Consider the following 70,600-nt stretch of genomic DNA (forward strand, 5'->3'; position numbering starts at 1 on the left):
ACAATGGTGGTTATACTTTATGATTGACTAAGACTTGCAGTGCTCGAGGTTCATGCACCTACTCTTAAAGATCATACCTCTTAAAGATTGAATAAAGTTCTTACTCAAGGTTAGGTTGTTGGAGTACGCAACTAATGAGATGCAAGCTGGCCAGTCTCATGTGGTCGGATTTCTTTTTCGTATGACATTGTAATTAACATGCAGTGTGTACCATGTGAAGCTGTCGGAGCAGGATGTTAGCGCGTCCGCTCCATGTTTTGCATGGGAGTCCTGTTTCCCAAGAAACCTTTACAAGGAGTCACTAAGATTGTTACTAATAGAATAGACAGTGGAAAATCTCATGCAAAGTAATGGCCCCTCCAGCATGCTTGCGTTCTTTTTCTCAATCAAATGGAAGAGACCCAGTTCAATTCCAAGAATGAAACTGACAATAAAGATAGGATCTCACACCCTTCTTCCCGGGCACATGCACAATTGCCACGCCATACGACAAACTGAACTTGGAAAATCTAAACAAGAACACCTGGAGACAGATGTAGTTGTACTGTAGTAGGCAATCACAAGCGACATGTACGACTACTCAAAGTTTAGGCGTGTTGTTTAAAGAGATACGAGCAGTGATGCAATCGGCATTCCAATCTTGCAAAACTTGCCCATGGATCTGCAATATTTTTGCACGTTGTTTAGATGCTCATGGACGGTGTATGTATGGGGTAGAGAAGCTATCAGATTTGGCCTGACCAGTTTCCAAACGATGTGAAAAAAAACTTGTAGCTGGCAAAGTCCAGCTCGCCTTGTTATTGGAATGCTCTATGTTTGTTTACGAAAAAAAACACCACAAACTCCAAGCCTTCAAAACGAAATAAAGCAACGACAAGTACAAATTTTTGGGCACCGTTGTCTTCTCTCCGCTATCTCTTTCATAATGGTGGCATATATGGGCAAAAGTCGTGTTCTGTTCGCAAGCTTATTTGAGCTCATGATGAATAGTAAAATCCGAAACAAATGAAATACCATTCAAAAAATTCTGAATCTTTTTTGTGGCAAGCTTTGACAAATGATTCAGTTCTTGCAAGTTTTCGTGATGAAATAACATTCGTGGAAGTCGTGGCAAAAAAGAAAAATCAGCACTCCAAAATGCTTTTAAAAATAACATTTTTGGAGCACCGGTTTTGTCTTTTCTGCCAAGACTTCCACGAATGTCATTTCAAGATGAAATGTTGTCAGAACTCAAAAAATTTGTCAATATTTGCACCAATATTTTTTTAGAATTTCACGAATTATATTCAATTCTTTTTCAATTTTACTATTCACCCGGGCTCACTTGAGCTCGAGCTTAGGAACACTACGTCCGCATATGGGCCGCCGCGGTCATACCAGATAGCTTGAACAACGCTGAGGCAATTTCTAGCCCACACCGTTGATCCTCGTGAGTGCCTAGTCGCTGAATAGGTGAACAAACTCCCATGCATGAGCTTTTCATCAGAATTGTGAAAAAAACAAAATCTAAAACCATTTTAAAATGATTTATAGAAAAAACTAAAAAATGTTCACCACCGTGAAATAATGCTTGTCCTGTATTCAAAAATGTTCGCCATGTATTTGAAAAATGATCATCATGTACTGAAAATTGTCCACTGTGAAAAACAAAAGTTCATTGTGTTGTCAAAACAAAACATGTCAAGTATTTGAATATGATCACTATTTATTTTAAAAGAGGTTTTTGTAGAAAAATATGTTCGTACATGAAAAGGCATAGAAAAAAGCAAATGAAGAAAAATATGTACGCTATCTTATCCGCATGAGATCACGAGCGAGAGATATGCTAAAGCGATTTATAAATAAAACATATAACTATCGTTTTTTCAGTAACTTAATTTTTCAGTAATACGAAAGTGATATTTACTACCTCTAAAGTTACGATAACCAAAAAAAGTTGTAGTTAGTTAATTACAACCATGACACTATGACAGTGTTTAGACAAAACTGATTTAGTACATGCTCTGTATCCAAACAACTCCTAAGGTTCGTTGCCAACGCTATAGTTTTTATTAAGTAACATGTAAAAAAAAAATCAATGAACTAGCCCATCTTGTATAATTTGTAGTAAATAGCACGGTGGTCCATTATCCTTAGTCGGTTGGACGTATTGAGTATTAATTTATGTTTATCTCATGTATGATATATGTTCTAGAAGTTTCGTGCTCGATTTTATCTTTTTTTGTTTTTGGGTTGTTTTCTCTGCTGGTTTTCTTTTTGGTCTGTATTTGTTGTTTTTTATTTTTTTCCCGGTTTCTACGTTATTTTTCTTATGATCTCATTTTCATATTTAGTTTTAAAAATGTTCACTGCTATTAAACACATGTTCGCATAATTTTAAAATGGTCACAAAAATTTCCGAACCTACACTTTTTTATAATTATAAATTTCATAATTTTCAAAAATTATAGACACTTTTTAAAAATTATTCAAAATTATATGAATATTCTAAATTGAAAAAAATGTTCACACAAGTTTTACAAAATGTTCGCGTCTTAAAACTTGTTCTCTATTTTAGAACAATGTTCACCTTGAAAAAATGGTTTAGTTTTAAACTTATATAAAAGTTTCAGGTATTTTAAAAAATTGAATGAAAACCAAAGAAAGTTAGAAACTAAAATAGGAAAAAATGGCTAGCTGTAGTAGTTTTTTAGGATGACCTGTACCTTTATTCAAACTGACAAACATTACATGTACTATGCTTCGGATTATTGATTCAATAAATCATAAAGTACTCCCTCCATTCCATAATTATTGTCGTGCTTTTAATTCAAACAGAGGGAGTAACTGTTATCACTAAGAACTACAAAGAGATTTCTTGGACACATCTTCCCATGGTATTATTCTTTGCAACAAAAAATATTGGCAAGACTTTAGTGAAGAGAGCGCAATTAGATCGGAGCAGCAATATCGCCGCTCATAAACCTGCGCAAACTTGATTAGCTTCATAGGTTTCAAGAACCCTCTTGAGTCGCCCATTTAAAAGGATGGGAAGCCATGAACGTTGAACGCACTTGTGTAAGCTATGATACCCTAGAGGTACAGGTTTTCGAACCATAAGATCTTCACCGGAAGGCCAAAGAAGGACTCAAAAGTCACAACGAATTACACCAACAAAAGCAACAAGAAACCCTAACACAGACTCATCAGATCTGCAGGAACAAATCTTCGTAGACATAAATCTAAAATCTGTTAGGCTGGACACACAAAACCTGCAGGACACACAAACTCTTTGGCATCATGGTCCCCACTTTTCCATAGACAAAGTGTATCTCTTTTCTCCTCCACAAGAAAAACCACTGCTCCTCCCGTCGGCGTCGTTGCCGGTCCGCCCCATCTCCGATGGCCCGGAGGATCTCGGTCCCCCACCGGTGGGAGTGACCCCGTTCTCGTTCTTGTTAGATTCAGCGTCTTGATTGGAGCTTTGTGGCGGCGGTGGTGTCTCTTTAGTAGGAATAATGTCTCCTACATTCTATCTCCGTCTCGATGGTGCGTGTAGCATTGGCGGAGGGCATGTGGAGGTGTGTCTCCATCGGATCTCGCGGGATTTGGTCGGTGCTGGTCAAATTGACTCAAAGTGCGTCAAATATGGCCCCACATTCCACCCTACGAGTATAGAATAGGGAACGAATTTCATTTTTTTTTTGCTGAAAAAATAGGGAATGAATTTCGTATTCTTTTTTGCTGAAAAAAATAGGGAATTCATTTCTCGCATTTTTTAGGGAAATAGCTTTTCTTAAGCTAAGGGAATTAGCTCTCATGGTCCTGGATATCGTGAACAAGGCTGACGCAATTCTAGCCCACACCTTTGATCCTCGCGAGTGCCTAGTCGCTGAAGAGGTGGACAAACTCCCACGCATGAGCTTTTTTTTCAAAAATTTGTTAACAAAACAAAATCAAAAACCATTTTAAAACACTGTTTTAAAATGATTAAGAATTAAAAAATGATTTATAGAAAAAATATTTTCAAAAATCTTCACCCTCGTGAAATAATGCTCGGCATGTATTTAAAAAATTTCACCGTGTATTTAAAAATTGATCATGGTGTATTGAAAATTGTCCACTGTGAAAAACAAAAGTTCATTGTGTTGTCAAAACAAAACATGTCAAGTATTGGAACATGATCACTGTTTATTTTAAAAGAGGTTTTTGTAGAAGAATATGTTTATAGATGAAAAAGCAAAGAAAAAAGCGAATGAAGAAAAATATGCACGCAATCTTGTCTGGATGAGAACACGAGTGAGAGATATGCTAAAGCGATTTCTAAAGAAAGCATCTAATTGCCGTTCTTCCAGTAACTTCATTTCATTACGAAAGTGATATTTACTATCTCTAAAGTTACGCTAACCGAACAAAGTTGTAGTTAGTTAATTACAACCATGACAGTGTTTAGACAACACTGATTTAGTAAATACTCTGTATCCTAACAACTCCTAAGGCTCCTTGCCAGTGCTAAGATTTTTATTAAGTAACATGTAAAAATAAATCAATGAACTAGCCCATCTTGTACAATTTGTAGTAAATAGCACGGTGGTCCATTATCCTTAGTGGCTTGGACGTATTGAGTATTAATTTATATTTATCTCATGTATGATATATGTTCTAGAAGGTTCGTGCTCAATTGTGTCTTTTTTATTTTTTGGTTCTTTTCTCTGCTGGTTTTCTTTTTGGTCTTTATTCCTGTTTTGTAATCCCTCCCTGCTTCTATGTTATTTTTCTTATAATCTCATTTTCATATTTAGTTTTAAAATTGTTCGCTGCTTCTAAAATATGGTCACATAAATTTAAAAATGTTCACAAATATTTCTGGTCCTACACTCTTTTTATAACTATAAATTTCATAATTTTCAAAAATTATTCACAATTTCTTAAAAATATTCACAATTATATACATATTCTAAATTTTAAAAAATGTTGACAAAAATTTTAAAAAATGTCCGCATCTTAAAACATGTTCCCTATTTTAGAAAATGTTCACATTGAAAAAATGGTTTAGTTTTAAACTTGAATAAATGTTTCAGGTATTTTAAAAAATGGAATGAAAACCAAAAAAATGTTAGAAACTAAAATAGGAAAAAAGTCTACCTGCAGTAGTTTTTTTTAGAATGCCCTGTACCTTTGTTCAAACTGACAAACATTGCGTGTACTATGCTTTGGATTATTGATTCAAGAAATTATAAAGTACTTCCTCCGTTCCATAATTATTGTCGTGCTTTTAGTTCAAACTAAAAGCATGACAATAATTATGGAACAGAGGGAGCAACTCTTATCACTAAGAACTATAAAGAAATTTCTTGGACACATCTTCCCATGGCATTACTCTTTGCAACAAAAAATATTGCCAAGACTTTAGTGAAGAGAGCGCGATTAGATCGGAGCAGCAATATCGCCGATCATAAACCTTCACAAACTTGATTAGCTTCATAGGTTTTCAAAAACCCTCTTGAGTCTCCCATCTAAAAGGATGGGAAGCCCTGAACGTTGAACGTACTTGTGTAAGCGATGATCCCCTAGAGGTACAAGTTTTCGAACCATAAGATCTTCACCAGAAGGCCAGAGAGGGACTCAAAAGTCACAATGCATTACACCAGCAAAAGCAACAAAAAACACTAATAGACTCATCAGATCTGTAGGAACAAATCTTCGAAGAGATGAATCTAAAATCTGTTAGGTTGGACACACAAAACCTGCAGGACACGCAAACTCTTTGGCATCATGATCCCCACTTTTCCATAGCCAAAGCGTATCTCTTTTCTCCTCCACAAGAAAAACCCCTTCTTCTCTTGTCGGCGCTGCCGCCAGTTCGCCCCATCTCCAATGGCCTATGGACCATGGAGGTGCGGAGGGATCTCGGTCCCCCGCCGGCGGGAGGGACCCCGTTCTCGTTCTTGTCAGATTCAACGTCTTGGTTGGGGCTTTGTGGCGGCGGCGGTGTCTGTTAGTAGGAATAATGTCTCCCACATTCTATCTCCGGCTCGATGGTGCGTCTAGCATTGCCGAAGGGCATGCGGAGGTGTGTCTCCGTCGGATCTCGCGGGATTTGATCGGCGCTGGTCAAATTGACTCAAAGTTCGTCAAATATGGCTCCACATTCCACCCTACGAGTATAGAAGGGAATGAATGTCGTATTCTCTTTTTTTTTTGCTAAAAAAAAGGGAATTCATTCCTCGCATTTTTAAGGGAATTGCTTTTGTTAAGCTATTTCAAGGGAATTAGCTCTCATGTTACCGGTGATCTTATATATCTAGCTCGCCTCCACTAAAATATTTCTCTCAACATACAAGCATGTCACCTCAACAGACCAGCATGCATGCGAAAAGACCCCCCAAAACATGCAACCATGCATTTTCATTATATTATGCTATTTGTATTTGATAAACATTTTCCAACTATAATAATACACAATGAACCATATGTATTTTTAGTTCTAGTTATCATATATTACTCCAAATATTCATGCTTCATACAATCAAATCTCATTAAAAATAACTGCAAAACATTCCTGCAACAACGTGCGGGCTATAATCTAGGTATTGGAAAACAGAACCCTGCAAAAAAAAAGTTCAACACGAACCAATCCAGCCCAAGAGAATGGAACATGAACGAGCCCAGCCCAATAGGAATGTGAATCAGGCCCACCCCGCAACCAGATGACAGTCATCGTCGAGTCCAAATCAGGAGGAGGAAGAACCCTAGCTACCCCGCCCCCACCTCGTCGCGTCCCCTCTCCCACTCTCGCCGTCGCCGCCTCCTCCCCCTCCGGTCTCCGCCCGCGAGGCAGCCCCCCTCCCCCCCTCCGCCTTGCCGGGAGCAGCGACGGTAGCCGCCGTCCCAATCGAGCGGGAGAGAGGGGATCAGGACAGCAGGAGGAGGAAGAGCGAGGTCCTCGAGCGAGGCACTGCGGAGGGAGAGGGGAAGAAGATGGTTTCGCTGTCGACGTGGTTCCGCTACGCCGCCCACAAGTTTGAGTACTCCATCTCCCTCTCCTGGAAGGTACCCCCTTTCCCACCTACCTCCCCCCTCCCGATCCGCGCATGCCATACAATCCCTCGAGTTCAGAGCCAATTCATCCAATCCAAGAACCAAATCCTGTGCAATAAGGACCCCACTCAAAATCAGTGCATCCTATGTATCTCGTCTTACTCACTGTGACTGAATCATTTAGTAGTAGATGTAGATCAGTTGTTTAGCCGCTTGGTATACATTTTGATTTCTGTTCATTCCAATGCAGAAGTACACCGTCGGGCAGATCAACAGCACTGAGATGACTGACGCTATATGGAAGAGCTTCTTCCAGGGCAAGCTCACCTTCCCGCAGTGGATCAAAGGGGGCGAAGCCATGGCACCCGTCGTGGCTCCGACCGGAGGAACCGTCCTCGTCAGAAAGCTCGCCACTTTGTCCCCAAAGTAATCTCCTTTTTGCCAATCTATAACATGCTATTGTGTAGAAGCAGCACTCTCTGTTTTGCTTTGAGATTTATATTTCTGCTCAATGCACTTCTGCATGCTAGTTCTATGTAAATGGTTCAAACGAACATAGATCAAAATCTCTATGTTTAAAAAAGCAGAAAGCGGAAGGCCTGCGCTTAAGCATTTTTTTAAATTGGCTAGAATTCTACTGTGTTTGAATGATATGCACAGGAAAATAGGAGATATAGCACATAGGTAAGTGAAATACTCCCTCCGTCCCATAATATAGGAGCATTTTTGGCACTAGTGTAGTGTCAAAAACGCTCTTATATTATGGGACGGAGGGAGTAGCATCTAAAATGCAGTTCACACCATGGCAAATACACATCAGGTTCACACATCAAGCAAAATAACATCGAAAATGCAGTTCAGTTCAAATAGAGATCATGTAGCCAGAATTTGGCCAGAATCTTAAGGAAATGGTTGCTGAACAGACCCTAATAACAAGATAAATGGCATATTGCCATTATTGCGCAAGCAGCCAAGCTGAAGTAGTTCAAAAACAGCCAATTTTTTTAAAGCTTAATCTACTGTTTAGGGCCAAAGCGAAGTGTTTTACCGTCGCTCAGCGCTTAAGCATCGCTTAAAAACGCTTTCTTGAACACTGCAAAATCTACGTATTATCAGTGTTTGGAAGGTCAATCTTTTCTTTTTTACCTTTTAGCCTTGTCAAATCCTCTATTCTGCACTGTATGTTAACAAGTGGATGCTGCTCGGAATCAAAATTAAGACTTTCCTGGTAATGGCGTTCAACCTCTATCTAAAGAGTTAACTAACATTACTACATATAATTTGCTACTCCCTCCGGTCCTTTTTACTCTGCATATTAGGTTTGTCTGTAGTCAATCTCATCCAACTTTGACCAAGTTTATATAAAAAATTATTGACATTTACATAACAACACCAACATCATTAGATTCATCTCGGAATATATTTTCATATTATATTTATTAGATATTATAGATACTAATAATTTCTAATATAAATTTGGTCAAACTTAGCTAAGTTTGACTTTCGGCAAATCCAATGTGCAGAGTAAAAAGGACCGGAGGGAGTACTGGATGTTCCTCAAACAAATCAAGAACTATCCAGAGCAATAACTTTAGCTTGCTGCTGGTTGACACGTTAACATCTTTTTAAGAACCAAAAGCAGAAATAATTTACTAGATTTAGTGAAGATACTTACTCCCTCTGTTCCACAATACATGTCTTCCTTTTGTCAAAATATAGATGTATCTAGACATGTTTTAGTATATAGGTACATTCATTTTTGGACAAATGGAAGTCAAGTATTTTGGAACGGAAGGAGTATATCTTAACACACTACTAGCAAAAATACAAGCATGTGCAGACAACATTTTGCCGATATATAAACCACGCTTTCAATAATAAAATGCCACCAGGTGTAGAACTCCCCTCTGAATTTTGTTTTTGCAGCTGCATGACTATACTGATAGTAAAAGAATAACATGGCAACATTGGCATTTCACGACAATGCATCATATGGGGAGGAAAATCAGCAATCATGACGTCATGAGTATTTGCCGTTTCTCATATAATGAAAAAGGGATTGTTAATGGTACTTGATATGTTGTTATTACGAGATTAAATGTGCAGTTGAGATATATTTTTAGCTATTCAACTTAATTTTTCAGCTGTTAGATTAGATTGGATGGCTGAGATGATGTGCATGAATCCCTAACTTGTACTCCCTCCGTCCCGTAATATAAGAGCGTTTTTTACACTAGTGCAGTGTCAAAAACGCTCTTATATTATGGGATGGAGGGAGTACTTTTTATGTTGGTACAGATATTGCAGATTTACAAAATAACAAAGTGGTCCGTACTGTGGTACTAATTGTTTTTTCTACATAGAACTCTTAAAAGGAAGGTCCAGGCAAGATAAAAAAATAATCATGTGAATTAACATTTCTGAGCATAACTCTAACATAGGCTGAAAATTATCTGTGGAAATCACTTTTTTCTTACATATTACCTCCGTCCCAAATTAGTTGTCTTAGATTTGTTAGATACGGATCTACCTATAACACTACAATGTGTCTAGATATCTGTATCTAGAAAAATTCTAAGACAACTAACTTGGGACGGAGGGAGTATTTATAGAGGTGGCTGCCTGTGGTAAATTTTCCATAAATGAACCAGTGTTCACAAATACTCCCTCCGTCCCAAAATATAAGAACGCTTTTTATACTAGCATAGTGTCAAAAACGTTCTTATATTTTGGGACAGAGGGAGTAGTTAATAGTAGTGTATTTTCTTGTTTGCCTTGCTGTTGGCTGCAGCAATACATGTGGTGAATTTATTCAGTACGTGAAGTTTGAATCAGGCTGATGTTGTACACAGCTCGTTCATTGGCGACAAAAAGGACTTGAATCAGGAATGGATATGATATAGGCTTAGCCTTGGACCATATATATACAGCATTTGGCTCCATTTCTGTACGGTCCTAAAATTTTTAACCTGTAAAATATCTGAATGACCGATAGAATAGTTTAACTGCAATATATACTGGGATCTTGTACAGAACTGATAACTGGTTTGCCTACTTATCTGATCTCATAAAAAAGTTCCATGCTAGTAATAGTAACAACAATTCTTATCAATCTTGTAACTCTGGTGTTTTAAAGGGATACCACATCAACTTTGTGGGAATTGTCACTTCAAAGGTTTTTACCGGCAATATTCATCAGCTGTTTTTTCTAATGTGATACCTTCACTTTCCTTGTTATTCAGATGTATCATAATTCTCTGATTTTCCATTTTTAATATTATTGCGTTTAGATTCAGTATGAGCAGATAATTTCTGATACTATCTTTTGTTATTGATCTTGTCTTCTGTTCGGTTAGAAAATGTAATAGTTTTCTGATTGTATTAAGCTAATTACCATGCAAATTTGTGTCATGATGTGACATGTGTTGAGCTGACTGAAACCTGATCTTTCCTTTTAAATCAACCAATGGGTCTCAAGAGTAGCACTATCATGTGTTTGTCAAGTTTGGCATCTTCTATTGCTTAAACCCTTGCGTTAATAGAAGGAATGAAAGAGAATATATATTGGGTCTGTACTAAACCTTTAATAATATCTCCATATGGTGTTGTTTATGCATTAAATTGTGTCAACAGAGAACTCTTTGTTGGGGACATCGTCTTGTTGAAGGACCCAGAGAAATCCGATGATTTAATTGTCCGACGACTGGCTGCAGTGCAAGGCTATGAGATGGTCTCTACTGATGAGAAGGATGAGCCCTTTGTACTTGACAAGGACGAATGCTGGGTCATGGCGGATAACCAAGAACTAAAGGCAAAGGTACGGTACATCAATAATACTCCCTCCGTTCCGAATTATAAGATGTTTAACATTTTTTCTGAATCAGATGTATAGAGACGCGTTTTAGTGTGTTTGTTTACTCATTTCAATCCGTATGTAGTACATATTTATCCAAAACATCGTATAATTTGGAATGGAGGTAGTAGTAAATAATTATATAGGATTGTTTCAACCAGAATATATTTATATTTTTGTTACGTAAGCATGAGATAAGTGGACATCCTCATTGTAGATACATAAAGCATAAAGCATAGAGCGTACCCAATTGCTAAAGGAAACGGTGTGGTACATCAATCAGTAATACTCCCTCCGTTCCTAAGTATTTGTCTTTCTAGAGATTTCAACAAATGACTACATACGGAGCAAAATGAGTGAATCTATACTCTAAAATATGTCTATATACATCCGTATGTGGTAACCATTTGGAATCTCTAGAAAGACAAATATTTAAGAACGGAGGGAGTAGTAAATAATTATGTTGGCTTGCTTCGACAAGGTTGTATTTATATTTTAGTTATGGAACAGTGTGATAGGGAGACATCCTCATCGTAGATACATAGTGTGTTCATAATGACTGAGTGAATGAGTAATATTGGATTTCAGCAGAGGTCTTTTCATAATTGTTTGTGATCTGTTTTGGTGGCAGGAAGCTAGGGACAGCCGCCTATTTGGGCCGGTCCCTATGACTGATATTGTTGGCAGAGTTATATACTCTTTAAGAACTGCTGTTGATCATGGCCCAGTGGACAACAGGTAGGAGGACCCCTACTCCCTTTTCTAAATTTAGCGCCGAATCAAGTCATATACCTCTACTTTAGACATGAGCTGAAATGTTTGTTCCTACTTTGTTTGCCACAGCCGTGTAGCCATGTTCCAGGATTCGCCGGTTTTGGCGGTAGAGCTCGACGTGGAAGAGATGGTGAAGAACAATAAAATGTAGATAATGACATCCTGTGGTGTGGTGTATCATTTCCTTTGTGCGGATTTTTCAAATTTGTCGCTTCAAGTAGAAACTGCACGTGGATGATTGTTATTCGATGTCTGCTTGTGATGGTGAAGTCAATAATATCTCATCATAAGAAATAAGCACACATGTTTGCTGAATTCTGATCATCCCTGGGTCTGGGTTATTATTGCTCCATCTTTGTTTGCACTATTTGATGTGTGTGTGTGCTTATGTTGCTATTGCTGTTTATCACAGTTTAATCTGACATCTTATGATTAAGTTAGATATGTTGTACAAATCGTACCAGTCTCATCACAGGCCTGATGTCACTTTTTAAAAGAAAACAACAGCTATAAACCTGGGGATCCAGATCTTGATAACTACTCCGCGTCATCATCACACTCCAAACACGTAAGATGATCGAAGTTCTTCTATACCTATAATGATAAAGGGATATTACTTCGTACGTTGGAAAATTGCATCCAAAGTTGCAAAATATTACCCACAAATGGCACATATAAGTGATAAAAAAATGTTACTAGACACTGAGGGAAAACGCGGCGCGCCCGTTTGAGCTGGCCCATGTCTGGGGGGCCTTTTTTAAATTACTTTTTTTTCGTTTTTTCCTTTTTTTAGAAATTAATAATTCATAAAATATTTCTGGATTCAAAATATGTTTGTGATTGTGTACAAAAAATCTTATCTTATTCAAAAAAATATTTGATATTTTGAAAACAAATGTTTGCGAAATCAAAAAATGTTCATGATTTAAAAAAAATGTGTAATAAAAATATTAATTAAACTGAACAATTTTCTTTCAATTCAAAAAAGTTTATGATGGAAAAATATCCAAAAATATCCAGAAACTGTTCGTGACTTACAACATAGTTTATTCATTCATAAAATGTCCGCCGATTCAAAAAATGATCATGCATTTCAAAAAAGTACGTTAAATCAGAGAACTGTGCGTGAATTTGAAAAATTATTCCACTAATTTCCAAAAAATGTTCGTCAATTCTAGAAATGTGCACGGATTCAAGAAAATTGTTTCAAAAAATGTTCAAATTTTATAAAAATGTTTGAAAATAGTATAAATTTTTCATGAATTCAAAAAATGTTCTTGATTTTATAAAATGTTTGAAAATTTTAAACGTGTTAACGAATTTGAAACATGTTCACAATTTCAAATATGTGCACAAGTTTAAAAAAATGTTCATGAAATTTGAAAAATTGCTCATGATTTCACGGAATTGAGAGTGATAGTATATTTTGGTGATGCAGCAATATATGGCCATGACTATTGGAGATTATGAAATATAATTCTTCCGTTGCAACGCATGTGTCCTTTGGCTAGTAACTACAAAAAGATAAAGCTGTAGAGAAAACTACCAGATCGGACAAGGAATCTCGGAAGTGCATCAAGTTTTCAAGGGGTCAAACCGTGTCTCGCACACACATCCTGTGTACTAGCCGGAATAAACAATTGGCCCCGTTTGAACATGTACGAAGACTAAACCGACCATCTTCAGCCAAACGAGGGATGAGTCCTATGATCTTATCTTCCTTGGCTATGCTAATGAATACTTCCTCCATCCCACAATATAAGATGCTTTTGGAAGTTAACATAGCTTGCGAAAACATCTTATATGATGGGACGGATGGATTATAATGTTTGAGAACTGATTACAAATGAATAGTTGTAGGGAAAGTAGTGGCTGTAGAAGAGCTGATTGCAAACTGATTGCAAACATCGTACATTTTGACTAATTTTCAGTGATTTTGTCTTTTTTGTAAAGAGCTCCTCGAATGTTATTTGACCACCAAATTTTGCAAGCCCCCATAACATTTGTTGATGATCATTTCCATGAAGTTTCAGATTTTTCCGAAATGTTTTGATATATTTTCTTGCGTGGGTGCACCGAGAGTGGGTGTAGAAGAACCACTCTCATAGTTGTATTCTTCCTCTGATGATGTTTACAATATATATCTCTTAAGAGACGAATCAACTGGCACATTATTTCTGAGGGTCAGGAGTGGAAGGATGCGACGGTTGGCAGAACCGCATGTACATTATAACGTCGAGGAATTACACTCCTTCGTCTCAAAATGTAAGAAGTTTTTATAGGCTACTTTTTTGTGAAGAATTAATAAAGATACTTTACTTATCCAACCATTGTATTAAACATAATAGGTGATAAAGGATCCCCTTGACGTAGCCCTTCCCTAGATTGAACAATTGTTCAACATCATTGTTTACTTCAATGGAAACACTACCTTTATAAACAATGCTATCAATCCAAGCTCTCCAAATCGAAGAGAAACTCTTAACCTGCCGTGGGCTTTCTCAAAATTGATCTTTGAAGCCTCCATATCAAAATTGAAGAGAATCATTGTTTACTCCATCCAACTTATTATTATATAGTTCGTGGGTGGTTTCATGCAAAATAACAAAGCCTCCATAATATATTGGCTTGGCAAAAAAAGCCGTTTGTATTGGCTATATGATATTTAAGAGCCACATTGATAACCCGGTTACAACTCCATATAGAGTACATACAAAGCAGAAGTTCATAATATTCTTGAATCAGTTGTTCGTGCCATAGAATCATCTAGATGCATCGCATTCCACTAAAAGAATAAAATGATTACCATACAGCCAATGATGAAGCGGGTCAATAAATAGGACATAAGGTTTATATATCAATCACCAATATTGATATTTGATTTCTGGGTGAAGATCCTTCAAATAAAAGAGAAATATACGACGTGTTCCTTCTTTGATGTCTAACTACCCACGATGAATTGTAGAAGCAAGCCATGGTTAGAGGAAAATGAGCCGAGTAAATGCAAAAAACAAAATGATTGGTAGATTAATTTCTAAATGATGCTAACTCATGGTGTAACTAAGTTTTTTTTTTAATTTTACAGAAATACTATGCTGATTGATTAACGCATTATATTGTATGGTTTGATATGGGGGCTGGCAGATAAAGAGGCGGCACAATATATGTACAAGCAAAGTATATTCATGTTTATAATTAAATTAGTCAACTAAAGTATTGCTATTATACCTGTGCATATTTTCTTGTAATATTATTATTTATAGTTTCATACAAACATATCAATATAAAAAAAGGATAAAATATGTATTGAAACTAAAAACTAAAAAACAACACTTGTACCGAATATTGTCTTTGGAGGCCGATCTCCATGGAGCTCGGTTTTGAAAAATTCGAATTTCGTCAAATTTCTTATTTTCCGCGTTTCAAAAAATTCTGAAAAAAAACACAGATATACATGAAGGCATAACACAGATGTGTGTAAATTTTCAGAGCAAAATACATAGAAATGATGGCTGTGTAAAAAAGAAAAATTTGAGGCTTTTTAACACATGATACTATTCATCTTCCCAGACCATGAATTTGTCTTTTTTGTACAGGTTGCATTTCAACATTTTTCATCCTGAAATTCATATTTTTTTAACCAAAAGGTTTGAATTTTAATTTGTTTTTTAAAAAAGGCCTCCATGGAGGCCGAGAGCCAAACGTCCGTTCTCCACTTGTACTAGCATCGAGCCACTTCTCAGGTTGCATTTCAACATTTTTCATCCTGAAATTCATATTTTTTTAATCAAAAGGTTTGAATTTTAATTTGTTTTTTAAAAAAGGCCTCCATGGAGGCCGAGAGCCAAACGTCCGTTCTCCACTTGTACTAGCATCGAGCCACTTCTCAAATGTGCGGGGTCATCAGTTGACGCACACATCCAGCTTTCTAGTACATGATTCCTATTCCCGATACATCCCGGCTCAAGCATGTCATATAAAAAATGTACTGAAAATCATATAAAAAATAAAAAAAACACTTGTACTATCATCGAAGAAATCTAGCCACTTCTCAAGTGTGTGGGGTCATCAATTTTTTTTGAAACGAAGCCGGGGGGGAGGGGGGGGGGTCATCATTTCACGTACAAATCCACCTCAATTTGTATCCCTTGAATACATGTATGGTACTCCCTCCGTTCCTAAATATTTGTCATTTTAGAGATTTTAAATGGACTACCACATACGGATGTATATAGACATATTTTAGAATATAGATTCACTCATTTTGTTCCGTATATAGTCACTTGTTGAAATCTCTAGAAAGACAAATATTTAGGCACGGAGGGAGTATTTCATTGTGGTTTTTGGACTACAAAGGCTTATGGTGGGGGGAGTGTCACCGGTGCCAGGGGAGTGATGTCCAGTTTTAGCTCCTCTGGTCGCAGGGAATCCATGGCCTGCGTGATGGACGGCCGGCTCATCGGGTCCTGATGCACACACAAGAGCCCGACAAGTAGCACACGCTCCATTTGTTGTTGTCCAGTACTGGACTCGCCGCCTATCAACCTGTCATTTGCAGCCTCGAGGATTGCATCGTCTTGGTACAAACTCCTTACCCATGACGATAACGGAGGCATACCATCGAGACTCGCCGTTGGGTCCCTTCCAGAGACCATCTCTAGTAGGACAATGCCAAAACTGTAGATGTCTGACTGCCTGTTCCGCTGGCTCGTGTTGAGGAACACAGGGTCTATATATCCCCAAGTGCCCTGCAAAAGGTCTGTGGTCTTTGACCCAGTTTCTTGGTGAACAAATCTTGTCAATCCAAAGTCACCTAACTTGGCACCATTTGAAGACCCAAGCAACACGTTGCTGGACTTGATATCACCGTGTACAATACACTGTTGGTGTTGCTCGCAATCTACATGGAGGTATTGCAGTGCAGAGCCTAGGTCGAGGATGATCTCGTACCTGTTTGTCAAAGCATGTAACCATGCTTTATGTTATATATGTAAGAGAAAAAACTGAGTTGAATGAAGCGATGTAAATGCCGTCGAACTAGAATTACAATGCATACCTCTTGGGCCATGGTAACCAACTCTTGCCCTCGTGTAGGTGTTGATCGAGGCTACCTTGTGGCACAAGCTCATACACAAGGAAGAGACGTGTGTACCTGTCATCCCGCCACCAACATATAAACTCAACCAGGCTCCTCTGGCCATCGCAGCACCAGCCTATCAATTCGACAAGGTTCCGGTGCCTGAGCCGACTCGCAATCTTGAGCTCGTCCTCGAACGCCTTCCTCCCCTCGCGTGATGATGTTTGCTTGAATATCTTTATCGCCACCGGTCTACTTGGACTTGCCAGTTGGCCCTCGTAAACAGAGGCAGAATCTCCTTGCCCAAGCTTGTTTTCCTCTGCGAATTCGTTGGTTGCACGTGCCAACCTACGATAACCAATAGGCCCAAGGCCCCTGGCAAGAGCTCTGTAACGCCTCTTTCTCGTGAATAGCTGCCATCGACGGATGCCAACAAAGATGCACACAATTGCAATGACTCCAATAACTGGTCCAGTTATTATCTCTACTAGCAACAGGGTCTTCGGTGCAGGAGGGCGACTCCCGGGGCTCTCCCGTGGCGGGTCCAAGGTGGAGTCAAATGACCAGGAAACTATTTGGTGTTGTTCGAGCGCCACGCCAGTGGCACCGGAGAAGCCGATGGCCACTAGATTAGGCAAGAACTGCCTGAAGTCAACAGTCGTGTCGACGCGGTACGTCGTGTCGCCGATCTGAAGAAGAGCTGTCAAGATTTTTGTGTCGTTACCGTAGGTGATGTTGCAAGTCATTGTGAGGCCGGACGTTAGGTTCCTGCCAGGCACGGTGGCGTTGGTGTAGGCCCGTGAGACGATGGAGTTGACATCAATGCCCATGTGGCTGCCGCTGGGGTCGAAGCCATCATTCAAGTGTGTGTCAAACTCAACGGCCACTGCTCGTTCGTCGCCGGTCGCGACCGTGCCGACGCTCTTGCTGAAGAGGCCGAGGTTCCCGCCGCCCATCTCACGCTCGAACTTGGGAATGTCGGCCGGAGGGTAATGCCCGAGGAAAAATGCCAAGCCGTCGCCGGCATTTGCATTGTTCACCTTGATTTGGAAGGTGAAGGAGGTGGTGAAGTGGGCGAGCTCGCCGGTGACGGCATCCCACAGCGGCACGGGCGCCATGAGGAACGCCCGGCCTACGCTGTTCCCGATGCTCGGGGTCAGCTGGATAGTCCGAGACCGGGAGTCGTAGTAGGCGTCGCCCTGGAAGATGAGGTCCCGGCCGTCGTAGTCGGGATGGGAGAAGTTGGAGGTGAAAGAAATGGAGGTAGCACGAGGCAGGTGCGGAGACCATATGGAGGAGTAGCAAAGGAGCATGAAGAAGTGTGCTCTTGTTTGGCAGGAAAAGCTCACGGCAGCGGCCATTTGCTGCAGCGTCTTGTTTGGAATTGGAAGCTCGTCAACAAGCTCATCCTATATACTCTAGCTTGTGATCTCGACGACGAAATGGCCCCTAGCAATGTCCGTCAAACAGAGAGGGTTAATAAGCAAAATGACAACACTATTATAGGTGAGGAAAACTATGTGCCATCTATCTGTGTAGTTTCCATCAGACCAAGTCTCCGAAGCATATAGGACAAGTACATACTGCCCTCCTCAAAAGATGGGTACATGTATAAATCATCCTTATTCCCATGAATATTTTGGGGACGTGTTCAGACAACGAATCAGATCAGATAACAAACATAACGGATCATGTCGAACACACACTCCGGAGACAGATGGCGAGTCCTATCCGATCGTCTATTCTTCGGTTTCAGGCATGCAATCCAAATTTGACCATTGTCAGCCAGAAGCCCAGAACCAGGGTTTGATACAGGAATCAAAGACATCCATGTGCTCAGACTCAGTTCTTGCTAGCTTCTTCAGCCTGCTTCTTGTCTGCGACATCGCTGGGCAAATCAAGCCCGGCCGGTATCTTCCCAGCGAAGTTGTATGTAGAGGTATCAGATCCAAGTTTACTGCAGCGTTGCAAAGCAAATCCACATTAGAAAAGAGGAAGCAAAGCGTCAATTGCAACGTAATCGTTGAGGCAAAACAAGAACTGACCTTCTATTGACCAACACCATCGCCCGGAGCTCACAGTTGGCGAAGCTGCATATAACCAAGTACTAGTTAGATCACTGAGATTGCAAGACAAAAGAAGTTCTCTGAACAAGTAACTCTATCAGGTCATGTTATCCCAAGACAAATAATACAAAAGAAATTCTTTTCCTTTTTCCGGAAAGAAAAACTAGTCCATTTTGCTTATACTTTCTATGGTTTCAAGTTCCAACGGTTACATCTGGCAAAAACTGTGCTCTCTTGAGTTGATTGCTCAGTCACAAGGGGAATGAATGCATTACTTACACCTTGCCCAGTTCCTCTGCTACGGTTGGATGACACTCTTTACCATACGTGTTCAGGGTGTGATACAAGAAACCGCAATGGGTGACAATAGCTATCTCTTTCTCCTCCATTGTCCATAACCTGCAAGCACATCCGACGAATAGTTTAATTTAATCTAGCTACCAAAAAAAAAGTTACTGGTCAACCCAACGGGTCACCTAATCTGAGGTTTGTCTTTCTCGATACATGTTACACATAAATCTTCAGCATCTAGAACTTCCTAACGTCAAATGAAATGCACTTCACAATCCTTCACCACCAGTTTGACGGATTTGTTGATGTTGTTGCAGGATTTTAGATTCTCCAATGACCAAGACCAAAGGGCGCTCATACATGGCAAAAAATTCCTCAAAAGCTCCAAGGGTATTATTATGCATGAGGAAGATGAGTGTGACCATGCGGATCTTATTTGGCGCAGCCGCTGTCCAAACAAGCTGAAGATCTTTGCTTGGCTCTTGTTTAGAGGTCGGCTAAACACCAGGGACAACCTCTTTGATAAGCACATTGCAGCCGCCACAGCTTGCCCACGATGTAATGCCACTTCAGAGGGCACACAGCATTTGTTCATTGCTTGCCCAAGGGCTGCATCCATATGGCTGCGCCTAGGCACTGTCCTCCCTGCTCGGTTCCAAGATCTTTGGGCTACCTCGACGCCGGCTGACCTTTGAAACTTGCATTTGGCCAGAGATTCTTCTACCGATTCAATGGAAGATATGGGACTCTTGACCGTCTTCAGGAATAAAAATCATAGCAAGTCGACCGCTGTTCGAAGTATCTGTAGTGACTTTGAACTTTGGACTCATCGGTTTAAAGAACCGAGTGATAAGATGGCTGCCCAGTCGCAACTATCCCACCTCACAGATATACGTGGCCTTGTAACTTCTCTCTAACACCAAGCCCCTTGGGTCACTTTGAGTAATATGTATATACACAGGTGGGGACCCTCCCACCGGCGGTGATTCCTCAAAAAAAAGTGATGCAAATAACATGATTCTTTAGGAACATGGGAATCCTGTAAAAGTAATATAGGGCGTGCAGATGAATATTATCAAGGTACTTGTGTTTCATGTTCATAAAAGCAGAGCATCAGGCTTATATTTTCAAGACATTAATGAAAAGAAACTAATCAATCTTATAAAGGAAAATTACCAGTCAAAGAAATTCATGCCCCTGGCAACAACAGACTCATCTGTTTCTATGACATCGGGTCCCCAAAGAACATCTTCATCATTCTTTATCTGTAAAGAGTGTGAGCACACGTATATTAAAAACACCATCAAGCACTGTGTCATGAACTGTTCTTGTGAATTAGCAACAGTAGGTACTTGCCAAGGAAAAATCAATGGCAGGAAAGAGAGTACGGTATCTTGTTATGCTGCTCCTTTTGTCGGAGGTAAGAACACTCTGCATTTTATAATCAAATATTGAGAATATTTGTCAACAGAGCATTGCTGATACGGGAGAAGCAGACACAAACAGGGGCTTCTGTTCCATTATGCATATAATGGAACCCGGCTCCCAGTTTGGGACGCATATGGAAAATAAAGAGACATAAAGAGGCACACAAAATTCTCAACTGAGAGTATTCGACTTAGAGGTTAAAATAAAGGTGAACAAGATATTCTAGCAACTGCGAAAATAGCCTATTCTAGTTAATATTTAACACAAACCAACATAAATGAGGAGACATTTTTATTTATTTTGTAACAAATAATAGGGAAATACCAACTTCTCCCTGCAGGCCTCAACTGCAAGAAACGGTGGGCAGTTCAAACTTGAAATCGCCTGACGTCCACTGTTTTCTGCACCTTCTACCATTAATGGGGGTGCAGTTACTCCATCAGTATAGTTCCCACCACCAAAGACCCCCACTGCAGTTTGCATAGTCCTGTGAGATTGGTTCAAGTGAACATAAAAAGCTTAGAAGAAGATCCAGAACACTGAAAATGTACAAGACGGCCAGAAGGTCAAGGAAAACTATACCTCATTAGAGGGGAAACAATAACCAACTCAATCTTTTTTGCTAGTCCAGATTTCGTCACATGCTCTCGCAGGCAATCAACCTACAAATGCATTTTAATCAACATCCATGGAACTTGAAAATCCCACATAAAAAAAGTCGAGTGGTATTTCGATCAACATTATACGTCAGGGCCAGAAAAGAACTCAACTAATTACCCAACTGCAGACAAAAGACTTTGAGATGAACATGCCCAAAAAATTGGCTCGCAGCCTTACCGGAATCAACTAAAGGCATTGCAATGTCATCCAAAACAAGGTGGTGTCATTGTGTTCTGATACAACTGGGTTAGGGTTGATATCTCTAGTCAGAGGTTGATGCTAACACAGGGGACTTAATTTTTTTAAGGCGGCAATAAGAACCATGTGAACTACTAACAACCTAAGGTTTTGCATATAAAATGGCTGCTACACTGTGAGGATTTCATTAGTAAGGAAAAAATATTCTCTAGGATTTCAGCCATGAAAGCTTGACAGAATAACCATAGACAAAAGTATTGGACATTGCCATAATACTGCTAACTGCCACAAATGCATTTGACAGAAGATGCCATCATCCAAATAAAGGTTGAACATCATCAATGAGGGTCTGTTATTATGTGAGGTGAATGAATTGAGTATCCAACACTTGAATTACACAAATAAACTTCTATCACTAAAGCATCATGACATGATGCCACATTTACACATTTCGATATAAACAATCTTAATGTTTGATAATATTGTACGATGGATGGCCTGATATCATGAGCACAACACATGATAGTGAACTGATAATGTAAAGAGCAGTGGTTGAAATGCATGGGGATAATGTAAGGAAAACAAGAAACCTTACTTGGCTCCAGCCCAAAGGGGTAAGTTGGGCATCAAGCAGCTCAGGTAAAGTGAAGTCTACAATATCCTTCTCTTCTTCCGCGTTGTGAACACCCTGGGCATGCCTCACCTGCGCACATTGGTTACACACACGGAAACAGACTGTTCACACTTCTCTTGCAGGTTTGTCACCGATAATTGATGCCACATCCTCGGGTAAAAGGTGGACCCAAAGAGCAGCTCAAAGTGTAGTACCAGGTATATGGTTTTGCATCGGTGCGCGGGATACAGAGCTGCGACTGCGCTGGCCTCCATTTCTGCCCAACATAAACAGATAATCATATTATCATCCATCGACGAACTAGACGGGTAAAGACAATGTAATCAGACCATGGTTACATTCTTGATATATGCGACAAAGGAAAATCATTTCGGCTGCGATGCGGCAGATGTCTGATCCTCCGGCTTTATGTATAAGCGTGTTTGGTTGGGGTGAATTGGTAGCTGGGAATGGGAGTTTTAGAGGTATGATGAGACATACAGTATAAACCATTGTTTTGTTGCTGGGCAAGGGAGTTAAGGAGGTAAGGGGATGAAAAACCAGCTCTCAAATTCCCACTAGTAACTCTCACCGCACACCAAAGCATGGGTTTAGGACTGAAAATCAACCACCTCCCATGCCTAATCCCCTAGCAAACTCCCATGCCAAATACGCGGTCGAGATCTGGCGCTGCGGTCGAGGAGAAGGTCAAGTGCTGGGAAGAATTTGACCTCTGCGAGAAACAGGACAGGGGGTCGATCTTTCCATGGAGGGAGGGGTGCGGCCGTACCTGAGGAGGAGGAGGAGCTAAACCAAGTGCGGCGGCGGCGGCGGCGGTGGTGGTGGAGGAAGCCGTCAGCGGTGTCCTCTTCGGCTGCTTGATTTTTCCTTGGCAAAGCCGGAGGCCGAGCACCACCACGCGCGCGTCCCCATCGCCATCGTCTCTCCTCGGCTTGGATATTTTAGGCTTAAAAAGAGGCATCTGATTGGGTTTCGCTTTCTCCTATCCAGATGCCAATTGTCTTTGTGTTTGTCTTACTTGGAGCGACCATGTGTGTACGCCCTGTAAGTTATTTGTTAAATGAACATGTGGTAATTCCTCTTAAAAAAACCTAAAAGAAAATGCCTTTTAACCCTAAAAAAACATGTGTTATTTCTCATGCTCATCTCATATAGGAGGGCATGTTGTGTCCTCGTCCCTCTCCGACCACTGCCCGCTTCTGCTTGCTGAAGATAAGGGGCCAAGGAGGCCTAGGACTTTCAAATTTGAGAACTTTTGGGCTTCTATGCCAGGCTTCTATGACGTGGTCCACAAGGCCTGGGTCGAGCCAGTTGAGCATACTGACCCATACATGATCCTTTTCCACAAGCTCAAGAAAACGGCGACGCGTCTCACGGAATGGAGTAGAGGCCTCTTCTCTAAAGCCAAGATCCACCTCCATGCCGCCCTCTTGGTGATCCTCCGCCTCGACATTGCTCAGGAGGGAAGGTTGCTCTCCCCCGGGGAGCGCGACCTTCGAGCTCGGCTTAAGAGAAGGGTCATAAGCTTGGCCGCGCTGGAGAAAGCACGTAAAAAGCAGTGTGCTAGAATCGCAAACATTAAGGAAGGGGATGCCAACACCAAATTCTTTCACCGTCGCGTTAACGCAAGAAGGAGGAAAAACTATATTCACCGGATTATGAAGGATCAAGGGTGGGTGACCGAACACAATGCCAAGGAGAAGATAATCCATGACCACTTTTCGCAAGTAATGAAAAGAGGAAGTGGAAGCATGAAGGACTTCAATTGGGAGGAGCTCAATCTGGAGTCGCATGACCTGCGTGAGCTTGATGCTCCCCTCTCTGAGGCGGAGGTCATCAAGGCGATTAATAGCATGCCTAGCGACAAGGCGCCTGGGCCAGATGGCTTCACCGGCCTCTTCTTCAAAAAGTGTTGGGACATCATCAAGCACGACCTCATGAGGGTGATTCAACGCTTTGACTCCCTCCACACAACAAACCTACACTGGCTCAACTCTGCAAATATTGTGTTGCTTCCCAAGAAGGATGGGGCGGAGAGCATCGTCGACTTTCGGCCCATTAGCCTCATCCATGCAATCGCCAAGATCATCGCGAAGGTGCTCGCTATCCGGCTTGGCCCGCACATGTCCGCCCTCGTCTCCAACGCTCAAAGTGCGTTCATCAAAACGCGGAGCATCCACGACAACTTCATGTATGTTAGAAACCTTGCGCGACGCTTGCACAAGAGCAAGACTCCATCTCTCCTTTTCAAGCTGGACATCCGCAAGGCATTTGACTCTGTCAAATGGGAGTACTTGCTTGACCTCCTACGGAGGCGAGGTTTCCCAAGCAAATTTCGAGAGTGGATTGCGGCTCTGCTATGCTCCTCATCTTCGAGGATCCTCTTGAATGGGGTAGCTGGTACCCCCATCAAGCATGGCCAGGGACTACGGCAAGGGGACCCAGTCTCTCCCCTCCTTTTTGTGATAGCTATTGACCCATTGAAGCAAATCCTTGATGTGGCGACAAGGAAGGGCCTTCTTCACAAGGTCCGAGGGAGAGGGGTCATGGTGCGAACCTCTCTCTATGCGGATGATGCGGCTGTGTTTGTGGCGCCGATCAAAAGAGATGTGGACAACCTCGCGGCCATTTTGCGAGGTTTTGGCGAAGTCACCGGCCTTTGCACCAACTTCCATAAGAGCTCAATGGTCCCCATTCGGTGCGGCAACCTTGACTTGGGCCACATCACGCAAGGGCTACCTGCTGTCAGGGCTTCCTTTCCGCTCCGCTACCTGGGACTCCCGCTATCTGTGTGGAAGCTGAAGCTCGCCGACCTACAATTTCTTGTCGATAAAGTGGCAAGTAGACTGACTACATATGACGGCCAAAACATCACCACCATTGGTCGCACGGCCCTTGTTAAGTCGGTCCTCACTTCCCAAGTGATCTACTTCATCACGCCACTTGTCATACAACCCACCATTCTGCAAAACATCGACAAGCTTGAGCGGGCCTTCCTATGGTCGGGATCGGATACGACATCCGGGGCAAAGTGCAAGGTCAATTGGGATGTTGTCAGCCGGCCGCTCGCCTATGGTGGACTCGGGGTCCTCAACACCAACAAGTTCGCTCGGGCTTTGCGTTTGCGGTGGCCTTGGTACGAGTGGAAGGAGCCCACAAAGTTGTGGGTCGGGAGTGGGAACCCGTGCGATGAGGAGGACCTCAACTTTTTCTACGCCTGTACCACCATCACGGTTGGGAACGGTGCGAAGACTCCTTTTTGGGACTCCCCTTGGCTCCTTGGTCGCAAGCCCAAAGACATTGCTCCGCTAATTTACGGGACTTTCTCTCGGAAGCACTGGAAGGTACGGGAGGCCCTCAAGGACAATGCGTGGATCCTCAAAATCAGACCGCCCGCATCGGTCTCCATCGAGCATGTTGCCCAATTCTTCACCCTTTGGATGCTACTGCACGAGGTGCACCTGGATGAGCTGACCGAGGATGACATCCTATGGAAGCACACGGAATCTGGGCACTACTCCGCAGCCTCCGCTTACAGGGCACAATTTTTGGGCTTGGTCCTCTCCCCCATGGACCAAATGGTCTGGAAGGCTTGGGCCCCACCAAAAGTCAAGTTCTTTGCTTGGCTCGCGCTTCAGGATAGGATCTGGACTGCTGACAGATTGGAGAAGCGAGGATGGCCTAACTGTGGCCCATGCCCCTTGTGCCAACGGGTGCAGGAATGTGGCCCTCATCTTTTTTTCAGATGCCGCTTCACTCTCAGGCTTTGGAACATGGCTATTCAGAAATTTCACATCCATGACATGGACACGTCCACATGGCACCTGTTTGACTCCGTTCATGCCTGGTGGGCGAGCACATGCACCACGGGCACCATCGATAGAAAAGCAAAGGCATCGATTACCATGCTAGTGTCATGGGTGATCTGGAATGAGCGCAACACAAGAGTGTTCAGGAAAAAGAGCGCACCTCCACAAATCTTGCTCAACATCATTGAAGACGAGGCAAACCTTTGGATCAAAGCGGGGGCAAAGAAACTAGGGTCATTTTTGTTGCGAGAATAATTGTCATGCCGTAACTTGGGTGTGTGTTGTAACAAACTCTCTCTCTCTTCCTTATTTAATATATGAGGCAAATCTTTTGCCTCCGTTTCAAAAAAAAATATAGGAGGGCATTATGAGGGGTTATGGGATATGTTTGGGTCTTCGGGCAGTGCCCCACGTAGGATTTGGCCTACACTGGGTCATCTTTTCTCTTTCTTTATTTCTTTTTTTGGTTCTCTCTCCATCCCACCAATCACATGCATATGACTGGACATATATAAAGAAAAAAGTGAACTCAAAATTAACATGCCCACACACTAACCCGACCCATGCGCAAATGTTTAGGAGCCAAAAACTGAGGTTACCGGTTACAGATGCTCTTATGTCGATCGGGTTGGAGCAGGCTGATCGAACCATATTCCCACATTGGATCTTTTTTTTTTCTTCTTCTTCTTCTTTTTACAATCAACACCTCCTTTATCCATTCATTAGGATTGATAATAGAATTGTTTAGCCCGCAAAAAAAGTAGAATCGTTTACAACCAATGAAATCATAGCCTTGGGGACAGAATCCATCCAGATATTAGGAGTAAATTTAGCTATCCTAGGCTCCTAGCTTATTCATGAGTTACCTGGGTTTTTTATGTGATGAGCTCCCTGTTTTTCTGTCCCAACAAGCAAGTAGAGAGGCTAAGTGTTCCGTATCTTTCTTGGAGGTCCAGCCAAGATTTTTAAAAAAAAATCATATATGAATTTAAAATCTGAGCACAACTGTTGAATGCAATTTTGTAATTCATAGTGGAATTATATGCAGAGATCATCTTTTTCACATATTTATAGACGTGGTAACTTGTGTGTGTGTATATGCGCACCTACTAAGAGCATCTACAACCGGACTCCTCATACCCATCCAAATGCTCGGACTGGCTGCCTGGTCAGTGTCCGGACGAAAAAACGCCACCCGATCGACCTCCCGGTAGCCGGCCCAAACGCCTAGACTAACCAACACTCCCCATATCCAACCCAAATCTGAGACGGATATGGGGAAGCCCGGACACAGCCAGGCACGCCCGCCATGTCAGATTGACCGGGAGGGCCGCGCCAATTAACCCGTATTCGTCCCCCTTCCCCTCCTTGCCACTGAAGGTCAGCGGTACCGAACAACGCCACCAGACTTAAGAAAAAATTATGGTCATCACTTTTTGCAGAAAATCTCCTGTTGTTTTTGAAATAAACTCGTAGTTCAGTTTTAAGCAAACGGAAAAAAATGTTTTGCTATTTGCAAAAACAAAACCCTAATATTTGGGTTAATCAACCCGTAGTCTATATCAAATGTGTTTCAATAATATCCGTATCTTTGAAATCCTAACTTCAATTTTTAAGTGTTATTTTAGCTGTTAACCATTTTTAAAATGCTATTTAGGGTTCTGAATACAATGTTCCAATGTTATTTTACATGTTAACCATTAAAAAATGCTATTTAGGGTTCAGCGTATTGTACTCGTTCTCAAAAGGAGGGGTATGCGTGTAAGTCCTTATTTCCCATGAATTTGGGTATCTGTTCAAACAACAAATCACATAAACATAACCAATCGTGTTGATCATACACCGGAGCAACAGACAGTAAGTCCTACCCGTAGATGTCGCTCATCTATTCTGAGTTCATTGTCAGCCAGAACCGGGGTTTGGTAAAAGAATCAAAGACATCCAAGCACCCTGACAGTTTCAGTTCTTGCTAGCTTCTTCAGCCTCCTTCTCGTCTGCGACATCGCTGGGCATATCAAGCCCGGTCGGTATCTTCCCAGCGAAGTTGTATTTAGAGGTATCCGATCCAAGGTTACTGCAGCAAGCGTTGCAAAGCAAATCCACGTTAAAAAAAAGCAAAGCGTCAACTGTCAACGTAACCGCTGAGGCGAAACAAGAACTGACCTTCTGTCGATCAACACCATCGACCGGAGCTCACAGTTGGCGAAGCTGTATATAACCAAATCAAAAGTTAGCAACATGCTCGGCATTTTACGGTTGAACATTTTAGGGTCTAGCACAAGAATCATCATACAGGGATTGCAATTTGCTTATACTTTCTATGGTTTGAAGTTCCAATGGTTACATCGGGCAAATATTGTGCTCTCCCAGCATACCTAAAATTTCCTTTTAAAAAAAAAAAGCATACCTAAAATTTACCACAAGACCTAAAAACAGAATTTTGGGTTTTTTGCCCAAAAAACTGCTCAAACAACACACCTATATGCATAGGGATAAAAAAAATTGGGTAGCCACCAAAATTTTCCTACCAAGGACCCATATTTGGGCCCAACCTACCACACTACCCAAACCACCAAAAATGGCTGCCCTGTTAAACTTCGCCGCCGCCACTTCCGCTCTATACCCAAGCCCAACCGCGACCCCGCCACCGAATCCCACCGCTCGGGGCCGACCATCGCGATCCTCCCCGCCTGGGCCCCACAATTCAAGTCGTCCCGCAGCTCCCTGCCACCCGTCGCCGAGCTTGGCACCACCATTTTTTAGTTCGAGCTCGGCCACCACCGCCGCCGTCCCCGAGCACTGCGCCACCAAACATGTTGAAGGAACCACCATGGACCCCGAAGCACCGCAGTGTGAGGCTTCGGCCATGCTGTAAGTTTGCGGCTGAGATCCATAACCCGGAAACGAAGGCACGTGCGCGGCTTCACACGTTCGCCACCACAGAGAAGGCGGTGCGCGCCTACGACGCTTCGCTTCTTCGGGAGCCTGGCGAGGCTCAACTTTTCACGCCGACGCCGTCACCGTGGCCACGATCGCAGCTCCCATTAGGATCGTCTCCCGGGCCGAGGAGAAGGAACACCGCAAGACCGAGGAACAACTTGGGGCCAGGCGCGCCAATGCCGCCTTCATGGCAGCTCTCATCGTGGAGAACCGAGAACAGCATGTTCTTTGAGATGAAGGAATTGTGCAAGATCGATCATGAGCGTGAGCGGATCGCCCGACTCAACGCCGAGTGTGAGGAGATGTTCAAGGAGCTCGACGAGCTCACCGAGGAGATGTTCGACGACGACGACGCCGGCCCCTCCGGCACCTAGTTTTAATCGCAATATAGCTAGTTTTAGTCTCAATGTAGTGGTAGGGATGATTAATTATGATGGTAGTAGTGTCAATTTAGCTGTGTTTAATGTGCAACTGATGCTTAATTATGAGATGAACTATGTGTTATCTCTATGTTTTATTTGGTTTCGAAAATATAGGTATCCAATTTTAAGTACGTCGTAAGAGGAGAATTTTTTTTTGGCTACCCAAATATTCTCTCTCTGCCTAAAATGGATTTGGGTAGCCAAACTTTAGGTATGCTATTGGAGATGATTAAAGTTTGCAGAATATGGTGAGTTGATTGCTCAGTTGCAAGGGAATAAATCACTTACTGCTTGCCCAGTTCCTCTGCTATGGTTGGATGACACTCTTTACCGTACATGTTTAGGGTGTGATACAAGAAACCGCTATGGCTGACAATAGCAATCTCTTTCTCTTCTCTTGTCCATAACCTGCAAGCACATCCGAGGAATAGTTTAATTTAATCCGGCTACCAAAAATAAAGTTACTGGTCGACTCAAGGGGTCATCTAATCTGAGGTTTGTCTTCCCCACTACATGCTACACATAAATCTCCAGCATTTACAACTTCCTGATGTCAAATAAGTCACTCATTGGTAACACATGTATGAGAAACAAGCATCAGAGGAAGCACTGTGTGGGGGCACAATCCTTCATCACCAGTTCCAGTTTATCTCTAAATCATCCAACAAGTGTTAACGCAGATAAATTAGCATATATAGCCAGCTTCTGCCTTCCAGTACATGCATGAAAGTGAGGCAAATAACATAATTCGCTAGGAACATGGGACCCTGTCAGGTCGGGAGTGGTCAATAAATTGCTTGTTTTGGTGAACAAATTATTCTGAATGACGCGTTAAAAATGACCAAAAGTGATGCGATGCAGATGAATATTTATTGAGGTACTAGTGTTTCATGTTCATAAAACCCGAGCATCAGGCTTTTATATTTTCAAGACAATAATGAAAAGAAACTACCAATCTTAGCAAGGAAAATTACCAGTCAAAGAACTTCATGCCCCTGAGAGCAACAGACTCATTTGTTTCTCTGACATCGGGTTCCCAAAGAACATCTTCATCATTCTCTATCTGTAAAGAGTGCAAGCACACATATTAAAAACACCATCGAGATACTGTCTCATGAAATGTTCTTGTGATTTAGCAACAGCAAGTACTTGCCAAGGAAAAATCAATGGCAGGAAAGAGAGTACGGTATTTTGTTACGCTGCTCCTCTTGTCACAGGGATGAACACCCTGCAATTTATAATCAAATATAAAACGAAATATTAAGAATATTTGTCAACAGAGCATTACTGATACAAAAGAAGCAGAGACAAACAGAGGCATGAAATTTCTCGAACGAGGGTGTTCGACTTTAGAAGTCAAAACAAAGATGAACAAGTTATTCTACAAACCAATGAGGCACTAAATGACAAGATTTTTTTAATCTTGCAACAAATGATAGGGAAATACCAAGTGCTCCCTGCAGGCCTCAACAGCAAGAAACGGTGGGCAGTTCAAACTTGAAATTGGCTGACGTCCACTGTTTCCTGCACCTTCTACCATTAATGGTGATGCACTTGCTCCATCAGTATAGCTGCCACCACCAAAGACCCCTACTGCAGTTTGCATAGTCCTGTGAGATTAGTTGAAATGAAATACTGTGAGGCTCATTTAGTATTAGTAGTCACATACTACGGCAATGCACTGTCATATTATAGACATGAGGTGAATGACTAAGGGTGTAAAAGATGCTCAAACTGATTATTTTTTAGTACTATAGATTTTATGCACATGGGTCATGTAAGGCATGTAGTAAGAACTGCAGACAACAAGGATATTTCTTCATGTAAAACAAAACAAATCTAAACTCTGTTTGGCCGTTGCGGAAGACAAGACTCTGTGCAACCCCATAATGGCATAATTTTACTAACCATGAAGCCACTGCTGAACAGTTCTGACTCTAGTTGAGTGCTTCTCTGACTGAAGTCATGTTTTGGTATGCACTACCTATAACTGAATATGCATAATGATACTATAATTTAAGGTAAAATTGAAAGACTCGTGGCCCAAGCAATAGCTGATACATGGAGATGCTTAACTGACATAATTTACAGGCCTTTCAAATGTTTTTTTTTCTAAAGACAATTAACGTTCAGTCCAGGAAAATATGGTTAGAAGATCAACCTAGTCTAGGTTTAAGCAGTGCTACAATTTATACTAGAAGCTGAAAGCCTAACACTGTATTTATTGAAAGAACATTAATGCAATGCCAACTCTGAACATAAAAAAACTTATGAGAAGATCCAGAACACTGAAATTACGTACAACAAGATCAAGGTCAAGGAAAACTATACCTGAGTAGAGGAGAAACAATAACCAACTCAATCTTTTTTGCTAGTCCACATTTTGTCACATGATCTCGCAGGGTATCAACCTACAAATGAATGTAAATCAATATCCATGGAACTTGAAAATGAAACATGAATAAAAGTTGAGTGATGTTTTGATCAACATTATGTGTCAAGGCCAGAAAGGAACTCAACTAATTACACAACTGTGCCATAAGACTTTGAAATGAACATGGCAAAGTTTTGGCTTACAGCCATAAGGGAATCAACTAAAGGCATCTCAATGTCATCCAAAACAAGGTGGTGTCATTGTGTTCTGATACAACTAGGGTTACGGTTGATATATTTAGTGAGACGTTGATGCTAACACAGGGGACTTCATTTTTTAAGGCGGCGTTAAGAACCATGTGAACTATTAACAACCTAAGATTTTGCATATAAAATGGCTGCTATGCTGTGAAGATTCCTTTAGTAAGGAAAACGTATTCTCCAGGATTTCAGTTATGAAAGCATGGCAGAATAGCCATAGACAAAAGTACTGAGCATTGCCATAATAGATAATACTGCTAACTGCTACAAATGCATATGACAGAAGATGTCATCATCCAAATAAAGGTTAAACATCATCAATGAGGATCTCTCAGTATGTGAGGTGAATGAATTGAGTATCCAACGCTTGAATTACAGAAACTTCTATAACTAAGCATCATGACATGATGCCCACATCTTCACATTTTCTTATAAAAAATCTTAATGTTTGACTTTGATAATATTGTACTCCATGTTGATCGAAATAGACAACAAGCACCATGAATGTCTTGATATCATGAGCACAACATATTACAGTGGAATACAGGCTACCATCCAACCCTGTGGCAGTGAAAGGGCAAAATGAATGGGAAAGGGCTTTTCTAACGTGCCTAGAGAGCATTAGTGCTTCCATCTGTTACACTCATGTCAACATCATAGATGTATTTTGGCCTTAAATATTTGACAAAAAGCATCACCTTAGTAGGCCATAGAACTGATAATGCTAAGAGCAGTGTTTGAAATTGAAATGCATGGGGATAATGAAAAGGAAACGAGTAATCTTACTTGACTCCAGCCCAAAGGGGTAAGTTGAGCATCAAGCAGCGCCTGTGACTTGTATGCTGCAAAATCCTTCTCGCCTTCCACGTTGTGAACACCCTGGGCATGCCTCACCTGCACGCATTGGTTGCAGAGAATCAGATTGAACAATTTATTTTCCGTGCTTGTCTTGCAGGTTTGTCGCTGATTAATTGATGAAGTGCAGTACCAGGTATATGGTTTTGCATCGGTGCGCGGGGTACAGAGCTGTGCCAGCGCCGGCCTCCATTTCTGCTCAAAAGAAACAAGTTACTACTGTATGTTATATTACTATCCACTGACGAGTTAGACAGATAAAGTCAATCTGAACAGACAGTTGCAGCTGCATGGAGTTAGCTAAAAATCGCAACGTCCCGGCAGTACCTCGTGCTTTACAGAATGGCACGTATGTTGATTCGTGGAAACGGAACATTTTCACATGGGAGGAATGTTGATGCATTGGTGCGTGCCCAAAGAATCACATCACATGGTAGTAAAAGGCGTTGATTCTTCCCCATTGGTCAGAGAGCATGTGCGCCGTACTGGCAGTGTTTATATGAGCTAAACGCGGTGATTCCTATCGGCCTAAAGCACATCAGAGGAGCATTTTTACGGAAAAAGGCTTCCGCCCCGCTTTATATATAAAGCAACGACCAACTCAGAGGAGGAGCATTTTTATGCGGGGTCAAACTAATAAACCTGGAAACATGAAGCTCCTCTGAAAGAAATGAAAAACACGAATCTGTTCCAACTACTCTGTTTTGCTTTCTTCTTGTTATGTGACGAAGGAGGTCATTTCGGCGGTGCAATGTGGCAGATATTTTATCTATATACTGCATATCGGATTAGTATATGATGAGGAGGCGGTGAAGGGCGTGGGCAACTAGTAGTTGTTAAGCGTCGACACGTAAGGAGAGGAGATCTGACTAGCGCTTGCCAACAAACTCTGCTTGAATAAGAAATACTACTAATAGATAAATGCTCGTGTATGAAAAGTCTTGATGGGGAGGAGCATAAAGCGGCATATTCGGAAGCATCTGTGCCGCGGCGAGATCCGGCGCTGCGGCTGAACGGTGGGGGAGTGCTGGGAAGAAGAGGGGCAGGATGGGGTGGCTGGACGGAGGAGGCGCTGAGATTCCTCTGAGCCCGGCGCGGCGGGGCGGCAACCGGCCGGCCTCCGCGATTAATCAACCCAAGAGGGAGAGGACAGTCGAGCTTTCTCTCCGGCGAGGGAGGGGGAAGAGAGAGAGAGAGAGAGAGAGAGAGAGAGAGAGAGAGAGAGCGCCGTTCGGTTCGATTGATTAACGGGGGGAAGCAGAGGAGAAGAAGGGGGTTGGAAGGAGGAGGTTGGAGCGCGGGCGTACCTGGGGAGGAGGACGAGGAGCAGCGGCAGCCGCTGAAGGAAGCGCGGCGGCGGCGGCGGCGGCGACGGCGGAGGGAAACGCTGCCGACGGCGAAGGAGAGGGGCGACGATGAGGCAGCTGCGGCCGGGGGCGAGATAGGGAGGCAGAGGCGGAGGGCCGGGGCGGTGGTGGTGATGATGCTACTAAAAGCAAAAGCAGGAGGATTCGGCAGCATCGCGCCTCGTGTCGGCTCGCTTAATTTAATTTATTCAATTCAATTAGGCAGTAGCACGAGCGAACGAGTCAGCTGCAAATCGCGTCTTGTCCTCCATGGGTAACGGCAGTTTGGCTTGCTGCCGGTTCCAACTTTCATTTCCTCTCCACCGCTTCCATCGCTTTCTCCTCTCCTCTCTTTCTTTCTGCCGACCGGACATGCTTTCCCCTCCTACCGCCGCTTGTTTCGTTCCTTCGTCCGTTCAATTACCGCCCGTGCGGCGCCACCAACACATGGTGTGAAACTTTGGTGGCCTAAAAACAATTATAGGGCAAGAGAGAAGATTTTCAAACACTGGCCTGGCCTTTTTGCTTTTAACGGATGATGCAAAACTAGTAGTGCTCTAGAATTTAAGAACCACAACAGGAACGCCGATCTGGCGACAGGGACGAGCTCGGAGGGACGAAGATGGCGACGGCGGGCAAGTTCAAGGATGCCGGCGAGGTGCTCGTGGATAGCGGCGCAAACTCGACAGGGGTGGCGACGGTGACAACGGAATCCGATGGCGGGGAAGTTCAAGGACGGCGGCACAATGCTCGACCGGGATGGGCGGTCGCGGCCGGGCTTCGGCGAGACGGGCGGGCACGCTGCGAGCTCAGAGGGGCCGGGGAGGCCGCGACGGAGGTTGCCAAGGGGCCGGATGGGGCACCAGGGTTCACGGTGACCGCTGGAGTGGCGGCGGCCAGAATCTACCAGCGTGGATGTGATTGGGTTCCCACCACAATTGCCTTTTGTTTTAGGGCAGCCGTTAGTGGTGCTGCTGAGTTGTTTTTTCATCAAATAGGGATAGAAGTATCGAAAAGTGCCCTTCTACTCCCGAGCGCATTTGAACAGTAAATTCAAAAAATAGTAAAATAATTTAAAAAATCCTGAATTTCTTTTGGTGTAAACTTTGACAAATGTTCTCGGTGCTTGCAGATTTTCATTCTGAAATAACAATCATGGAGGTCACGGCAAAAACAACATTTGTCCACGACGTCCAAAAGTATTATTTCGGGATGAAAATTCGTAAGCACCGAGAACATTTGTCCAAGTTTGCACCACAAGCATTTCAGAATTTTTAAAACTGTTCTACTATTTTTTTTTAATTTTTATTGTTTATTAGGAAGCATATGAGCTCGGGACTATATACTCCGCCTCCCTTCTACATCGTCCGTTAGAGTTGAATTTTAGGCCCGACCGCTGTTTTACATCATCTGTGGAGACGGGTACGTGCAAAATGGTGTCCTTGTGTTTACAATGGGTTGGGCAGTGGTGTAAACGCTCGCAGGCCGAGGCTGATGATGAGAGTGAGGACGACTGGCTGGCCTGGAACGGCCGGCATCCTTGCCGAATATCCACTCCATATCCCTCCTCCCTCCCACCACATTTCTATAGATTCTTTTCAGTGGATATCCCTTCACATCAAGCCATTCGAGTGGCCTGCCTGCCTGCTCACAGCCAAACGAGAGAATCGAATCACAGTCGACCAATCAGCCTGCTCCAATTTCAAACGGTCCAATCGCATAATATTTGGCATCATGGGAAAATATAGCTCTGTTCGTTAAGAAATACTCCTAACTCCGTCCCAAAAATACAAGGCGTTTTTAAACTGCAAAAAACGTCTTATATTTTGGGATGGGGGTAGTAGATGGCATCATCGAATCAAAAGTATTACAGAAGAATATGGTGGCCCCGATCCTATGATCCAAATGCCTTCCGTAGGAAAAAAAAATCCTATGGATTCGAATATAAAAAAATCATATAAATTCCTTCATTCCAAAGAGGCTCTAAGCTGCAGAGACAAATGTGAAAAGGAACAAGATATCTGACATAATGCCCTAGATCAACAAGAGGGGTACATGTATAAATCATCCTTAGAGAGCTGTTTGAGCAGATTTTGTAATCTTATCTTTTTTTAGAGAGCTCCTCGAATGTTATTTGACCACCAAACTTTGCATATCCTCATAAAATTTGTTGATAATCATTCCCATAAAGCTTCAGAATTTTTTTGCTATGTTTTCTTGCATGCGTGCACCAAAGGTGGGTGCAGCCACTACTTTCCCATCATCCTTATTCCCATGAATTTGGGCATGTGTTCCGACAACAAACCAAATAATGAACATAATGAATTGTTCTATCCATAGGTGTTGCTTATCTTCGCTTCAACATCAGTCATGCAACTGAAACTTGACCATTGTAAGGTCAAGAGTGTCGGTTCTTTCTAGATTCTTCAAGAGAAATCTCTACTATTAAAGGGGGATCGAACGTCGTGATGGTTCGACCACCTCGTTCGATCCCCCCGCCTCGTGCAACAGCCATCACGCGGTCCCTCGTTCAATCTCCTCTCCGACCCCCCTCGTACGAGCCCACGCATGCAACCAGCCAAGTCCTATTATTTTCCCTCGTGCAACCCTCCCTCCAACCCAGCCCACCGATCCTCCAGGCCCCAACCACGTTCGGAAAGGAAGTTCCCACGACCCACGAAGTCACGAACAGCCCCCCACGCCCCATTCTCTCCCACGTCGCTCCCAATCACGTCTCTCGCCAGACCTGAGAAATTTCGCCGCCGCCGCTCTACTCCTCATTCGCCCCTCGTCGTCGTCATGGCCGCAGTCCTGGTCGTGGGAGCACGGTCGCCGGGATGGCGTACGTGCTGGAGCTCGGCCGCCGGGATGGGGTATGGGCTGGGAGCTCGTTCGCCAGGATGGGGACAGGGTGGGAGCGCGGTGCGGGATTGGGGGGAAAATTCGCCGCCGCCGCCGCTCCTCTCCTCGTTCACCTTGTGAGTTTCCTTTTCTATTGGTTGACTTTCACGTCTCCGGCAGGGTAGCGAGGCAGTCGATCAGGGCGGCGATGGCGAGGGACGTCGGTGTGGATGATGTGGCGGCGGCAGCCTCATCGCGAGAGACACTGACATCGCCCGCTTTCATGCACTCCAATGATGCAACACGCCCATTCCACGTCTCCTCCCTCTAAGGCCGATCTACTCAACGCGTCAAGGTATCCATCTAGACTCCCGTGCTTACTGGATTACAGTTACACTCTGGAATTCCTTTTCGTTCCCTAGCTGCTCGACCAAATGATTCAATGGGTTTGGAGTTGTAGAGGACATGGAAAGTCACTTATTCAGAACCACGTATGATGTTCTTCAGTAATTTAACATCTTTTCTTACTCACTATATGTTCAGGTTGTGGAGCATACATTCTCGATCATATGTCCCGCGGGCATTCTGTTAACTTGCAGGATATACTCACTAACTCACACAGGTATAACTTGGCGACTTGGCTTATGGTAGACGACCTTTTCATTAGCTATACTCAGATCAAGTTGTACTACTGAGGTAGCAGTAATTAATGATGTTGTAGTTAGTTGTAATCAATGAGGAAAAATAGATTTGGGTCGTATTGTGTTATACCGAAAACCATTGAAAAATACCAATTTCGGAAATAACGAGTTGCATATTAAATTGTTTAGGGTACACATCTATATCTAGATCAGTTGTAGCAGTTATACTTCATATCGGAGATATTGATATTTCCAACACTGGTAGAAAAAGAGGCTTCCGTCCAGCCCCATTAGTCGCGGAACTGTAGGAACCGCGACTAATGAAGTCTTTAGTCGCGGTTCGGCAGACGAACCGCGACCAAAGGCCTGGGCCCAGGGCGCTCGGTGGACAGCTGGTGCACGTGAGGGGCTTTAGTCGCGGTTGGCCAGGCCAACAGGGACTAAAGGTCCTCAGGCTGGCCCGAAGGCCTTTAGTCGCGGTTGGCCAGGCCAACCGGGATTAAAGGTTAGACCTTTAGTCCCGGTTGGTCTGGCCAACCGCGACTAAAGGGATAGACCTTTAGTCCCGGTTGGCCAGGCCAACCGGGATTAAAGGTTAGACCTTTAGTCCCGGTTGGTCTGGCCAACCGCGACTAAAGGGATTTGAGGCCTCATTTTCAAACTCTACCCCCCCCCCCCCCCGGGATCGCCTTTTTCAGTCTTAGAAAAAACAAAAGAAAATTATGGAAATGTCAAAAAAATAAAATAAAATAAGTTTTCCATGTGATATGTGGTCTAGTTGTTGGGAAAATTTGCAAATATGAATTTCGACTTTATTTGCAAAATCTCTCGAGAATTTGTAAAAATGGGCATAACTTTTGCATACTAACTCGGATGAAAAAGTTTTTTATATGAAAAATCATCTACTCGAAAAGTTACATCCGAATTTAACTAGGGGAACCCCGTTAAACATTTTCAAAATCCCCAAAAACCTAACAGAAAAAAAGTTACGGGGCTTTTAAGTTCTGGAGAGGCAAAAAAATTCAAATAAATTCAAATTGTGGTCAAACTGTGGTCAAACAATGGTCAAACTAATTATTCTAGAATATTAGTGTTACTAAATAATTATTTCACTTTTTTTAAATTTTGGTCAAATCTGGTCAAACTGTGGTCAAATCTGGTCAAACTGTGGTCAAAAAATGGTCAAACTAATTATTCCAGAAATATTAGTGTTACTAAATAATTATTGTTTTTAAAACAATAGTTTCAAACTCAAACAGTGAAATGTGTCACTTCATGCTCAAGCTAAATACCTGAGGGTTAATAGAATTGACATCCTACTATTGTCAGGAAAACAACAAGTGCAGACTTGGAAACAAGGGAGAATAGAACCCGGAAGTTAAGCGTGCTCAGGCTGGGGGAGTGGGAGGATGGGTGACCGTTCGGGAAGTTAGATGATTTGGAATGATGAGGGGTGATTAGAGATTAGAGGATAAATTGAGCAGTGATGAGGGGTGGTGATTAGAGATTAGAGGATAAAATAATTCAGAAATTTGAAAATAAAAAAATTGAAAAAATTCGCAAAAAAAATTAAACCTGCGGCGGCCTTTAGTCGCGGTTGGCCAGAAGAACCGTGACTAAAGGTCCTCCGCCCCGACGGCCACCTGGCGCCCACGTGGACGGGCCTTTAGTCGCGGTTCTTAAGCAACCGCGACTAAAGGGGGGGGGCCTTTAGTCCCGCCCCTTTAGTCGCGGTTGCGCAACCGCGACTAATGGTAGTTGCGAACCGCGACCAAAGGCCCTTTTTCCACCAGTGCAATGAAACATAAGATGATTCGTCTGGGAGACTGTAATTAAGGATGATAGTCCAGGTTTCACCTTAAGCCTGCGGCAAAGCTATTGGAGTGAATACATTTTGGTGAGCATCAAGCTTCTTATTTTCTGTATGTTCAGTATGACGATAATCAAAATGCTAACTGTTTAAGGTTCTCTTGCAGATGCAAGTGCAATAACTTCATTCCTTGACATTTCTTTTGGGAGGCAGATGGCCTTGATGTCGTAGCATGAGTTGGTGTTGGCCATATGTAGTAAGATGTATTGAGATTCAGATATTGTATGCTTCCCGATACCTATATATATATATGGTCTGTACATCTACACGTATCAAATTTGCTTCTTTTTCTTAAATTTATCTCTTGACTTCTCTTCCAATGCCATTGCAATATTTCCATTTTCACTTTGCATTAGTAGAAATAAATTGTGCCTCTTAGTCATGAGATAGTATTGATCGCCATGCTCTTATGGTGATTATCTGACAAGTGTTTTATTTCAAATGTTGTGTTGTAGTTCAGATCTTGACAAGGTTGATCATATCTTGGATTTAATTTTGCTTAGATATTTGTTACAAGTAACTTATATAGTTCCATGTTCCACTTCTACTATAGTTGGCATTGGCAACCCCAACTGGTTGGTGATACTTCATGTGAGGTTGATGAGGCAGCACGAGGAGTTTGATATTCTACTGGATGCTCGACTATCGGAAAGGCAGGTTTTCTATAATTTTGGTGTATTGGAGTCCTCTTCAATTTCTGTTCTTAGTGATATACTTCTTTGAAGAGACTAAATATATGGGTGATTTTATTTATCGGCAGTGAGCCGTCAACGGATTTAATTTATGTTCGCTTGCTCCAATAAGAGTTCACGTCGAGGTATGCTTACTAATTCTTCCCTAAGATACCTTCTAAGTGGTACTTAATTTGTAGGTACTTCAAGGACTTTGACTTTGTTAGTTAAAATTTTCATTTTAATCCATGTGATCAATTTTTGTATGGGCAATGCAAGTTCCTAAAATATTTGTTTTTCTTGGTACTTGTTACGTTACTACATGTGAGATTAATTGAACCCCTGATTATAAGTTTTTCTGTTTGATCTGCTACAATGCCATTATGCTTCACTGGTAGAAAAAGGGGCTTCCATACGCCGCCATTAGTCCCCAAAAGAACCGAACCGCGACCAAAGGGGTCTTTAGTCGCGGTTCGGGAGAAGACCCGCGACCAACTATCTGGGCCCAGCGCGCTCGGTCGACAGCTGGCCGACGGGAGGGGCTTTAGTCCCGGTTGGCCAGGCCAACCGGGACTAAAGGTCCTCAGACTGGCCCGAAGGCCTTTAGTCGCGGTTGGCCAGGCCAACCGGGATTAAAGGTTAGACCTTTAGTCCCGGTTGGTCTGGCCAACCGCGACTAAAGGGATAGACCTTTAGTCCCGGTTGGCCAGGCCAACCGGGATTAAAGGTTAGACCTTTAGTCCCGGTTGGTCTGGCCAACCGCGACTAAAGGGATTTGAGGCCTCATTTTCAAACTCTACCCCCCCCCCCCCGGGATCGCCTTTTTCAGTCTTAGAAAAAACAAAAGAAAATTATGGAAATGTCAAAAAAATAAAATAAAATAAGTTTTCCATGTGATATGTGGTCTAGTTGTTGGGAAAATTTGCAAATATGAATTTCGACTTTATTTGCAAAATCTCTCGAGAATTTGTAAAAATGGGCATAACTTTTGCATACTAACTCGGATGAAAAAGTTTTTTATATGAAAAATCATCTACTCGAAAAGTTACATCCGAATTTAACTAGGGGAACCCCGTTAAACATTTTTAGAATCCCCAAAAACCTAACAGAAAAAAAGATACGGGGCTTTTAAGTTATGGAGAGGCAAAAAAATTCAAAAAATTTCAAATTGTGGTCAAACTGTGGTCAAACAATGGTCAAACTAATTATTCTAGAATATTAGTGTTACTAAATAATTATTTCAGTTTTTTTAAACTTTGGTCAAATCTGGTCAAACTGTGGTCAAAAAATGGTCAAACTAATTATTCCAGAAATATTAGTGTTACTAAATAATTACTGTTTTTTAAAATAATAGTTTCAAACTCAAACAGTGAAATGTGTCACTTCATGCTCAAGCTAAATACCTGAGGGTTAATAGAATTGACATCCTACTATTGTCAGGAAAACAACAAGTGCAGACTTGGAAACGAGGGAGGATAGAACCCGGAAGTTAAGCGTGCTCAGGCTGGGGGAGTGGGAGGATGGGTGACCGTTCGGGAAGTTAGATGATTTGGAATGATGAGGGGTGATTAGAGATTAGAGGATAAATTGAGCAGTGATGAGGGGTGGTGATTAGAGATTAGAGGTTAAAATAATTCAGAAATTTGAAAATAAAAAAAATTGTAAAAATTCACAAAAATATTTAAACCTGCGGAGGAGGCCTTTAGTCCCGGTTAGCCACGAGAACCGGGACTAAAGGTCCTTGGCCCCGACGGACCACGGGCGCCCACGTGGCGGGCCTTTAGTCCCGGTCAGCCACAAGAACCGGGACTAAAGCCTTTTGTCGCGGTCCGGAAGAGCCGCGGCTAAAGGGGGGGGGGCTTTAGTCGCGACCCTTTAGTCCCGGTTGCACAGCCGGGGCTAAAGGCTGTTGCGAACCGGGACTAAAGGGCTTTTTTCTACCAGTGCTTGGTTGTGGAAGTGCATGGCAATCCAAGATATTACGCCAATTGTGCTTGTTAGGGAATGGTTTTTGGAGACGTGCGTACTGGTTAGAGGCCACATGATGCCAATTGTGCTTGCATAATTGTACAGATTGATTTTGGGAGACCTGCGTGGGATGCTCGACTCTGGCTTGAGCCTCTGAAGATGTTCCCCACAACCTGAAGATGTGAACTACGCTGCTGCTCCCGGTATGTGTGTTGCTTCCGCTGGATGATGCTCTGTTACCGCTGTTGCCTCAGCCCTCCTAACTGTCGTGTTCTTCCCTTCTCTTGCTGCTCGATGAAGTTGGTCATGCTGCAAGCTTTGCATGCTATGGAATTTCTGTCCCTACCTACGATAAATTCAGTATTGATCTACACATGTGTTTGCACAAAATTACAAGACCTGGCTGATGATATAGTTTTGACTTATAATGATCTGATTATGTATGCCTTTTTCTGGAGATATATGTATGTCAGTATGCATTATTAAGTATATACTGGGCACAGAAGGGGGGTGTATTGTATCTCAGTGTGTAACATCATCTTTTAACTGAATATTTTATTCAATCCGAATTTAGATCTTTTATTTAGCCTGTACTAGCTTGTGATTTCCTATGCTGCAAACTGTAATTAATTTTCTATAGCTGCCGGCTATTACTACAGTTTGCTAATGCACTTGGGATCATTTCTGGTTTGATAATAAATGAAGGTATGTCTAATTTGGATCTTAACTAGAGCACCAACGTATGCTTCTAACAACTGTGTGAGAAATTAACACAACTGAAGTATTTGACTCGTCTATAGATTGACATTGTTCTAGCTTACTCCTTCAGTGCGTACACCTGATAATTGAGATTTGGACCCCCTTTTGTAATGATAACACTGTAATCAGCAATTGATTGAGGATCACTTGGCAAATAAGTGGGGATATCGTCACTCAATAAGATTGCAGTTTGTGAAGTTTAGGCTCTTTGCAACATCAGATTCCAGTAGATGTAGATATTCCATGCTTACTGTTTGACATGAATACTTTGTGTTGTTCTTCTTATCTCTAATAGTACTTTGTGTTTACTTATATAAATTAAAGGCCATAAATCGGGTTAAGACCATAGACTAGAGTCTCCTATGAATTTGACTCCGATGGTGGGGATCCCATTTCGGTGAAATCATGTTGCTATAACTTAAACATACCAGGAAGACAAGGGAGTAGTCGTTCCTTGGACTGGCATTTTTTTCGACGACGGCATGGCAATGGATGATCAGTACAAGTGCTGTCAGGGATTCTCTCGACCTGGCTCCTCCAGCCTCACTTTATGATGAATGTTTCAGTCAAATGAGTTTATTATGTATTTGACATGAGATGCTCCAAAAAGATGTAGTGATACATCTATTTCACAAAGAAAGGCGATCAATTATAATTAGCTCTAGCCTCTATTTACCTGTAAAAAGAATGTGTCAAAAAAAAACAAAAAAAAGTCTAGCCTCTATTTGCCCATACTTGGCATGGAAGCGGTATGTTTTTTTCGTAAGATATGTGGCACCACTCTACTCTTTGAAAAATCTTTACTACAACAAAATGTCTTTTCAAGAAGCATTTTTTTTCTCCCGTTGCAACGCATGGGCTCTCTTTCTATTTCTATTAAATGCCAAAGAATACAAAGAGTTCAAAGTTCGTGCTAATATCCTTTATAGCCAACGCTGAGAAAGTTTTCAGTGATGGATGTAACATGTAATGGCACGCCTTGCTAGGGACCATGCACCCTGGAATGATGGTTACTTGCTTAAGATATATATATATGTTCGCATGGTTACTTGCTTATGATGGTTCCTTCAATACATTTGTGAGCTCTTGTTGATGTTAGTCAATGCACATGTCAAGAGGGTTATGACTTCTGTTGGACATGTGCTGACATACAGAGGCAATGGACATGAAGTTCATACCCCTCTCATCGTGCGAGATTCGATCAAATGCATCGAGCTAGACTTTTGTATTAAATTGATGATAAATATGTTCACCTATAATTTGATTTGAGTCACGTTGATTGTGTTAAATTGTAACAATAAGAAGATATTTATCGCAACACACTTGTAAGTCTGTGCGATTACAAGTTGTAAAGTACAATGATGTTTTTGTCTAATGTCTTTATTTGTAAATTTGTTTTCCCGTGGCAAGCAATCACTGCTTAACTTTGACAATAGTGCGATCTTTAGGCAACCAGAAGAGAGGACTAGCTAGCCCACTATTTTATCCAGATTCATTGTGCTAACTGCTAACTGAAGAAGTTCTGAGCTACTCCCTCCGCCCAACATGTAAGACGCTTTTCGGCACTAATGTAGTGTCAAAAACATCCTACATTATGGGACGGCGGGAGTATCATCTAACTTCGCTATTATAGATTTATTTTTATAGCCCATGTTTTGCTTTTCCCACATATTGAACATTTTACTGCATGTCACCTTAGGAAAATATGTGTTCTACTTTACTTGCATCTCTTTCCAAGAGGTTTAGTCTATTGCACCCTTCTTTTTGAGTAGGATGATGCAGAGGCTCATCAACAATTGCAGAGCTAAAGGCAACATGAATCATGGATGAGATTTATGGAGAAGGAAAAAGTATGTGCACTGTGATTATTTTATGGAATGAACGCTTTTAGCTGGAGGGGTTGTTAGGGCCATGCATACTGGTTCGATTTTTTTTCGGGAAATGAAGGTTCTAGATCCTCAAAAGGCTGATCGCGCATTTGTGGAGAATAGTGGGACAACTAGCAAGGTTGGATCAGCGTTGACGACCAACAACAATGATGACGGACGTACAAATTTATTGTCCCGTGGCAACGCACGGGCACTCAACTAGTGTGATTAAAGGGGGGAAGTTTCCTCCCTTGACTCTACGTTGTTAGGTAGAAATGAGGCGAGTGGGCAAGCTCATGTGCGTGTGCTCTAGACAACCAACCGCTCCTCGGTTCCCACTGCTAGCTTCTTCAATGTGCTTCTTGTCCGCGACATCACTAGGCAGATCAAGTCTGGCCGGTATCTTCCCAGGGAAATCGCATGTAGAGGTATCTGATCCAAGCTTACTGAAACGTTGCAAAGCAAATCCACATTATAAAAAGGTCATCACAAGTGCAACATAATCATTGAAGCAAAACAAGAACTGACCTTCTGTCGACCAGCACCATCGACCTGAGCTCGCAGTTCGCAAAGCTGCATATAACCAAACCAAAGTTAGGAACATGCGCTTGTGATGATAGAATTAGCAGTGGTCTCAATATTTCACGGCCCTTGCAGAATATTGTTGCTTGACTGGTTGACAATTACCAAGGAAAAAAAAAGACACTTACCGCTTGCGCATATCCTCTGCTATGGTTGGATGACACTCTTTACTGTACATGTTTAAAGTGAAATCTAAGAAGCTACTATGGGTGACAATGGCTATCTCATTTTCTTCTCTTGTCCATAACCTGCAAGCGCATCAAGAGATTAGTTTTAATTTAATGCGGCCGCCAAAATGAAGTTACTGGGTGACTCAACATGTCATCTAAAATCTGACGTTTGTCTTTCTCAATATACTCTACACATAAATCTCCAGCATCTAGGACTTTGTAATGTCAAATAGTCGCCCAGCGATAACTCGCTGGTAACAGATCATTAGGCTTGTATTTTTAAGAAATTAAAGAAAAGAGACTAATCAATCTTATACTAGAAAGTAAAATTACCAGTCAAGGAACTTCATGCCCCTAGCAGCAACAGTGTCAATTGCTTCTCTGACATTGGGTTCCCAAAGAACATCTTCGTCATTCTCTATCTGTAAAGAGCGAAGCACACATATATTAAAACACTGTTGCGACAGCGTCTCTGAAACTGAACTCATGAACTAGCAACACTAGGTACTTGCCAGGGAAAAATCAATGGCAGGAAAGAGAGTGCGATATTTTGTTATGCTGCTCCTCTTGTCACAGGGATGAACACCCTGCATTTGAAAATAAAATTAAAATGGGGCACTAAATGAAGAGTATTTGGTAACAAAATGATTCCTCTGTTTTATTTGTGTTCTTCAGGAGAGGGAATTACCAAGCGCTCTCTGCAGGCCTCGACTGCAAGAAACGGTGGGCAATTGAAACTTGAAATCGCCTGACGTCCACTGTGTCCAGCTCCTTCTACCATCAATGGTGATGCACTTTCTCCATCAGTACAGCTCTCACCACCGAAGACCCCCACTGCAGTCTGCATAGTCCTGTGAGATTGATTCAAGTGAACATAAAAAGGCTTAGAGAAGATCTTCTAGAACACTGAAAATATGTAGTACAAGAAGGTTATAAGGCCAAGGAAAAGTATACCTCATTAGAGGGGAAACAATAACCAACTCAATCTTTTTCGCCAATCCACATTCTGTCACATGCTCTCGCAGGTAATCAACCTACAAACGCATGTAAATCAGCATCCATGGAACTTGAAAATGCCACATGAAAAAAATCTCGAGCGAGGGCAACATTATTTGTCAGGGCCAGAAAGGAAAAAGGAAAAAGAAACCTTACTTGGCTCCAGCCCAAAGGGGTGATGTGAGCATCGACCAGCGCAGGCGACTTGTAGGCGCTATGATCCTTGTCGCCCTCCACATTATGTATGCCCTGAGCATGCCTCACCTGCGCGCATTAGTTACGGTTCATCAGATGGAACATCCATTGCGTCTTTGGTGCAGGTTCGTTGCCGAAAACTGAGGAGGGGGTGGTAGTACCAGGTAGATGTTTTTGCAGCGGCGCTGAGGATAGAGAGCAGTGCTAGAACTGGCCTCCATTTCTGCCCAACGGGAATCAATTGCAATCAGTACCATGTTATTATCCGCCGAGGAGTTAGGCAGATAACAAGACTTGAAAGAGACAGTTGCATTGGTGCCGGATATAGTTGGACAAACTCGCAACTTTCCCACATGGATTTAATTTGTTACCAAAAGACACATGCTAATTAAGCCAACAAAATGGAACATTCAGAAGGTAGGAATGGTATGTATGGGTGCCGGTTTTGGGAATTGCCAAAGAATGTCATGGTAATAACAGGTGTTGATGAATGATGGTTCTCTGTCCCTTGGTTATGTGCCGAATGGTTGTATGCTAGTATCAACTAGAGGATGTAGTTCGAATTGGATCCAGAGAAAGAAAACAAGGTGGTGGTTTGCCAAGACCAAACTTGTGGCTAGAGCAAGTTACTGTTGGACTAAACTAGTACAGTAGTACTAATAAACTTGAAAACATGAACCTCCTGTCAAGGGAAAAGAATTAGCCCTGTTCTGTTGGGATGCAGAGTATTTGTGGAGCTTTTTGTTGATCCTGCGGTTTTTATGAAGAAAATTAAAGGCTGACCTAGCCAGATGCTATGGATAATTTTGGTGTAGTGCTGAAGCATCATCTGAAGTGTGATAAAACGAACAGTGGTACTAGTACTCTGTTTTTACACTAGTACTAGGGACTAGTCTGCATCTGCATCCAACCACGCCGTGCCTGAAACCTGTTGCTCTGTTTTCTTCTCTCGGTTTGGTGAGGGAAGGGACCATTCCGGCGGCGCGGCGGAGTATTATAATCCATCGGATTAGTGGTATAGGACGAGAAGGTGGGCGAGGAAGTGCGTCAGTCAACATCGGACCCAGAAAGTGCAGGGAGAGGGGATCTAACCAACGCTCCCCAACAAGAACAAGGGATCCCCTTGTTAATAATAAACAGAGGAGTAGATCAATAGAAAAGGAGGATGCGCAAGCCAAAGAGAAGCGAGAAAGGGACGAGCGGAGAGAGGCATCAGGGGAAGCAGAAAGCGCATATTCGGAACCGGAAGCATCTACTCCATCTGCGTGGCGGCGGCATGGCAATGGCATGCGGTGACGCGCGCAGGGGCCATTTGGTAAGGAAGGTTGTTAGGCCAAGGAGGAAGAGGAGGAGGAGGAGGAGACTGGAGCGCGGCCGTACCTGAGGCCGCGAAGGAGGGGCAGCGCGGCGCGGCGGCGGAGGTTGAGGAGGACGAAGAGGCGGCGGGCGGGGGCGAGACCGGGAAGAGACGACGGCTGCGGTGGTAAAAGAAGCAGCGGGGCTGCGGGAGGGAGGGAAGAGTATGCGGTGGCTGTATTTATCGGCTGGCCTGTATCGTATGCGCTTGGTAGAGTAGACAGTAGAGGACGCGGCGACAGATGGGAATTGGATCTTTGTGCTCGCCTGCCTGCCTGGCTTGCCGTTGCCGGTTCCAACTTGTTCTTCTCCCTAGAAGAAGACTAGACTAGACCGACCTTGATCGCTTTCTTCCTTTCTGCCGACCTCCTTTTACTTCGGAACGGTTCGGGACACGCGCGCGTCTCTGTCGTCCGCTCGCTCGCCGGCGGCTGCTCCTTCTCGCCGCCGTTAACCGGTTCGGATATTTCCCTTCAGAAGAAGAAATGCGTGCGTGCGTGTTCGTTCAGGTACCGTGTGGCGTGAGCGCTATCGCCGCCACGCAACTGCTTTCTTTTCGGTTGAGTAAACGCTCGCAGACCGAGGCTCCAGCCTACCGAATATCCCTATTTCCATGCTCTCTCTAAATATATCCCTACCATCTCATTACTCATTACTAGATTCTCTCTCTTTTTTTTTTTTGTAGTTTTAGGCTGCCCAATGAATATGGGCACACGAATATCATATCCAATCCACACTAGGCATCACAACTCACAAGTGGCCTGCCTACGGCCCACAGCAGATAATCGAATCCAATCCGATCACGGGTCAGGGCCAACCAACAAAGTTGTCTCTTCCAACGGACCAAAGCACACCTGAATCCCCGAAGCTTCCTTCCTTAATTCTCACCGGTAAACGGCCCTGCGTTGCTCAACTCTTCTTCTCCGTCGCTGGTTTTCTTACTCATCCTCTCCTCTTGTTTATCTAGCTAGGCCGTCCGTCCGTATGATATGCTACGTAGTAGTAGCATGCACTAATACCGTGCGAACACAGCCAGCCCGTGCATCAAAAATATCATCATCATCATTCATCAGAATTAATCATCCATGATCGACGACGATCAGCTTTGCGGGTCCCAACTTGCTTTCTGCCCACCTCCATCATTCGCGTCCTCAGGTACGGTCGTTGTACGGCTTGATGCTTCACGTCACAAATTAAGCCGGATCCAAGGCGAGGACGTCTCCATCGTCGGTTTGCCGTCGCCTCCTCCTCATGGTTTCTCCGTTTGGATATTCCAGTGTGCGGGCGTCTCCGTTCAGCCACCGTATACGTGGGGCTTGAGCGTTTCCCGTTGCCACGCAACTGCTTTTCCGGTACTAGTACAACTGGTTATTTGCGTAACACGAGTAAGTATGCTTTTGTTTTTGGCAAACAGCAAGTGGCTGGTTACGGTGGGAAGGGTTGCCCAGCGCACGTAGAGTAAACGCTCGCAGGCCGAGGCTGGTGAACGCGTGAGGCAGTAGTATCATGGGGAGCATGATCACATGAAAGAACCTTCTCCGAAGGAGAGAAACAACAGCCCAGCTGGGAGGGACGCAAAGTATTCCTAGAGTTTTCCTCTTTGACACCGCGGTATCTGGAAACAAATTCAGGTTTCTCTGATTGAACTGCTCTGGTTTTACAGCATCCAACCTTCAACCTGCCCAGGTTGCTCTGTTTTTTTTTTTCTTTCCCTTTCTCTCTCGGTGGCGGAGGGGACCAGTCCGGCGGCGAGAGGCGGCGGAGTATTATATAAGAGTACCATCGGCGATTGTGAGTACAGGACGAGCGAGAAGGCGGCGAAGAAGGTCAACATCTATCGGCCCTTAAAAAGTACTACTAGTACGTGCAACGAGAGGGGATCTAGCGCTGGCCAACAAGATTACGATCCCTGGTAAATAAATACTAAAATAAACAGATAGGAGTAGATACCAAAGGAGGCAAATCGAGGAGAGAAAGGGACGAGAAGAAAGGCATAACGCCGGGCAGCAGAAAGCGCATATTCGGAGCGGAAGCATCCATCTGCGCGGCGCGGCGGAGGCAGATAGACAGATAGATATAGATACGAACGCCGACGACGGGCCGCGCGCGGGGATGTCTGGCGCCGGCGGCATGCCATGCAGAGGCCATTCGGTAGTAGTAGGACTGAGAAGGTTAGGAGGAGGAAGAAGCCGGATCGCAGACGTACCTGATGTAAGTGCACGGGACGGCGATGGCGGAGGCGGCGGGCGGGCGGGCCGGGCGATACAGAGGGAAGAGGCGGCGGCGGCAAAAGCTAGAAGCAGCGGGAGGGCGGGAGGGGCATGGCGTCCGGCGTCGCGTGGCCTCTATTTATCTAGGACGCGATCGAGTTGGCACGCGGCTGGCGCTGGCCTGTCCGTCCGTCTGTATGCCCGGGGCGGCTTGCTGTTGCTTGCGGTTCCTTCCAACTTGCTGTCCATCGCTTTCTTCCTCCCTTCCTTTCCGCCGACCTCCGTTTGCGTCGCGCTGTACGGCTCGCGGAGCCGGGAGACGTCTCCGTCATCCATTCGCCGCGGCTCATCGTTTCTCCGTTTGGATATTCCAGCCAGCGTGCGGCGTGTTCATTCCCTAAGTCACCTTTCCATGATTGGTTGATGGACGGGCCAAAGCAATTAACCAGCCTAAACCCCAGCCAGAGGCTTCCTTAATAATTCTCCCCGGTACACTGCACCTCTGCTAGGCCGTCCATGTGCACATATCACATATGCTACGTAGCAGGCTAGCGGTACTACGTACCGTGCCAACACAGCCAGCACATCAAAATATCATCATCGTGCATCATCTGAATTAATTGCCATGGAGTACTACTACTTCCTGATGGATGCTTTGCATGGGACCGTTTGGCTTCTCAATCCATGTTACTAGATTGATATTTTGGATCATTAATTATGCGATGAGAATGTGGCCAAGCACGTCGACATCAGATCTAACCATTGCCAACAAGCTAGGAGTATAACTAGATCCCCTAATTAAACACATATAAAATAATAAATAGATACATGCCTTTTCTTTTCTTTGACGCAAATGCTGTTCATTGATCAAAGGGGACAGAGTAGCCGGCCACACAAGGCAAAACAGCGGTTATATACTACTCCCTCCGTTCTGAATTACTTGTCTTGGATTTGTCTAGATAAAGATGTATTTAGACTACGTGTTAAACAGCTAGCGCTGGTTCAAGTGGTCTGTGGATCACATGCAGTGTGAATCCTGCTCATCGACGGTGCATGCATGCATATATAGAAAGCCAAAGCCAAGAGAGAAAGAGACGACAAGGAAGGAAGCATAAAGCACCTAGTCGGAAGCATCTATATACATATGCCTGTGCGGCGGCATGCCATCCAAGCAGAAGAAGAGAAAGTTTGAGGGAAGAACCAGTTGGCAGACAAGGTTAGAAGTAGGAACATGCGTCGTAGCGCAGCCATACCTGAGGTGAGGACGAGCAGCGAAGCGTAGCGCGACGGCGGAGGTCGGGGAAGAGGACGAGGCGGCGGCGAGCGGTGGTGATGAAAAAGGAGCGGGAGGGAGGAGTAATAAGCTTGCAAACATGAACCTCCTGTCAAGTCTCAAGGGAAAAAAAAAAAAAACCAGCCCCGTTCGGATGCAAACAAATGGAACTACTCTGTTTTGACAATACTAGAGTACTCTGCATCCAACCACACCCTGAAACCTGTTCAAGATACTCTGTTTTTCTCTCCCTTTTGGTGAGGGAGGGGGCCATTTTCGGCGGCGTATAATACAATACTCCACTAGTATATCGGATTATTTGTACTTACCGGTAGTATATGATGAGAAGGCATGTAACCTAGGCGCTTGCCAACAAGCCAGACCCTCTTATCTTATCTTAGTAGTAAAGAATAGAAGAGATACTAGATAAATAAGGATATTCCTGTATGCATGTGAAGGCGGATCCCCTCAAGCTAAAGCTAAAAGCGAGGTCGGGGAACCGAAATACAATACTCCTGCATTTCGGTTCCCAGGGAATCACCTTCTCTGTGAACCCCACCCCCACTCCCTTGGCCCCCGCGTCGCTCCTGCAGGGGCGACTCGGGCGCCACCAACCCTAGCCCGCTGCCGGCCTCCCTCCCCCTTCTCCTCTACCTCGTCGCCACCGGAGGGGGTCGCCGGCACGCCGCGCGGCCGCCGGGGAAGGTGGCGGCGGGGATTTGCCCGCTCCGTCACGCGCGGGGGGCTCCGGAGCCGAGGCGGCGGCCTCGGGTGGTGGCGCGACGCCATCCTCAGCCAACGGCGGCCGCGGGTGCTGGCCAACTGCCTTGGCCGCGCGGGCGGCGGGTTGAGGCTGCTGGACGCCGGGCCGTGGGGGCGCCCGTCCAGATCTGACGCCTTCGCCTCCAACGCTCGGGTTTGAAGATGGGGCCGGGGGCGGTGAAGTGCCCGGGGAAATCCATGCCGATTCAGCCGCCCACGACGGCGGCGACGCCCGCGGGCGCCGTCCCCTACATGTAGGCGCCGTTATGGTACTCCCCTCCCCCTTTTGCCTTACTCCCCTGCTCGTTACCGGGCGAAAGCCAAAATCCTTCTGGATTGGGCGGCAGCGACGCCCGTGGCGTCGTCACCTTCTTGAAGGTGCTGCCTTTGGTGAGTTTTGGGGCGTTGGCGAGCTCGCTCCGTTGGTAGGCGTTTGGCGGCTGCGTGGTCGGAGTCTGCGGTGTTTGGGATTCCTCCATTGCAGCTTTGTCATCAACAGTCCCGCCGTGCATTTGCATCTCCTCGTGTGCAATTCCCTCTTAGTGCCCAGGTTCCCCTTTGTTGAGCTCGGAGCTGCATGTTGGCGGTGCTCTGGTTTGGTCTTCCCGGTGGCAACGGTGGCGGTTACTCATCTTAGATCTTGGGAGAGCGTCTGTATCTTCCGATGAACCAGCGCCTCGTGCCAGGCGAGGGGGCAGGGAGACCTTTTCGAAGATGAAGGAGGTCGTATCCGTTTTAACTGCAGCCCATGGAGCTGACAATGTGTTACTTCCAATCTGCTAGTTGTGTCTCCTCAAGGCCTTCTTGGTGTCATTGAGCGGTGGACTGCGATTGGTGGAGGGCTTCATCCTCTTCAAGCTGCTCTTGGGCTTTAGTTTCTTCATCTCTGCTTGTAGGTTGTATGAAGCTAGCTAGCTGTTGCAGAGCACTATGTATCTCTTAGCTGTTTTGTTTTTCTGTTCCTGTAAGTGGGTTGATGATGTAATCCTGGCCGGTTGATGGCTTTGTTAATTCAAAGCCGGGCTCGACTTGAGCCTTCGTTCTAAAAAAAAAAGGAGGGAAAGGGACGAGAAGGAAGCATCGATGTGACGGCATGCCATGCAGATGCAGGAAGAAGACGATCGATCTCTCTTTCTAAGGCCCCTTCCTTCCTTCCATGGAGGGGGAAGAGAGAGGTTGGAGCGCGGCCGTACCTGGGTAGGGGGAGGAAGAGGAGCAGCAGTGGAGGAGGAGGCGACGGGCGGGGGCGAGGTAGGCCGGCGGTGGTAAAAGTAGGGGAAGGAAGGAAGGAGCAGCGGGAATATGCGGCGGCAATGCGTCCCGTGCCGCCTCGCTTTTATTTACTACTCCCTCCTTTTTGGTTTATAGGGCTCAAATATGAAACTCATCTACCAAGGCAGATGATGAGTGGAGGAATATATCTCATACTTTACAAAACTATCCAAATTAAACTAATGCATAAATGTGGATTAATTACACTCCATGCATGCTTGGCCACTAGATGAGTAGGAACATTGCATGCATTGGTGAGTTTGTTTTGAATTATTGCATGCAAAGATTTAATGCGCCTCGGAATCTCAATAAGAGATGGAGATGAGCCTTTTAAATCGAGAAAACGAAAAATTTAAGATAAGCCTTATAAACCGGAAAAAAGGGAGTACTCGCTCAGGCTTTTGCCAGTTGTTGCTGCTGCGAGGCAGGCGTAGAAAATTGGATCTTGTCCTCGATCCAGGTTCAGCCCTGTCGACCTCCTTCCTTCTCATTCGCGTCGCGCTCTAGTACGTTCCTTCTGTTAGAATCAGTTGTATAGGGATAGGATTCTTGTTCAAATTGTAATCTGTTTCTACCCCTTCTTCTGATATTTCTTCTGTAAACGAGGAGATCGAACTCTCCTTGTCTCGGTCGATCTCCTCTACCTTGTAAGCCACGGCAAACCCCCAATATATACAAACGCGGCCCAGACGAAGGGTTCTACGCTTCCTCATTATCTTTCATGGTAACAGAGCCTCTTCCTCTAAGATCGGAACGAGATCGCATCTAGCTACCTACCGGCGACCGAGCCATGTCGACCACCACCTCCGCTGCCCCGATGTCCAGCACCACGGGAGCACTCATCACCGCCTCGTCCTCCACCTCCAACAGCTCTTTTCTCGGATCGCCGCCCCAAGAGAAGCTCACGCGGGGAGATTTTCTGCTCTGGAAGGCCATCATTTTGCCCCAGATCAAGGGCGCGCAGATGGAGCACCATCTCGATGCGACGAGTCCGGCACCGCCGACCACCCTCACCATCACCAAGGACAGCAAGGAAGAACAGGTTGTAAACTTTGCACGCTCGCTATGGTTCGCACCGCAACAACAACTCCAAGGCTACTTGATGGGCTCCCTCTCCCGCGACATCCTTGCGCAGGTCGCCACGCTCCAGATGCCGACACAAGTATGGAGCGCCATCCACGCCATGTTCGCTGCCCAGAGTCAAGCTCAAGCGATCAATACCCGCATCGAGCTGACCAACCTGCAAAAAGGTAATATGACTATGGCTGAATACCTTGGAAAGATCAAAAGCCTCACTGATGAGGTTGCCTGCACCGCCGCTGCGCTCTCTGATCCGGAGATCGTGTCCAAGATCCTTGCCGGGCTGGACATGGAATACAATCCGGTTATCTCGGCTTTGGCTGCTCGAGTTGAACCCATCACCATCCAGGAGCTCTACAGCCAGCTTCTTAGCTTTGACACCCGTCTCAGCCTCCTCCACGACACCAACATCCGGCAGTCTTCTGCAAATTCTTCCTCTCGTGGCCGCGGCCGTGGCCGCGGTCACCAGGGGCAGCGCGGCGGCGGGCGTGGGCGCGGCGCCAACCAGCAAGGTGATGGCGGCTACATCAACTACAACACCTCCAACTCTAGCGGCGGCAGCAGCTACAACAACAAAACAGGGGGAGGCGGCTTCAACAACAACAACAACTGCCGCCCCTCGTCCTCCCATCCGCGCCCTCGCTGTCAACTCTGCAAGAAGGCGGGCCACGAAGTCATGGACTGCTGGCACCGCTATGATGAAGATTTCGTCCCTGATTCTCGTCTCGTTGCGGCGGCCATGCGTGAGCAAGGAGGAGAAGGAGTTTGGTATGTCGACGCCTGCGCAACGGACCACGTCACAAGCGAACTAGAGCAACTTGCTCTCCGTGAAATACCTCGACAACAACCAAATTCACACCGCAAGCGGTGGAGGTATGGACATTACACACATTGGTCAAGCTTTTATTAATTCACCCTCTCTCAAACATGATCTTGTCTTAAAAGATGTCCTTCATGTTCCACAAGCTGACAAAAACCTTGCATCTATGTCTCGTTTAGCCACTGATAATAATGTCTTCTTTGAAACTCACCCTCGTTACTTTTTTATAAAGGATCGGGTAACGAGGGAACTCCTCCATCACGGTAGATGCATTGGAGGTCTCTACCCCATCACATCAGGAGCACTTAGTCGCAAGCGTCGTCGAGTCTACTCCGTCATCAAGCCCTCCTTGGCAAGGTGGCATCAACGATTAGGACATCCGTCATCGATCATAGTCAAGCAAGTAGTTAATAAAGGCAATCTCTTATTGTCAGATAGCCAAGTTAGTGAGTCTGTGTGTGAAGCTTGTCAATGTGCTAAGAGTCATCAACTCCCTTATCCTAAGTCAACTAGTGTGTCTCATGCTCCCTTGGAACTTATTTTCAGTGACGTATGGGGTCATGCCAGAGATTCTTTTGGTAGAAAGAAATATTATGTCAGTTTCATCGATGACTACAACAAGTTTACTTGGATTTATTTGCTTAAGTACAAATCTGAAGTTTTCTCTGTTTTTCAAGAGTTTCAAAACCTTGTTGAAAGACATCTTGATAGGAAAATCCTAACAGTCCAAAGTGACTGGGGGGAGAATATGAGAAACTAAACTCTTTCTTTCATAGTATAGGCATTGAGCATCATGTCTCCTGTCCTCATGCTCACCAACAAAACGGCTCCGTTGAGCGGAAACATCGCCACATTGTTGAAGTTGGTCTTTCTCTTCTTGCTCATGCCTCTATGCCTCTCAAGTATTGGGATGAAGCATTCATCACTGCCACCTATCTTATCAATCATCTCCCTAGTAAGGTCATTGGCAACACTACTCCATTGGAGCGATTATATCAAAAGAAACCTGACTACAACTCTTTTCGTATTTTTGGGTGCGCTTGCTATCCCAATCTACGTCCATATAACCGCCACAAACTCAAGCTTCACTCCACCCAATGTGTTTCTCTTGGCTATAGCAATCTTCACAAAGGGTACAAGTGCTCAGAAATTGCCACTGGACGAATTTATATTTCCAGAGATGTTGTTTTTGATGAAACGCTTTTCCCGTTTGCCAAACTTCATCCAAACCCAGGGGCTCTTCTTCGTGCTGAAAATAGCACTCCTTCCAGATTATGAGGGTGAATTACATAAAACTGATCATGTGCAAAATTTCATGCAAAATTGTGGTTCTAATGATATATGTGCAGATTTGGGTCGTCATTTTATGTGTTCAGATGTGGACAAAGCAGGCACACGATCTGAGGCTGATTTCCCTGGCAGTGGCGCGCGATCCGGTGCAGATTCTCGCGCCAGTCCTGCTGTCCCCATCGGCGCCCGATCCGAGGCGGAGTCAGCTCTGCATGCACCCAATTGCGTGCGGACAGAGCAACCCAGCCCGGTCGCGCAGGTGGCCGACATCCCACCAGTCCAGGCGCGGGCCGAAGTGCGTCGCCACACGCGGTGGACCCAGTCAGCCCAGGCGCGGGGGGAGTGCGTTGTCGCGTCGCGCCGACCCGCGGATCAAGCCAGCCGCCAGCCCAGGCGCGCGGGTGGGGGGGGGGAGCGCGTTGTCGCGTCGCGCCGACCCGCGGATCGAGCCAGCCGCCAGCCCAGGCGCGGGAGGGAGCGCGTTGTCGCGTCACGCCGACCCGCGGATCGAGCCAGCCGCCGACCGTGCTGACAGGGGTGCACCTGCGGTGTCAGGGGGATCCTCCTCGGATCGGGAGCCTGGATCGCCTGCGCTCCTGTCTTCCTCGGATCAGGAGCTGGGATCCTCTGCACCAACTCACACAGAATCTCCTTCTCAGCCAGGATCTTCTACGCCTACAACATCAGCTCTTCACCAACCTCTTCGCCGACACACTAGATCGCAGTTAGGCATTGTCAAAGGGAAAGAGTATACTGATGGTACTATAAGGTATGACAGAGTCAAGCGTGCTTTTCTTACCAGTGTTGGTGAACCAACTCATTTGCATGATGCTCTTGCTCATAAGGATTGGAAAAAGGCTATGGATAATGAGTATGATGCACTTATAAAAAATAATACTTGACATTTAGTACCACCAAAGAAAGGTAGTAATGTTATAGACTGCAAATGGGTATCTCTACTATTAAAGGGGGATCAAACGTCGTGATGGTTCAACCTCTTCGTTAGCCCGATCGCTCAATCACACCCCTCGATCGCACGAAGTAAAAAAAATCTTCCCCCTCCCCCTCGTACGTGCAAACCTCTCCCACCGATTTAACAGGGAAAATAAACCGAGGAAACAACCTGCCGCCCACGAACCCACGTCCCACGCAGCCACGCACCACATCTCCGTCCCACAGCTCTCGATCCGCCGCCATGTACCACGCATGGCCAATCAATGCCTTTTGCGGCCGCTCCCTACCCCTCCTCGTCCGGCTGGAAGTCACGGTGGTCGTCGTCTTATCCGTGGATGACGCCGCTCCGCCACCCGATCTCCGTGTACACGATGACCTGCCCTTCTCGTCATTGTCGGATGCTCGTCTCCTTCGCCGTCGTGCTTCCGTGGTCCCGATCGCCGTCGAGCCTCGCCTGTACACCGCCTACTGCACCGCCCTGTACCACATGCTCGCCACCGCCGCCGCTAATATGGACCGACGATGACTCAGACGCCGAGTTCGACGGCTACTGCTCGGCTGCTCCTGTCGGCTGCGTGCCCCAGTCCCCGGCCGGCGCGCCGCTGCTACTGGCTTTCTTCTTGGTCCCCTTCTCGGAAGCCAGACGCTGCTCCACCTCCCTTTGTCTCTGTGTGATGCTAGCCGGCGGTTCTTTTTCCTACAAAAACTGTCGCTTTCTGTTTTGTATGTGCAGTTCTGATTCATGTAGTGTGTGCTCCCGGTTCATCACCCATCTTCACCAGGACGATAGGTGCGTCCAGCTGATGGAGTGAGGATGTTCTGTTCGATCTGAACTTCCCACTTATTGGTTAATCTGCAGTGATGTGGACTGAGTACCCTGATGTGTTTTTGCATGCCATCTGAAGCTAGCGTGCTGTACTTTTGTAGGCAATTGCTTTAACTGGATTGTGCAAGCGATCAAGCCTGCGTCTGATGTTTTTGCCAAAGTGGTGGCAGAGACCGACGGTACATGTGGAATGGTGCAGCTTGAATTTTTTTTAATGAAGACAGCTTAATTTGATACCTGCATCATATTTGTAGGTACCAGTGATGTGTCATATGTTTCGGGATCCAGGTAATACTTACTTACCTGCCAGATTACATTACTTCCAAAGTATTTACCTATCATGAGATTAAATGACAGGAAATCCTATCTGTATTGATGGAACTAGCAATGCATAGTACAATCGACATGTCTAGCTCAACCCTCGTCCTCTCATTCCATGGTATGTATGATTTTCTTTTGAAGTTTGCTTTAATTTTGCTTTGTTTATTCATATGAAAGATGGTTGTATATACGTCCAAATTCAGATTACGCAGTGCCCTACAAAGAGGGAATTAGCAGGGCAAGGGAAGAAGCATGGAAAATAATTTTGGTTATTTCTATATGGAAGGACCATGATGGATTCTGGCTATCTGCATCTTGGCGAGTATCGTACCTTGGTCTTTGCAGATTTGCCTAACGGTCATGCAGATTGGTTTTGGTACACAAATAACTTAATCTAAATCCTTTCTGGCCATAAGTATGCGCATACTACATGAGCGTGCAGGCGTGAGGAGCGCGGGTGGTGTCGCAGTGGGTGGGAAGATGCGGTGGCCCGGTGGCAAGGCGATGGCGGCAGCAACATGGGAGGTGGCGGCTTTGGGGGAAGGTGTGCTGGTACGGGCTGTTGGAAGAGGCACCGGGAAATGGACTCCCCTACTATTTCACGGTAAAAAAGGAGAGTCACGATGACTGTTCAGGAGAAGAGAAGGGGAGAAAGAATTGGTATTTGTCCATCATGTTTGACATACCTCTCCGAAATAGAACAATTATTTGACCGATGTATTTATATAGTTTTTCTATTCCGTGGCAACGCACGGGCACCAACTAGTACAGAATAAAGAGAAAATCTGATGGCAGTATAGACAGATATAAAGCTAGGCTGGTTGCAAAGGGTTTGAAACAGAGGTTTGGTATTGACTATGAGGATACGTTCAACCCTGTTGTTAAGCCAGCTACTATTCGACTTGTGTTGTCTATTGCTGTATCCAGAGGATGGAGTTTACGTCAGCTAGATGTTCAGAACGCGTTTCTTCATGGTGTTCTTGAGGAAGAAGTGTTCATGCGGCAGCCACCAGGATATGAGAATCAAAGCACACCACATTATGTCTATAAGTTGGATAAAGCATTGTATGGGTTGAAACAGGCCCCAAGAGCTTGGTACTCGAGATTGAGCATGCAGTTACAACAACTTGGTTTTAAACCATCCAAAGCAGACACCTCATTGTTCTTTTACAATAAAGACATTATCACTATATTTGTTCTTGTTTATGTTGATGATATAATTGTTGCTAGTTCAAGTTCAGGTGCTACCACTTGTTTGCTTAAGGATCTAAAGTTGGAGTTTGCTTTCAAGGACTTGGATGATCTTCATTATTTCCTTGGCATAGAGGTCAAACAAGTGAAGGATGGTATACTTCTCACACAGGAAAAATACACCACTGTCATACTCAGGAGAGTAGGATTCGAAAATTGTAAACCTGTGAGTACACCAATGTCAACCTCAGAACAACTTACAATTGAAAGTGGAGAAACACTTGGACCAGAAGATGCAACCAATTACAGAAGTGTTATAGGTGCTTTACAGTATTTGACTCTTACACGTCATGATATTTCCTATTCTGTGAACAAGGTATGTCAATATTTACATGCGCCTAGGACAACTCATTGGACTGCAGTCAAGAGAATTTTGAGATATCTTAAATATTCAGAAGGACTTGGAATTCAAATTACCAAGTCTTTGTCTATGCTTGTCACTGCATATTCTGATGCAAATTGGGCAGGGTGTGCTGATGATAGAAGATCCACATGTGGTTTTGCTGTGTTTCTGGATACAAATCTTGTGTCATGGAGTGCAAAAAAACATGCCACTGTTTCCAGGTCTAGTACAAAAGCTGAATATAAGGCTCTAGCAAATGCTACTGCTGAGGTAATGTGGAAATATAAGGCTCTATGAACTTGGAATTAAGGCTCCTCAAGCTGCAAGGTTATGGTGTGATAATATTGGTGCAACCTACCTCTCAGCTAATCATGTTTTTCATGCACGCACAAAACATATCGAAGTTGATTTCCACTTTATCAGAGAAAGGGTAGCTCGAAAGCTACTTGATATTCGGTTCATACCAACTGATGATCAACTTGCTGATGGCTTCACAAAACCTCTTACTACGAGAAGGTTGAATGAGTTTAAGTATAATCTTAACCTTGGCAAAGTGCATATGGTTTAGATTGAGGAAGAATGTTAGAATTAGTTGTATAGGGATAGGATTCTTGTTCAAATTGTAATCTGTTTCTATCCCTTCTTCTGATATTTCTTCTGTAAACGAGGAGATCAGTCTCTCCTTGTCTTGGTCGATCTCCTCTACCTTGTAAGCCACGGCAAACCCTTAATATATACAAACGCGACCCAGACGAAGGGTTCTATGCTTCCTCATTATCTTTTACCTTCGCCATGGAAGGCCTCCTCTTCCTTCTCCTCCATTTGGGATATTATTGCGTGTTCATTCAGTCAGCGTGGGGCGTGAGCGTTTTTCGCCGCAACGCAACTGCTTTCTTTTCCGATGCTACGATTGTACAGCGCGACGAAAAGTAGGTGTACAAATGCGGTACTACTAGTAGAGTTGCACAACTGGTTAGCATATGTGTTTTATTTGGCAAACTGCAAGTGGCTGCTTACGCTGGGATTGCGCAAGTAGAGTAAACGCTCGCTCGCAGGCCGAGGATTAACAAACTTGAGAACATGATCACATGAAAGAACCTTTTCCGAAAGAGAAAAACAACAGCCTACGTAGCCGGGATGCAAAGTGTATTCCTACTCCGTTTTCTTGGCGTAGTACTACTGAACCGCCATGGAACAAACAATGGAACTACTCTGCTTCTGTTATTTATACAGTACAATATAGTACTACTCTGCATCCAACCACACCCTGAAACCTGTTCAGGTTACTCTGTTTTTTTTCTTCTTTATATCTTTCACTTTCTCGACGGAGGGGACCATTCCGGCGGCGTGAGGCGGCGGAGTATTTGTATATCCCATCGGATCGGCTTGTGAGTATAGGACGAGCGAGAAGGTGGTGAAGAACGTCTATATCGGCCCTTAAAAAGTAGAAGTAGGTTCAACGAGAGGGGATCTAGCGCTCCCCTTATATATAACGAAAGTACTATGCAGACGATACTTAACTGGCCGATCGATGGACGATGCTTCTGTTGAGGCTGAACATCAACAATGCGCTGCACAAATTCACCGACACGATAATTATGCACACTACACAGCCCCCTTCACTTGTGATGAACTTTGAGGACAGCTTCAACCAACAAGTAAGCAGCGGAATAACACAAACAACATGCACATGTGACACAGGATTTAACGTGGAAAAACCTCCTCAACTTGAGGAGTAAAAAACCACGGCTGTGGACCGACCGGTCCACACAACTTCACTATGAGAATAATGAGTACAAAGTCTTCTCTAGAACCTCTAGAGAGATTTACAACACACTCTCCACGTTGCCAACCGGCAACAGCAACAACAACCACAAGAGGCAAGATTTCAGCAAAGCAGAGTTTACACAGCTTCTGTACCCTCTAGTATTTTGCAAACTGCTCTTAAACTGCTAAACCAAACAACACTAAATTTGGCAGGAAAGTAGACATACGAGTTCCTGAGATCCCCTCCAAATTTCAGCTCAATCAGACATTGTTTGCCTACCCAAACTGTTCGTCTACCGAAACTACTCTGTTCTGAAACTGCAGCAGTCAGAGCTGACAAAACCACTCTCAAATCTGATGCTCCACTGACCCAATCCTCAAACCAGCTAACCAGATCGAAGTAATCAAAATAAGGAACGATCTCACCAAGTTTGGGGTCGATCCAAGCACGTTTGAGCCTCCAATCACCAGCTTGAACATTGTCTAGTCAGATGCAGCAAATCTGGACAGAACCTCTGCTTCTTCTTCCTCTCTCTCTCAGTTTGTGGTTTCTCTTGTGTGTTCTCTCTCACCCTCTCACGAATGGCAGCCACCACCAGCAAGGGGTGGAGTGGCTAGGGTTTTCTGCTTGCTTCACTTCCCTTAGAAGCGCTCTCAACCGTCGGATACAACGTAGACCAACGGCTGACATGTGTTGGACTTATGGGCTGATGTTGGGCTGCCAACACACCTCCATGTGGAGGGATTTAGCCCAACAAACTCCCCCTCCCGACATCATGGAGGGTCTCACTGCCTTCCGGCAGCCATGCCAGCGAGCCGGCGGCATACTTCGAGCTTCTTCCTTGTAACCACTTTAGTCAACATATCAGCCACATTGTTATCGGTGTGAACCTTCTCAAGTTGCATTTTCTTGGAATACAACACATCTCGAATCCAATGATAACGGACTTCTATATGCTTAGACCTTGAATGAAAACTTGCATTCTTACTCAAGTGGATAGCACTTTGGTTGTCACAAAACAACACATACTTGTCTTGCTTAAAACCAAGCTCACAAGCCAACCGTTTCAGCCACAATAGCTCTTTGCTCGCCTCTGTTACTGCAATGAATTCAGCTTCAGTTGTATTCAATGCCACACACTTTTGCAGCCTGCTTTGCCATGACACCGCTCCCCCTGCATAGGTAACCAAGTAACCTGAAGTAGACTTCCTTCTGTCAACATCTCCAGCCATGTCAGAATCTGAAAAAGCAATCAGCTTGGCCTCACCATCACCAAAGCAAAGTTTCAGATTTGTGCTGCCCCGGAGATATCTCAAAATCCACTTCACGGCTTCCCAATGAGCTCTTCCTGGATTGGACATAAATCTGCTCACAGTACTAACCGCATGAGCAATGTCAGGCCTTGTACACACCATAGCATACATTAAACTCCCAACCGCTGAAGCATAAGGAACATGATGCATTTCCTTTTTCTGCTCATCAGTGGTAGGACATTGCTTTCTGCTCAACTTGAAATGGGCTGCTAGTGGACAACTAACAACTTTAGCATTTTCCATCCTGAACTTCTGAAGTACCTTCTCAATATACTTCTCTTGAGACAAGTACAACTTGTTGCAATTTCTGTCTCGCTCAATTCTCATTCCGAGAATGTTCTTTGCTGGACCTAAGTCTTTCATAGCAAAACATTTGCTCAACTCCTTCTTCAACTTAGCAATCCTAGAGACATTCTTGCCAACAATCAGGATATCATCAACATAGAGCAATAATATGATGAAATCATCACCTGAGAACCTCTGAATAAACACACAATGGTCTGAGCTACACTTCTTGTAGCCTTGCTCCCCCATGACAGTTTCAAACTTCATGTACCATTGTCTTGGTGCTTGTTTCAGGCCATAGAGACTTTTCTTCAGCTTGCACACATAGTCTTCTTTGCCTTTCACAAGAAACCCCTCAGGTTGCTCCATGTATATTTCTTCCTCCAACTCACCATGAAGGAATGCAGTCTTCACATCCATTTGCTCAACCTCCAAGTTGAGACTTGCTTGCCATGCCAAGGATTACTCTTATGGATGTCATCTTCACAACCGGAGAAAAGATCTCATCATAGTCAATGCCTTTTCTCTGGCCGAATCCTTTTACAACTAGCCTAGCCTTGTACCTTGGATGTGATGTGTGCTCTTCTTGCTTGATTCTGTAGACCCACTTGTTCTTCAAAATTTTCTTGCCCTTGGGCAACTTCACCAACTCATAAGTATGATTCTTATGCAAGGAATCCATCTCTTCTTGCATAGCATTTTTCCACTCCTTCTTGTGCTCATCTTCCATTGCATCTGCAAAGCATTCAGGTTCTGAACCGTCAGATAATACACCACGTATTGATCTGAGGGATACCTGCTGGAAGGAATTCGAACCCTGTTGGATCTTCTGAGTGGAGCAGCTGGTGGACTTTCTGGTGCTGGTGCTTCCTGCTGATCCGGATCATCAATTTCAACATCATACTCTTGTTGCTGCTGTTGGGGAGCATCTTCTTCACCTGCACCACCATGTACATCATCTTGTACATCTTCTGTATCTGCTTCAACTTGCACAGGAGCTGGAGCTGCAGGAACTGGGTCAGAATCAATCATATCTAGCTGCTGCTGAGGAGGAACCTGCCCCTTTGTCTTCACAATATCCTCAATTGTTTGGTCAAACACAAATTCACGACTTCTCACAACTTTCCTTGCTATAGGGTCAAACAGCTTGTAGCCAAACTCATCACCACCATAACCAAGAAAGATACACTGCCGTGTCTTCGAATCAAGCTTTGACCTTTCATCTTGAGGAATATGAACAAATGCCTTGCACCAAAAAACCTTCAGGTGGTCATATGAGACGTCCTTGTCACACCAGACCCTGTTAGGAACATCTCCCTGCAAAGGATAACTTGGTGAGAGATTAATAAGATAAACTGTAGTCATCAAAGCCTCACCCCAAAAGTGTTTGCGTAGCTTTGCACTTGACAACAAGCATCTAACTCTCTCCACAATTGTCCTGTTCATTCTCTCAGCAAGACCATTCAGCTGTGGTATCTTCGAGGGAGTAAATTGATGCCTAATACCCTGCTGCTTGCAATATGCATCAAATGGCCCAATATACTCTCCTCCATTATCAGTGCGAATGCACTTGATCTTCTTCTCAGTTTCTCTCTCAACCGAGGCTTGGAATTGCTTGAATACACCTAGTACTTGATCTTTGGTCCTCAAAGTGAAGGCCCAAACTTTCCTGGAAAAGTCATCAATAAAAGCCACAAAGTACTTAGCACCACCAAGAGATCTTACCGACATTTTGCAAACATCGGAATGTATCAAGTCCATCTTCTCGGGCTTCTTGTGAGGAGGTAGAGTCTTGAAGGCAACTCGGTGTTGCTTCCCTGCTAGACAATCTGAACGTTTCTTGATGTGAACTCCTTTCACACCCTTCAACAATTTTTTCTTCACTAGCACTGTCATCCCCTTCTCACTCATGTGCCCAAGTCTCTTGTGCCATAGAGCACAATGATCATCCTTCTCTAGTGCATTGACAGAAGCACTAAAGAGCTTAGCATGAACATGATACAACACTGAGACCATTTTACCTCTTGCAACAATCATGTTGCCTTTGGTGAGCTTGTACTGCCCTTTTCCAAAACTGCTCAAGTAATCATCTCCATCAAGCAAACCAACCGAGATAATATTGAGACGAAGTGCCTCAACATGCCTCACAGATTTGAGGACTAACCTTGTACCATTTGCGGTCTCCAAATGCACATCTCCTTTTCCAATGATGGCTGCTCTATCATTGTTCCCCATCTTCACAACACCAAAATCACCTGATATATAGTTAGTGAAGAGCTCTCTGCGAGATGTAGCATGAATGGTAGCACCGCTGTCCGGTATCCAAATCATCTCGTCATCATCCACAAGGTTGACGGTTTCATCAGAAACAACAGTGATCCTCTCCTCAATAGTTGAACCAAATCTGCCCTCATTTTCTTCATGCATAACAAGCATGATGTCCTCTTCTACTGCAGTAACTCGGTTGCCCTCTGTGTCACTATCACTGTCAACTTGCTTCTGATCTTGCTTCTTCTTTTTCTTTTTGTCTTTCTTCCACTTGTCACATTGCCACTTAATGTGGCCCTTCTGATGGCAGTGATGGCACTCATAATCAACATACTTACTTTTTGATTTGCTCCTACCTCTTTCTGCCCCTTTACCTGGACCTCTGCTCTTGCTTCTCCCCCTAGACTGAGTGACTAGCACCTCTGAATGTGAGGAAGAACTAGCTTCAGCCACCTTTCTGGACTCTTCATTTAGTACCCTGGTTTTCACAAGATTCCAAGTGACAACTCCATTAGGTGCTGAATTGCAAACCATGACCTTAAAGGTCTCCCAGCTGTCCGGTAATGAGCCTAGTAGCAGCAAAGCTCTCACTTCATCTTCAAATGTTATTCCCATTGAAGAAAGCTGATTTATAATGCCTTGGATTGTATTCACATGATCTGCAATTAGAATGCCCTCTTTATACCTCAAGCACATCAATTGTTTGATCAAGAACATCTTGTTTGTACCTTCTTTTCGGGCAAACAACTCTTCCAATTTCTGCCATAAGGTGCGTGCATGTGTCTCATCAATGATATGGTTCAAAACATTGTCATCGACCCATTGCCGAATAAACCCACAAGCTTGGCGATGAAGTACCTTCCACTGACCTTCCTCAATGCCCTCCGGCATCTCAGTGGAGAACACTGGCTTCCAGTATTCTTTCACATACAACAAGTCCTCCATCTTGCCCTTCCATGCTTGATAATTTGTACCATTCAAAGATATCATCCTGCTGGTATTCACTTCCATCTTTCACCACAAGAAACTCAGCAATTTGCACAAGCAAACCAAGGCTCTGATACCACTTTGTTGGGCTGGACAGCAACAATGCGCTGCACAAATTCACTGACACGGTAAATATGCACACTACACAGCCCCCTCCACTTGTGATGAACTTTGAGGACAGCTTCAACCAACAAGTAAGTAGCGGAATAACACAAACAACATGCACATGTGACACATGATTTAACGTAGAAAAACCTCCTCAACTTGAGGAGTAAAAAACCACGGCTGTGGACCGACCGGTCCACGCAACTTCACTATGAGAATGATGAGTACAAAGTCTTCTCTAGAACCTATAGAGAGATTTACAACACACTCTCCACGTTGCCAACCGGCAACAGCAACAACAACCACAAGAGGCAAGATTTCAGCAAAGCAGAGTTTACACAGCTTCTGTACCCTTCAGTGTTTTGCAAACTGCTCTTAAACCGCTAAACCAAACAGCACCAAATTTGGCAGACAAGTAGACACACGAGTTCTTGAGATCCCCTCCAAATTTCAGCTCAATCGGACATCGTTTGCCTACCCAAACTGTTCGTCTCCCAAAACTACTCTATTCTGAAACTGCAGCAGTCAGAGCTGACAAAACCACTCTCAAATCTGATGCTCCACTGACCCAATCCTCAAACCAGCTAACCAGATCGAAGTACTCAAAGTAAGGAACGATCTCACCAAGTTTGGGGTCGATCCAAGTACGTTTGAGCCTCCAATCACCAGCTTGAACATTGTCTAGTCAGATACAGCAAATCTGGACAGAACCTCTGCTTCTTTTTCCTCTCTCTCAGGTTGTGGTTTCTCTTGTGTGTTCTCTCTCACCCTCTCACGAATGGCAGCCACCACCAGCAGGGGTGGAGTGGCTAGGGTTTTCTGCTTGCTTCACTTCCCTTGGAAGCGCTCTCAACCGTCGGATACAGCGCAGACCAACGGCTGACATGTGTTGAACTTATGGGCTGATGTTGGGCTGCCAACACACCTCCATGTGGAGGGACTTAGCCCAACAGCTTCATCCAGCGGTTCTACTTCATTTTGTCCTATGCATGCATGGTTAGATTAGTAGGATCGTGCAAGAATCGGTTGAGCAGTGTTGTGTGTGTAGCAGCGCTCTATATATAATAAAGTAATACAAGCAAATAGATACCACAGACGGCGAGTAGCACGCGCGACGTCTCCATCGTCCATTCGCCATCCTTGTTTCCTCGTTTGGATATTTCCTTCGGTCACACACCGTGTGGCGTGAGCGCTTTCGCCTCTACGCGACCGCTACCCCGGCCGGCGTTGGCATCGGTGGCATGGCATCCTGCCTGTCCAATATCCATGTTCTATTCCCATGCATGCCGTGCGCTATATCCCTACCATCACATTACTGCTAGATTCTTTTACAGTTTTGCTAAAGCACATCTAGATGTGCAATAAGTATTGCACATCTAAGTTCTATGTCATTGATTTTACGTTGAGATTCGTATGGATATTTTCTTTTTCTTTTTTCTTTTTCTCTTTGTGCTTGATTCACTCACTTAGATGTGCAATAATTAGAGCACATATAGATCTTTTTCATTGTTCGTTCTGAGGTGGATTCGAACCACTCTCTCCGTTTGGATTTCGAGTCTAAAAGGCCCGGCGAAAGAGGATTTTCAGTCCTATGCCCGCTGCCAGCCAGAATGGGATTTTTCCACATGTGCCCTAGACACACCCATTCTTTTATCTTTTATTACTCTTTTTTTCTATCTCATCGGGTTGAGGAGCCGCTTGGTTCTGTATCTTTCTCCATCTTTCCTATTTCTTTCTTGGAGGTTGTAGGCCTTGTGGCTACTAAGTACTAACATGCATGGCGCCCACTGAATGTCCAATAATCCACACTAGTCATCACAACTCACAGGTGACCTGCCCACATCAGAGAATAAAATCGCGGTCAACCAGCCAGGCTGTTTGTCTGTTCCAACGGACCAAAGCAACCGGCCTGGATCGCAGAAGCTTCCCTAATTCTCCCCGGTACACTGCACTGCACCGCTCAACTTTCTTCCATCGGTGGTTTTCATATTCATCGTGTTGTTTATGTAGGATGCCTTTCTTATAGCCAGCCAGGTCAGATGCTACCCGGTAGCATTCAATCATGATCATCATCATCATATTCTTCTGAATTGACATGGAACAAAGTGTTCCAATGTACTCCCTCCGTTCGGAATTACTTGTCTCAGAAATTTTTCAATTAATACTTTTGTTTTTCTCAAAAATTTATGTTTACCAATGTATTAATTACAATGCATGCATGCATAAAGTACATGTAATTTTTCTCTTAATACTTGCATGCAATTATTTAATGCACATTTTAATCTGAAATTGTGATGGAGAACAACCAAATTGAGCCTTATAAAATGGAAAAACTAAGATTTTGAGATAATCCCTATAAACCGGAAAGAAGGGAGTACCCAAATTAAACTAATGCATTAATGTAGATTAACTACATTGCATGCATGCTTGGCCACTAGATGAGTAGGAACATTGCATGCATTGGTGTGTTTCTTTTAAATTATTGCATGCAAAGATTTAATGCGCCTGAAAATCTCAATAAGAGATGGAGATGAGCCCTTTAAATTAAGAAAACAAAAAATTAAGATAAACCTTATAAACCGGAAAGAAGGGAGTACTCGCTCAGGCTTTGCTAGTAGTTGCTGCTGGTGCGAGGCAGGCGTAGTAAATTGGATCTTGTCCTCGATCCAGGCTCAGCGTTGTCGACCTCCTTTGTTCTCATTCGCGTCGCGCTGTAGTACGTTCCTTCGCCATGGAAGGCCTCCTCTTCCTTCTACTCCATTTAGGATATTATTATTGTGTGTTCGTCCATTCAGCGTGGGGCGTGAGCGTTTATCGCCGCAACGCAACTGCTTTCTTTTCCGATGCTACAGTTGTACAGCGCGACAAAAAACAGTTGTACAAATACGCTGGGATTGCGCAAGTAGAGTAAGTAAACGCTCGCTCGCAGGCCGAGGCTGCTGAGCATGAGGCATCCCCAAGATCGAATATCCAGTTTCGGTGGGATTAACAAACTTGAGAACATGATCACATGAAAGAACCTTCTCCGAAAGAGAAAAACAACATCCTACGTAGCCGGGATGCAAAGTGTATTCCTACTCTATTTTTTTGGCGTAGTACTACCGAACCGCCATGGAACAAACAATGGAACTACTCTGCTTCTGTTATTTATACAGTACAATATACTACTCTGCATCCAACCACACCCTGAAACCTGTTCAGGTTACTCTGTTTTTTTTCTTTATATCTTTCACTTTCTCGGCGGAGGGCACCATTCCGGCGGCGTGAGGCGGCGGAGTATTATATATCCCACCGGATCGATTGTGAGTATAGGACGAGCGAGAAGGTGGTGAAGAACGTCAACATCTATCGGCCCTTAAAAAGTAGAAGTAGGTTCAACGAGAGGGGATCTAGTGTTGGGGAACGTAGTAATTTCAAAAAAATTCCTACGCACACGCAAGATCATGGTGATGCATAGCAACGAGAGGGGAGAGTGTTGTCTACGTACCCTCGTAGACCGAAGCGGAAGCGATCATACAACGTAGAGGAAGTAGTCGTACGTTCTCCTC

The 70,600-nt window shown here is 44.2% G+C and overlaps 5 protein-coding genes across 6 annotated transcripts; 1 reads left to right on the forward strand and 4 right to left on the reverse strand.

The window, feature by feature from the left end:
- The first annotated feature begins 6,717 nt into the window (after window positions 1-6,717).
- Window positions 6,718-11,971, forward strand: LOC123187093 (uncharacterized). The gene is made up of 5 exons (XM_044598863.1): window positions 6,718-7,032; window positions 7,271-7,446; window positions 10,654-10,837; window positions 11,505-11,611; window positions 11,717-11,971. The coding sequence occupies exons 1-5, from the start codon at window positions 6,961-6,963 to the stop codon at window positions 11,796-11,798; spliced, it is 621 nt and encodes a 206-aa protein (XP_044454798.1). The 5' UTR covers window positions 6,718-6,960; the 3' UTR covers window positions 11,799-11,971.
- Window positions 11,972-16,005: 4,034 nt separating this feature from the next.
- Window positions 16,006-18,085, reverse strand: LOC123187094 (L-type lectin-domain containing receptor kinase IX.1-like). The gene is made up of 2 exons (XM_044598864.1): window positions 16,704-18,085; window positions 16,006-16,597 (listed from the first exon to the last, which is right to left on the reverse strand). The coding sequence occupies exons 1-2, from the start codon at window positions 18,083-18,085 to the stop codon at window positions 16,006-16,008; spliced, it is 1,974 nt and encodes a 657-aa protein (XP_044454799.1).
- A 247-nt stretch (window positions 18,086-18,332) lies between these two features.
- LOC123187095 (phosphoglycerate mutase-like protein 1) lies at window positions 18,333-22,978 on the reverse strand. The gene is made up of 10 exons (XM_044598865.1): window positions 22,771-22,978; window positions 22,196-22,257; window positions 21,963-22,070; window positions 21,092-21,171; window positions 20,834-20,996; window positions 20,438-20,512; window positions 20,258-20,346; window positions 19,070-19,189; window positions 18,770-18,814; window positions 18,333-18,681 (listed from the first exon to the last, which is right to left on the reverse strand). Exons 2-10 carry the CDS (start codon window positions 22,253-22,255, stop codon window positions 18,567-18,569), a joined length of 855 nt encoding a protein of 284 aa, XP_044454800.1. The 5' UTR covers window positions 22,256-22,257; window positions 22,771-22,978; the 3' UTR covers window positions 18,333-18,566.
- A 4,588-nt stretch (window positions 22,979-27,566) lies between these two features.
- On the reverse strand, window positions 27,567-34,301 carry LOC123187096 (phosphoglycerate mutase-like protein 1). Of its 2 annotated transcripts, XM_044598866.1 has the most exons (11): window positions 33,969-34,301; window positions 32,795-32,856; window positions 32,593-32,700; window positions 31,504-31,583; window positions 30,620-30,782; window positions 30,326-30,400; window positions 30,147-30,235; window positions 29,461-29,580; window positions 29,079-29,120; window positions 27,974-28,018; window positions 27,567-27,884 (listed from the first exon to the last, which is right to left on the reverse strand). In XM_044598866.1, exons 1-11 carry the CDS (start codon window positions 34,180-34,182, stop codon window positions 27,770-27,772), a joined length of 1,113 nt encoding a protein of 370 aa, XP_044454801.1. In that variant the 5' UTR covers window positions 34,183-34,301; the 3' UTR covers window positions 27,567-27,769. The 2 variants fall into 2 exon arrangements, with proteins under 2 accessions (XP_044454801.1, XP_044454802.1); XM_044598867.1 differs by lacking the exon at window positions 29,079-29,120 and having other exon boundaries at window positions 33,969-34,291.
- Window positions 34,302-44,734: 10,433 nt separating this feature from the next.
- Window positions 44,735-48,144, reverse strand: LOC123187097 (phosphoglycerate mutase-like protein 1). Its single transcript, XM_044598868.1, has 10 exons — window positions 47,949-48,144; window positions 46,730-46,791; window positions 46,530-46,637; window positions 46,332-46,411; window positions 46,066-46,228; window positions 45,890-45,964; window positions 45,711-45,799; window positions 45,336-45,455; window positions 45,154-45,198; window positions 44,735-45,071 (listed from the first exon to the last, which is right to left on the reverse strand). Exons 2-10 carry the CDS (start codon window positions 46,787-46,789, stop codon window positions 44,891-44,893), a joined length of 921 nt encoding a protein of 306 aa, XP_044454803.1. The 5' UTR covers window positions 46,790-46,791; window positions 47,949-48,144; the 3' UTR covers window positions 44,735-44,890.
- Between the last annotated feature and the right edge of the window lie 22,456 nt (window positions 48,145-70,600).

Source organism: Triticum aestivum, chromosome 2A (assembly GCF_018294505.1).
Source record: "Triticum aestivum cultivar Chinese Spring chromosome 2A, IWGSC CS RefSeq v2.1, whole genome shotgun sequence".
NCBI classification, from domain to species: domain Eukaryota; kingdom Viridiplantae; phylum Streptophyta; class Magnoliopsida; order Poales; family Poaceae; genus Triticum; species Triticum aestivum.

Coding starts and splice junctions, on each gene's coding strand:
- LOC123187094 (XM_044598864.1), bottom strand. CDS start 18,085: ATGGCCGCTGCCGTGAGCTTTTCCTGCCAAACAAGAGCACACTTCTTC. Junction 16,598..16,703: donor TGGTTACCATGGCCCAAGAG/GTATGCATTGTA, acceptor TTTGACAAACAG/GTACGAGATCATCCTCGACC.
- LOC123187096 (XM_044598866.1), bottom strand. CDS start 34,182: ATGCTGCCGAATCCTCCTGCTTTTGCTTTTAGTAGCATCATCACCACC. Junction 32,701..32,794: donor GATGCAAAACCATATACCTG/GTACTGCACTTC, acceptor CAATGCGTGCAG/GTGAGGCATGCCCAGGGTGT. Junction 29,121..29,460: donor GCAGAGGAACTGGGCAAGCA/GTAAGTGATTTA, acceptor GATTAAAACTAG/GTGCCGGAGGGGCCGGCGTC.
- LOC123187097 (XM_044598868.1), bottom strand. CDS start 46,789: ATGGAGGCCAGTTCTAGCACTGCTCTCTATCCTCAGCGCCGCTGCAAA. Junction 45,456..45,710: donor GGCATGAAGTTCCTTGACTG/GTAATTTTACTT, acceptor ATGCGCTTGCAG/GTTATGGACAAGAGAAGAAA. Junction 45,072..45,153: donor ATGGTGCTGGTCGACAGAAG/GTCAGTTCTTGT, acceptor GCAACGTTTCAG/TAAGCTTGGATCAGATACCT.
- LOC123187093 (XM_044598863.1), top strand. CDS start 6,961: ATGGTTTCGCTGTCGACGTGGTTCCGCTACGCCGCCCACAAGTTTGAG. Junction 7,447..10,653: donor CTCGCCACTTTGTCCCCAAA/GTAATCTCCTTT, acceptor TTGTGTCAACAG/AGAACTCTTTGTTGGGGACA. Junction 11,612..11,716: donor CATGGCCCAGTGGACAACAG/GTAGGAGGACCC, acceptor TGTTTGCCACAG/CCGTGTAGCCATGTTCCAGG.
- LOC123187095 (XM_044598865.1), bottom strand. CDS start 22,255: ATGGAGGCCAGCGCAGTCGCAGCTCTGTATCCCGCGCACCGATGCAAA. Junction 22,071..22,195: donor GATGCAAAACCATATACCTG/GTACTACACTTT, acceptor CAATGTGCGCAG/GTGAGGCATGCCCAGGGTGT. Junction 19,190..20,257: donor GGCATGAATTTCTTTGACTG/GTAATTTTCCTT, acceptor ATGTGCTTGCAG/GTTATGGACAATGGAGGAGA.